General features: G+C 40.9%; 1 protein-coding gene across 1 annotated transcript; it reads left to right on the plus strand.

Annotated features, from left to right (window-relative positions):
• Positions 1 to 2,250: 2,250 nt before the first annotated feature.
• On the plus strand, positions 2,251 to 3,909 carry LOC310936043 (tripartite motif-containing protein 16-like; the record flags this gene model as incomplete). Its single annotated transcript, XM_083900066.1, has 1 exon — positions 2,251 to 3,909. One exon carries the CDS (start codon positions 2,251 to 2,253, stop codon positions 3,907 to 3,909), a length of 1,659 nt encoding a protein of 552 aa, XP_083756192.1.
• Between the last annotated feature and the right edge of the window lie 68,180 nt (positions 3,910 to 72,089).

Here is a 72,089-nt window from a genome sequence, read left to right on the forward strand (position 1 = left end):
AACTGATTCCTATCGATAGCGCTGCGGCACGGCGAGCCGCTTCTGGGCCGCTGCTGAGACGCTCCGCAGCGCGTCTGGTGAAAATACTCTCATTGATTAGAATGGAAGCGATTTGCAACGACGACCGCGCCGCTGACGTTCCACGGCCGTTCCGCGTCCAGTGGAAATCCGGGGTGAGACTCTAAATGCTTTTTTAAATTCAAAGTTGTATTTTTGAATGTAGATAAGACTTTGTCGTCAACACAGAGTGTACAACGAACCTTTATGTTGCCATCTTTTGCTGACACGTACTCAGAATAATGGCTGTATTTCCAGCTGGAAAACGCTGTTATCTCTCCTCCCTCCATTGTTTACGTTTGTGTCTCACTCTACATGTGCGTTTACCTCCTCATGCGGAAACATCACCCCGAGACTCAAGAAGAAAGCAAATGTTTTTTTACGAAGGGAAATGACAAAAATAGTAACGCACAGTGGCATGGAAAAGTAACTTTAATCTGATTACTGGTTTGGAAATAGTAACGCGTTAGACTACTCGTTACTGAAAAAAAGTAGTCCGACTACAGTAACGCGTTACTAAGTAGCGCGTTAGTGGCATCACTGTCCAAAGTAGACATGTCTTTCTCTGCCAATGTGGCCTTCAGGGTTTCCATGGATCCTTGAAATCCTTGAAAGTTTGTGAATTTGAATTATGTTTTTCAAGGCCCTTGACATTTTTTTGAAAATGGTCTTAAGTAGACGTGTCTTTCTCTGTCGATGTGGCCTTCAGGGTTCCATGGGTCCTTGAAATCCTTGAAAGTTTGTGAATTTGAAGGATGTTTTTCAAGGCCCTTGAACGTTTTTGAAAATGGCCCTAAATAGACAAGGGTCATTGAAAGTGCTTGAATTTTGTGCAAGAATGACGTTAAGTTGATATGTAAATGTGCCCTGCCAATAGTGTCTCCTTCAGGGTTTCCATGGGTCCTTGAAATCCTTGAAATGTTGTTTTTCAAGGCCCTTGAAAGTTTTGGAAAATGATCCTAAGTAGACATGTCTTTCTCTGCCGATGTGGCCTTCAGTGTTTCCATGGGTCCTTGAAATCCTTGAAAGTTTGTGAATTTGAAAGATGTTTTTCAAGGCCCTTGAACGTTTTTGAAAATTGCCATAAATAGACAAGGGTCTTTGAAAGTGCTTGAATTTTGTGCAAGAATGACGTTAAGTTGATATATAGGTAAATGTGCCCTGCCACTAGTGTCTCCTTCAGGGTTTCCATGGGTCCTTGAAATCCTTGAAAGTTTTTGAATTTGAATGATGTTTTTTTTTGCCCTCTACTGTTCAAAGCGCTTCATCACAGTTGTCTTGGTGATAATTGTTGAGTAAATGATGCCAAAATACCTACAAATCAAACCCAAACCCCCTGTAATTAAACTAAGCTTTATAATATATTTAAATTAAAAGAAGGAAATCATAATTTAATTAGGGTTACTTAAATTGTCAAAGTGAGAACAAATATTAAATGAGAGGTGAGTTAAGCCTGTAAAATGTAAAATAATTAAGGATTATAATTAGATTTAAGAAAATGTAATTGAACTTTAATCGTGTTGGATTTATTTGTTGTTTCGGTTTAGTTTTTTCTGGCATTATTATTATTATTATCATCGATCTGGTTTATTTGATTAATTTAGGTCCAGAATAAGACTTTTCCTTTTAATCAGCCACAGATTTTTGGAGGAAATGTTGACGAATGAAATCCACTTCTTTATTTCCATCCTGATAGAATGAGAAACAGTGAGATTAAATCGTCAATTTAATGAATAAAAAGTCACAAATGCTCTGTGACACTGACTCCACATCACCCCCGCGCGCCAGCGCTGCTGTCGTCGTTCTTTTATTAATTTCCTGGACTGTCACTCGTGTGCTTGTTCAACACAAACGTGAAAAAGACAACAAGACACACACACACACACACACACACACACACACACACACACACACACACACACACACACACACACACACACACACACACACACACACACACACACAGGGAGTGTCACTAAGTACAGAGGTCACTCCATGTCACAGTGGGCGTGGCTCCGCCTGCTATTTCCTGGTTCCCGCCCCCCTCACACCTGCAGTTTGACAATGGGAGGAGGAGGAGCCAACAGGTGGACAAGAGCCAGAGCCCACAGGCTCCGCCCACTTCTGCATCACATGTTGTTGAGATCAAACCTGTTCCATTTATTGAGGAAGAGAAAGTCAGACGTTGGTGAAATGGCAGGAGTTCAGCTGCAGAGAGAAACTCTCTCTTGTTCCATCTGTTTGGATCTTCTGAAGGATCCAGTGACTCTGAACTGTGGACACAGCTTCTGTAAGAACTGTATTAAAGACCACTGGGACTCAGAGGACGTGAAGAGGATCTACAGCTGCCCTCAGTGTAGAAAGATCTTCACACCGAGGCCTGAACTGTTAAAGAACGTCATGTTAGCAGAGTTAGTGGAGGAGCTGAAGAAGACTGGACTCCACGCTGCTCCTGCTCATCACTGCTATGCTGGAGCTGAAGATGTGGCCTGTGATGTCTGCACTGGCAGGAAACTGAAAGCTGAAAAGTCCTGTTTGGATTGTTTGGCCTCTTACTGTGAGGAACATCTCCAGCCTCATCTCTTAAAGAGACACAAGCTGGTGGAGCCCTCCAAGAACCTCCAGGAGAACATCTGCCCTCTTCATGACGAGGTGAAGAAGATGTTCTGCCGCACTGATCATCAGTGTATCTGTTATATCTGCTCTGTGGAACAACACAAAGACCACGACACAGTCTTAGCTGCAGCAGAGAGGAAGCAGAAGCAGAGAGAGCTGGATCTGAGTCAAGAAGAAGTCCAGCAGAGAGTCCAGGACATAGACAGAGACGTGAAGGTGCTTCAACAGCAGGAGGAGGCTCTCACTGTCTCTGCTGATAAAGCTGTGGACGACACAGACAAGATCTTCACTGAGCTGAGCTCTGAGGTGAAGCAGCAGATCAGATCCAAGCAGCAAACTGAAGTGAGTCGAGTCAGAGACGCTGAGAAGAAGCTTCAGCAGGAGAAGACTGAGCTGAAGAAGAGAGAAGCTGAACTGAAGCAGCTCTCACTCACACACGACCACAACCAGTTTCTCCTCAACTACGGCTCACTGTCAGCACTCAGTCCATCTACACACTCGTCCACCATCAACGTCCGTCCTCTGAGACACTTTGAGGACGTGACAGCAGCTGTGGTGAAGCTCAGAGGACAACTGAAGGACGTCCTGACCCAGACGTGGACAAACGTCTCACTGGCTGTGGCTGAAGAAGATGTTTTACTGACAGAACCTGAACCTGAACCTGGACCTGAACCAAAGACCAGAGCTGAGTTCCTCAGATATTCACAGGAAATCAAACTGGATCCAAACACAGTAAACAAACGTCTGTTTTTATCTGAGGGAAACAGAAAAGTGACAGTGATGAATAAAGATCAGTCTTATCCTGATCACACAGACAGATTCACTGATTATCATCAGGTCCTGAGTAAAGAGAGTCTGAGTGGACGTTGTTACTGTGAGGTGAAGTGGAGAGGAGGAGGAGCAGTTTGTGTAGCAGTGACGTACAAGAACATCAGAAGATCAGGGAGATCAGGTGAATGTAGATTTGGATTCAATGACAAATCTTGGGCTTTATTTTGTGACCAAAGCGGTTGTAAGTTTCGTCACAACAACATCTGGACTGAAGTCTCAGATGTTTTCGTCTCCAGAGTGGGAGTTTACCTGGACCACAGAGCAGGTCTTCTGTCCTTCTACAGAGTCTCTGACACCATGACTCTGATCCACAGAGTCCACACCACGTTTTCTCAGCCTCTCTATGCTGGAGTCTCTGTTTATTCTTCACCTGGATCCACAGCTGAGTTGTGTAAACTCAAATAGTCTGGAGTTCTTTCAGGATCAGTGAGTTAAACTCTGAGTTTAAATCTTTAACTTCTCTGCTCTCAGTGAAACGACGACAACAACAACAATAATCTACTCTTTCCTCTCTTTTATCTTTAAATTCCTCAAATCTCTTAAAACACTTTAAAGACTTTAAAACTGAACAAAGTGATGAAACACAAGTGAACTTTAGCTTCTAGAATCACACACACATATACACACACACACACACACACACACACACACACACACACACACTATTTTAAGAGTTTAAAAAGCAAAGTTTTTTTTTAACAATTATGGTAAAAATGTACTGTTTAAATTACAGTAATAATTATATGTCTATTGTAAATCAACCTTTATTTTCAAAATAAAATGGATATTAGAGCGAACTATTTTAAGAGTTTAAAACAATGGTAATTTAATATTATGGCACAAATAAATATATTTAATGTTGTTATAAATGTCTTTTGTCAATTCTGGATCAAGATATTTTCAAAATATAATGTAAGTCAAAGTGATTTCACTGTGTTTGAGAGTTAGTTTAAGAGTTTAAAGCAACGTTTTCTTTTCACAATTAAAGCAAAAAAATAAATAAAAATACATTTAAGTTTTAAAATAATCATTCTATAAGCTATTTTAAGACAACAACAAATTTTTTTTTTTAATCACCTTAAACCGACATGGGTCCTTGAAAGCTTGTGAATTTGAAAAAATAAAAAATAAAATTCAAGGCCCTTAAAATATATATATTATGTAATCATACAGTACATACACGGGTCCTTGAAAGTTTGTGAATTTGGAAAAAAAATCAAGGCCCTTGAAAGTTTTTGAAAATCGCCCTAAAAAGACTCCTCTTTCTCTGTCGATGTGGCCTCCAGGGTTCTCATGGGTCCTTGAAATCCTTGAATAGTTTGTGAATTTGAAAGATTTTTTCAAGGCCCTTGAAAGTTTTTGAAAATGGGCTAAAGCAGACATGGGTCATTGAATTTTGTTGATATTAAGTGAATGTCCCCTGACACTGGTGTCCACTTCAGGGTTTCCACGGGTCCTTGAAATCCTTGAAAGTTTGTGAATTTGGGAAAAAAAAAATCAACGCCCTAAAAAGACTCATCTTTCTCCACCGATGTGGACTCCAGGGTTCCCATGGGTCCTTGAAATCCTTGAAAAGTTTGTGTGTTTGGGGGAAAAAATTCCAGGTCCTTGAACGGTTTTGAAAATGGTCCTAATTAGACATGGGTCATTGAAAGTGCTTGAATTTTGTGGGAATAGACTGTGGGCATTTGCCTCAATCAGTTGACTGTTGTAGGTGGAGCTATCCTGACCGTACTGTAGATTAGATTAATCTTTATTGATCCCACACCTTTTTACTCTGGTGTTCCAGGGGAAGGATAGAGAGCAAAGGGTAAAATAGCGTTAGATTAAATGATTTTTATAACGTGGTTTCACATAACGACGTTATTCCTCCTCCTCCTTTGAAGACACGGATGTTTGTCTCTCATCTTCCGGGAGACGAACATCATAAACTGGAGGAACGACTGCGAGGCCCGGAAACCTTTTAACACACACGCTGCATTTAAGGGCTATTTTAAGAGTTTAAATCAGTTTTTTTGAACAATTATGGTAAAAATGTACTGTTTAGATTACATTAATAATTCTGTGTCTATTGCAAATCAACTTCGAAATAAAATGTAAGTCAAAGTGATTTCACTGTGTTTGAGAGTTATTTTAGGAGTTTAAAGCAAAGTTTTCTTTTCACAGTTAAAGCAAAAAAATACAGATAAGGTTTAAAATAATCACTCTATGAGCTAAGACAAACAATGATGGGAAAATAAAAATACAGTTTAATTGAGAATAATCTATCTTTATTTATTCTGGAATCAATTTCACTTCCTGTAGAACATTAACAGGCCCTTAAATGAAAAAAAAAAAAATCACCTTAAATAGAAATGGGTCCTTGAAAATCAGGTCCCTTGAAATCCTTGAAAGTTTGAAAAAATGTAAAGGCCCTTGAAAGTTTTTGAAAATCGCCCTAAAAAGACACGTCTTTGTCCGTCGATGTGGCCTCCAGGGTTCCCATGGGTCTTTGAAATCCTTGAAAAGTTTGTGAATTTTGATTAAAAAAATCAAGGCCCTTGAAAGTTTTTGAAAATCTCCCTAAAAACTCCCATCTTTCTCTGTCGATGTGGCCTCCAGGGTTCTCATGGGTCCTTGAAATCCTTGAAAAGTTTGTGAATTTGAAAGATTTTTTCAAGGCCCTTGAAAGTTTTTGAAAATGGGCCAAAGCAGACATGGGTCATTGAATTTTGTTGATATTAAGTGATTGTCCCCTGACACTGGTGTCCACTTCAGGGTTTCCACGGGTCCTTGAAATCCTTGAAATGTTTGTGAATTTGGGAAAAAAAAAATCAAGGCCCTAAAAAGACTCATCTTTCTCCACCGATGTGGACTCCAGGGTTCCCATGGGTCCTTGAAATCCTTGAATAGTTTGTGAATTTGAAAGATTTTTTCAAGGCCCTTGAAAGTTTTTGAAAATGGGCCAAAGCAGACATGGCTCATTGAATTTTGTTGATATTAAGTGAATGTCCCCTGACACTGGTGTCCACTTCAGGGTTTCCACGGGTCCTTGAAATCCTTGAAAAGTTTGTGAATTTGGGGAAGAAAAAAAAATCAAGGCCCTTGAAAGTTTTTGAAAATCGACCCTAAAAAGACTCATCTTTCTCCACTGATGTGGACTCCAGGGTTCCCATGGGTCCTTGAAATCCTTGAAAAGTTTGTGTGTTTGGGTGAAAAAATTCCAGGTCCTTGAAAGTTTTTGAAAATGGGCCAAAGCAGATCATTGAATTTTGTTGATATTAAGTGATTGTCCCCTGACACCTGTGTTCAGGGTTTCCACTGGTCCTAGAAATCCTTGAAAGTTTGTGAATTTATGTAAATGCGGTTTCACATAACGACGTCATTCCTCCTCCTCCTTTCGTATATATTTGCGTTTTTTCCTTTTGACGACACGGACGTTTGTCTCTCGTCTTCCGGGAGACGAACATCGTAAACTGAACGAGCGATGGAGCCCAAACGTTAATGAGCGAACAGTAAAGTAACAGTGAAGGGTTAAGAGGCTGCAGCAGCTGCCACAGCGTCGCTCCATCCCTCGCTCTCTCACGTCGTAAACTCAGATTACAGCAGATCCTTCAGAGAGCTCTTATCTCCACTGTGTCTCTGAGGACGCACACGCTTCATCTGCATCAACGCCGCCTTATTATTCATTTCCTCGTGTAAAAAAAACAAACTTGTCACAGAATTCTTGTTTACTTTCCATGTTTTTTTTGTTTTTTTTGCAGACCTCTGCAACATAACGCCTCATAAATCTCTGCTGCTGCTGCTGTGTGTGTGTGTGTGTCTCTGTGTGTGTGTGTGTGTGTGTGTGTGTGTTCTTGTACTTGCACCATACTGAGGACCAGTGAGGGTTTTTAACCAACAAAGTGAGGTCATTTTTACGGAGTGAGGACATTTTGGTCGATCCTCACTTTGTTTTCATTGAAATCACTTCCTTAGGTTGCTATAACATGCTATACTCAATTTGTCAAAAAAAAAAAAAAATTTTTTTTCCAAATTTTAGACCAAACATTTTTGGTCAAATTTATAATTTCAAATTTTGGACGACATAGTATAGTATGATGTTTTTGTCAAATTTTAGACCAAAAATTTTGCGTCAAATGTTTTTTTCAAATTTTTGATGACATAGTATAAATACGACGTTTTTGTCAAATTTTAGACCAAAAATTTTGGGTCAATTTTTTTTTCCTAATTTTTGACGACATAGTATAGTATGACGTTTTTGTCAAATTTTAGAGCAAAAATTTTGGGTCAAATTTATAATTTCAAATTTTGGACGACATAGTGTAGTATGACGTTTTTGTCAAATTTTGGACCAAAAATTTTGGGTCACATTTTTTTTTTCTAATTTTGGACGACATAGTATAGTACGACGTTTTTGTCAAATTTTAGACCAAAAATTTTGGGTCAAATGTTTTTTTCAAATTTTTGATGACAGTATAAATACGACGTTTTTGTCAAATTTTAGACCAAAAATTTTGGGTCAATCTTTTTTTCCTCATTTTTGACGACATAGTATAGTATGACGTTTTTGTCAAATTTTGGACCAAAAATTTTGAGTCACATTTTTTTTTTCAAATTTTGGACGACAGTGTAGTATGACGTTTTTGTCAAATTTTGGACCAAAAATTAAAAAAAAGAAAAAAACATTGAAACAATTTTCCAGCCCTGGATAACTTTTTAACTTTGAGCTCCATCTGCAGACATTTTATGGTATTGCAACCAGTAGTTCTTTGTAGATGTCATTCATGAAGTAGATATTTGTAATTGTGTTGATTTATAAAGTGGAAATGCTGGTCCTCACTTTGCCAGCAACCCAGTCCTCAGTATTCAGCAAGTACAAGTGTGTGTGTGTGTGTGTGTGTGTGTGTGTGTGTGTGTGTGTGTGTGTGCGTGTGCGTGTGTGCTGGGTTGTATTTATGTTATATAATGTATGAGGTGGAGGAGGTTGTAGCTGCGGGGCTGCTTTGTTTGCCGCTGTGGAGCTTTATAAATGGATGGAACATGGATGGATGTCTGCCAATTTTTTCATCTCGCAGTATGTCGCAGTTTTGTAACAGGAAACAGGAAGTTTGTAAATAGGGATTTGAATCTTTGGGTGGCTCACGATTCAAAATCAATTCTCGATTCAAAAATGGATACGATGCATAGTGTGTTAAGGCAAATGATGGCATCGAAACAACACAGTTTGTATAAGATAATGTGATGATGTGATCACACAAAAGGCAAACTTAAGACAAGAGTTAACATTTATTCATTCAAAACAAATAAAAACTTACTTACTGTACAACAAAAATAAACTTGCATAAATATAAGCTTCTCCCAGAAGTGACAAAAATAAACTGTACACAAATAACACAAACTGGTGTGTTTTTTCGAAATAGAAAAAAAAAATAAAAAATCTATTTTTGAAGTTTATTAATCGATTCAGAATCGTGGATGATTAGAATCGCGATTCCTATGTGAATCGATTTCCCCCCACCACCCCTATTTGTTAACTACTCACTCTCCCACACTAAAGTCCATAGAGTAAACCAGTGATTTTAACATCACAGCACACAGGAGTTCACAGGAGTTGTTGATCCACTGCTGCCTCCATCACTAACTTACAATGACTGATTTTGTAAAATTCGGCTTCATTCAGATTGACCTCAGTGACACAAAGTGACCACACGAGGCAGCAGAGGACCAGCAGCTCCTGTGTCCCTGTGAGCTAAAATCACTGATTTTCTCTATGGGCTTTGGTGTGGGAGAGTGAGTGGTTTTACTTTAACTTAAACAAGTGAACATCACTTATTTTCCAACATGTTTTAAATGTGTTTTGTCACTTTTTTTCCCCTCTAAAACCAGCGTCCACCACATTTTTTTACCATTTAATGACTTAATCTGCAGTGATTACTGCTCCTCCTCCTCCTCCTCCTCCTCCTCCTCGTCCTCCTCCTCCTCCTCCTCCTCGTCCTCCTCCTCCCTGTCTTGTCTCTGTTAGACTGATAGAGACATGTTGTGGTGTCCAGGACCGCAGGTGTTTGGGAGGAAGCGGCTAATGAATGACTTCCTGCCGCATGTTAATCATGATTAACGAGAAGCAGCGAGGCCTGGCAGCAGAGTGAGGAGCGAGCGAGCGAACTGGCGAGGGGGGCGTGGCCTCCACATGAAAACAAAAGTTGCGGCGAAAACCAAGGACGAGGACGTCGTCTCCGTCTCCGTCCTGTGTTTTCAAAAGTCACCGACTGTCACTTTACCGAGTGCGTTAATCTGAGACAATATGGCCGCCTTCATTATCTGCCCTCGTATGATGGAAAATAAAATATATTATATATATAATTGTTAAAAATCTGATTTTAACCACTGTTTTCCTATATATAAAAAAACCCCAAGCAAATAAAGTTCAATAATTTCCGTAAAATACATTTCAGACAAAATCTGATTATAATTGTGTCAGATTTCTTAAAAAACTGACACATTTGTCCTTAGTAGCAGAAAATTTCACTTTCCCTAAAACTGCTGTAAAACATAATATATTAATATTTTTTCCCACTTTAAATCAGTTAATCTATTAAAACTACTTCAGCCTCTGATATACATGTCAAATATTAATAAGATTTTGGTGTATTTTAACCCTTTCAAGGCCAGTATCTTTACACAACTCCACTGTTTTTCTAAAAACAAAAAAAACCCAAAACAAACAAAGTTCAATAATTTACATAAAATGCATTTAAAGGGGATTTTGATTATAATTATTATAAGGTTGTAACATGGGTCAGTGATTGGCAGCAACATTGATTTTTTTGTTTATTGCAGTGTCAGATTTCTTAAAAAACTGACACATTTGTCCTTAGTGGCAGAAAATGTCACCTTCCCTAAAACTGCTGTAAAATCATTATATATTAATATTTCTTCTCGCTTCAAATGAGTTAATCCATTAAAACTACTTCAGCTTCTGATATACATGTCAAATATCAATAATATTTCAGGGGATTTTAACCCTTTAAAGGCCAGTATGTTTACACAAAGCCACTGTTTTTCTATCAAAAACATACAAACAGCACAACTATAATAATCTCAGGTAAAAACAGCGAGTTGTGAGACTTCCCAGAGGTCAGTGAATGCACCGTGAGGGTCAGTGAATGGCAGGAAAACTTTTTTTTGTTTCCTGGTCAACAGGAAGTGAGGATTTTGGTGAAGTGTGTGTGGACTTCAGCTGCAGCTGGAGCAGAGATAAACTGTTGTTTTTGTTTGTTGTTTATTATTAGATGTGGTATAAAACAAGTCTCTACGGGAGGAAACGAGGACTAAAGTGATGAATCTGAAAGTGAAGGGACAGGAAAACACATGTGAGTACGGGGTTTATTACTTTACTGCTGTGGTTTAAATGACACAAACCAATGTACACGTTATTCATTCATTCATTTATTTACCTAATTAATTAATTATTTATTTACCTAATTAATTAATTTACTTATTTATCAATCAATCAATCAATCAATCAATTTATTTATTTTAAATTTGGCCTCTATTTAACCAGGTTAGTCTGACTGAGATCACACATCATGACTTTATGATGAGTAAATGAATGTATACGTAAATACAGTAATAAATAATTGAAATAATATATATAATAATTTATAAATTAAAGCATAAACAAACAACTGAATAAATAAAATAATATTTTAATAGATTGATAAATTAATAAATAAATAAACGAAAGTCGCTCATCATAAAAACATTGATTCATTCTTTTATTTATCTTGTCTTATATAATACAGTTAAAGTGTTATTAAAAAAAGACCTATAATGAGTCAGATAAAATTTTTTTTTATATAAAACACGTTCATACAGACAGACTTTGATTCAAAAAGATTCAAAACCACCTAAAACAATTTATTTCCCCAAATCTGGTCTTTCTTTAGTGGAAACGTGCGACACTGTGACCTCAAAGTGAAAGTAAATTAAACTAATTTAATCCCAGAATGACATCATAGATGAACACAAACCACCGTTTACGTCCTATTTTAACACTTAAATGTACGTAAATGTTGACGTTTACATCCAGCCGCCAGTAAAGTGGAGTGGAATGAGACGGTGGCTGTGATTGGCTGCTGTCGCCGCGCTCCCTCAGGAGTCCACGCATTGTTTATTTTTCACCTCCCATGATCCCGAGGGGCGAGGAAATTACCCTGTGTGTGTGTGTGTTCTTGTACTTGCACCATACTGAGGACCAGTGAGGGTTTTTAACCAACAAAGTGAGGACATTTTTACGGAGTGAGGACATTTTGGTCGGTCCTCACTTTGTTTTCATTGAAATCACTTCCTTAGGTTGCTATAACATGCTATACTCTGTTTGTCCAAAAAAAAAAAATATTCATATTTTGGACGACACAGTATATAGTATGACTTTTTTTGTCAAATTTTGGACCAAATTTTTTGCGTCAATTTTTTTAAAAAATTTTGGACCAAACATTTTGGGTCCATTTTTTTTTTCAAATTTTGGAGCCCAAATTTTTTTTCACATTTTTTTTCACATTTTTGACCAAACATTTTGGGTCCAATTTTTTTTTAGAAATTTTGGACAAAAAATTTTCCGTCAATTTTTTTTTCAAATTTTGGACAAACATTTTGGGTCCAATTTTTTTCTCCAAATTTTAGACAAAAATTTTGCATAATTTTTTTTTTTCAAATTTTGGACCAAAAATTTTGGGCCAAATTTTTTATCAAATTTTGGAGCCCACATTTTTTTTCACATTTTTTTTCACATTTTTGACCAAACATTTTGGGTCCAATTTTGTGTTTCAAATTTTGGGCCAAATTTTTTATCAAATTTTGGATGACAGTATAGTATGACGTTTTTGTCAGATTTTGGGTCAAATTTTTTTTCCAATTTTGGACCAAACATTTTGGTTCAAATTTTATATATAAGTAGATATTTGTAATTGTGTTGATTTATAAAGTGGAAATGCTGGTCCTCACTTTGTCAGCTCTTTTACCCGGTCCTCAGTATGCAGCAAGTACAAGAGTGTGTGTGTGTGTGTGGTGGGTGGGTGTGGGTGGGTGTGTGTGTGTGTGTGTTAATCTGTTTACACAGCATCATTACAGGACAATAAACACACTCCCGACATGTTTATCACGAGGTAGAGTTCAGGTTGAGGCTACAATGTAATCTTCCTGGAGACATGATTACACGTGTGTGTGTGTGTGTGTGTGTGTGTGTGTGTGTGTGTGTGTGTGTGTGCGTGTGCGTGTGCGTGTGCGTGCGCTGGCAGATTACCAGCATTGCATTAGGCAGCCCAGGCGGGCAAGGTCAGAGGTCGGCGAATGCATTTACTGCAGTCCGTTAGTCTCATCGACGTCGTCTGAGCACACGTTAACCTTTGACCTCCTGCCTCTGCACTCGCTCACGGACGCCGCGTTTTTGACGGCACGCACTTCCTGTTCGTAATTTATACGGTGTACGATTAACGCGGTTAGCGTTTAATGTCTTGATGAGTCATTTTTAATATTTTACAGCAGCAGCTGTAGAATATAAGGACTAGGAAACCGCTTACTCTCCCTGCACCAAAGCCCATAGAGAAAGCCAATGATTTTATCACAGCACACAGGAGTTCACAGGAGTTGTTGATCCACTGCTGCCTCCATCACTAACTTACAATGACTGATTTTAGTGAATTCGGCTTTTAAAACCCTTTGCTAACATTCACCTCAGTGACACAAAGTGACCACACGAAGCAGCAGTAGACCAGCAGCTCCTGTGTCCCTGTGAGCTAAAATCACTGGTTTTCTCTATGGGCTTTGGTGTGGCAGAGTGAGTGGTTTCCTGTTGTTAAAGTCTGTCTAACAGTGAAGATAAAGACGTGAACACGTTCTCAGGACATCGTAGACTCACAGTGGCGTCGGTAACGCCGTCTCGCTGTATGCTAACCCGTTGGCCCGTCCGTCTCTTTAGACTCTCCTTGTCCCTCCTCTTCCTTTGTCCGCTCACTTCCTCCCTCGGGCCTTTTTCACGGCTGTGATGTGAACGTCTTTATCAGGCGAGTGATTCATCAGGAGCCCGAGCGGCGGCTCCTGAACGCGGCTTTCCAGCTTATCGCTGTCTGATAGCGGATCTGAGATGCGGACGTTTGGAAAATTGCATTTCCAGCGCGCGGCTTTGCCGACTGGAAGTCTGTGAGAACGAAAAGAAACGAAGACGAAGACGATGATGGTGATGATGATGGTGACGGCGGCGATGGCTCCAGGACCGTGTGGTGCAAGCTGCCGCGATAACGTGTCAAACGCTCTCTGAAAGCGACGAGTTTGTTGGTGTGATTCAAAACTGTGATCGTAATTATACATTTTTGTTGTCGCGGACGTGTTTGTGAGTCAGACTCTTTTCACACACTGTGAGGCTGCTTCATCAGAGCGGAGATCGCAGCGTTTACTCTTTCACCTTCCTCAATTATTCACCGCTATCTGGCCGTACGTAGTAAACCATTCATTCCCTGTGGCGGTCATTTTTGAATAAGCCACTCCAAATTCAATGAATGAAAGCCTTTTTAGATACAGAAGTTAAGTTTTGGAACTACTTCATCTCCCACACCAAAGCCCATAGAGAAAATTGGTGATTTTAGCTCACAGGGACACAGGAGCTGCTGGTCCTCTGCTGCCTCGTGTGGTCACTTTGTGCCATTGTGGTAAATTTTAGCGAAGGATTTTAAAAGCCGAATGGACAAAATAAGACATTGTAAGTTAGTGATGGAGGCAGCAGTGGATCAACAACTCCTGTGAACTCCCGTGTCTCTGTGATGTTAAAATCACTGACTTTCTCCATGGGCTTTGGTGTGGGAGAGTGAGTGGTTTACAATGGGCTTTGGTGTGGGAGAGTGAGTGGTTTACAAACTTCAGTTTCCACTGAACTCACACTGAATTTTGAAGTGGTTTAGTCCTAACTTTGGTGTTTCTGGTGTTTGGAGTTTTGTGTGTCTATGTTTTTATCCACTGTCTTTTAATATTTATTGTATTTATTGCGTTGTCGACGTTATTGTCCGTCTCCGTCTCCGACTGTGTTTGACTCGACGTCCATCAACCGTCTTCACTTTCATGATGAAAACAGCGGGAGAAGAGATGAGGTTTCCTGACATATTGTTTGATTTATGTGTTGTCTAGTATATATATATATATATTTATTTATTTATCCTTTATTTTGCCAGGAGTTGTCCCACTGAGATACAATATTTCTTCTGCGTGGTCACGAGAGACAAGATCGACGAGACAATTTCAGATATAAAAGCTAAAAATAAGTCATTAAAGGAGAGATGTGTCGCGCAGTGGGGAAATGAAATGTGAAAGTACAATATAGAAATATCAGACGATAAAGAGCGTAAAGTGCAGAAGTAACCGAAGTACATTTTATATACTAGGAACAGCGTTGTTTCCTGCCACAGGGGGGCGCCACCTTGGTTGTGTGTCGACGTCAGCGACTCGAGCGTCATCTTACGCGGGTTATTTAGAGGCTTTCAGACGTCTAAATTCAGGTTTCAGCAACTCTAATAACTCTGATTGCACACAAAAAGTTTCTTCTCGAATACAAAAAGTATCTCAGAATGACTTGAAATTTACCGTCATAATAGTCGACATCGCCCTGAACAAGGATGCGTTGAAAATATTTGCAAAGCTCTAAAGAAATAATTTTAACGAATTTTTGAAATTCAGGAAATGATCCATTTGTCCTGATGCACTTTGACAGTGAGCTGAGTTTCTTCTAAGAAAAAAAAAGTATCTCGGAATGACTTGAAATTTACCATCATAATAGTCGGCATCGCCCTGAACAAGGATCTGTTGAAAATATTTGCAAAACCCTTGAGGAATAATTTTCATGAATTTTTGAAATTCATGAAATTATCCATTTTCCCTGATGCACTTTGACAGTGAGCTGACTTTCTTCTCGAAAACAAAAAGTATCTCGGAATGACTTGAAATTTACCATCATAATAGTCAGCATCGCCCTGAACAAGGATGAGTTGAAAATATTTGCAAAACTCTTAAGGAATAATTTTAATGAATGTTTGAAAATCAGGAAATGATCCATTTTCCTTAATGCACTTTGACAGTGAGCTGAGTTTCTTCTCAAAAACAAAAAGTATCTCAGAATGACTTGAAGTTTACCATCATAACAGTCGACATCGCCCTGAACAAGGATCAGTTGAAAATAATTGCAAAACCCTTAAGGAATAATTTTCATACATTTTTGAAAATCAGGAAATGATCCATTTTCCCTGATGCACTTTGACAGTGAGCTGAGTTTCTTCTCAGAAAAAAAAAGTATCTCAGAATGACTTGAAATTTACCATCATAATAGTCGGCATCGCCCTGAACAAGGATCTGTTGAAAATATTTGCAAAACTCTAAAGGATTAATTTTAACAAATTTTTGAAATTCATGAAATGATCCATTTGCCCTGATGCACTTTGACAGTGAGCTGAGTTTCTTCTCAAAAACAAAAAGTATCTCGGAATGACTTGAAATTTACCATCATAATAGTCGGCATCGCCCTTAACAAGGATGCATTGAAAATATTTGCAAAGCTCTAAAGGAATAATTTTAATGAATTTTTGAAAACCAGGAAATGATCCATTTACCCTGATGCACTGACAGTGAGCTTTCTTCTCAAAAACAAAAAGTATCTCGGAATGACTTGAATTTTTTGGGGGTTTTCACTGAAACCAGCAGATAATGTGGAGGTATAGGAGTGAAACGCACACATTTCTGTGTCCATTAAAGCCGCAGCTAACGCGGCGGCGTCTTGTTAGTGCCTCAATGTGCCGAGGGAGGAAATGAGTGATGGACACGACATCCTTTCATCCTCTTGTGTCTTTAGCGGCGTCGCAGACGTGTTATTAGTTTGTACTCTGATTAAAAAAAGAACCGGGGAGTCATTTAAATCCCGGGCAGATTCTATTAGCCTCGGCACGCTCTTCATTCTGTCGTTACTGAGAGAAGGGGACACTTTTTATTTGCTTTATTAATCCACACATCACAATGATGACTCTATTGATTATGTTCATTGTCTGTGTTTGTTTTTTTCCACGGCGGCAGCGATGTAGAGGGAAGAACAATAACGATTCCTCACATCTTGGATTTTATTCTCTTCTCTTAGTGAAGTGTTCCAATTTAATCCAATTATATTTATAGAGCGCATTTAAAAAAACAACAGCAGCTGACCAAAGTGCTGTACAGTAGTATTAAAGAAATACTCGCCCGGATGAGTTCGCTCATCTACGTAAGGTGCAAATTGCCAAATTGGCCGACTTCCTGTTGAGTTCACACCATGGTTACGGTCGACTTTTTTGTTCGTCTTGGTCGATAACATCTTTCCATCAAGTTTCGGGAAATTCGGTGGAACTCAACGTATTCCATAGTTATAGGGCACTTCCTATTTCGTGAAGAAACGCTAATGGGTGATGTGGCCATGTTGTTTTGAACCCGCAAAACATTTTGGTAACTTCATCTTTGATGTGCCGTGTTTTTTTTTTATGTATGTACGACAAATGCGCTTGGACAAGTTTGCTCATTTACATACATTTTAGGCTGCGAATCGCCAAAATGGACAGCAAAATTCCAAATGGCCGACTCCCTCTTAAGTTGAGGCCATGGTTACGGTCGACTTTTTTGTTCGTCTTGGTCTATAACATCTTCCCACCAAGTTTCGGGAAATTCGGTGGAACTCGACGTATGCCAAAGTCATAGGGCACTTCCTGTTTCGTGGAGAAACGCTAATGGTTGACGTGGGCACGCCGTTTTGAATCTGCTAAACCTTTCAGTAACTTTTCATCGTTGATGTGTCTAGTACAAATTGCCGTTTTTTTTTTTTAATGTTGGTACGACAAACGCGCTTGGACGAGTTTGCTCATTTACATATAGGGTGCAAATCGCCAAAATGGATGACTAAATACAAAATGGCCGACTTCCTTTTGCCATGGTTACCGTCGACTTTTTTGTTCGTCTTGGTCCATAACATCTTTCCACCAAGTTTCTGGAAATTCCGTGGAACTAAATTTTGCCTTTGTTTTCACCTGAGGGGGGCACTAAAGAGCCCTTGAGCAACGCACAGTTTAGGCTTGGGAACTATGCCGATATCGCATTTTTCCCCACATCTGAGCTCCATGCTAGTTTCAAAACCTTAAAAGGAACGCGTAGAAACTAAAATAAATGGGGCCGAGGTTAGGACCTTGTGGAACACCACAGGACACAATCATCAACGTTTCCACCTATATTATTATTGTATATATTGACCTTTGACCTTTATTGTTTTATTGTTAGAACATAAGTGACAGTGTAGCACAAGAGTTAAATTGTAATATTTAGTTCAAATTACCAATGGTAAAGCCCAAACAACAAACTAAATATAAATAAGAAGCATGTGAATAACTGAATTTTGGACACATTTTGTATATTTCTTTACAAAGGGCCTGTTTTGGACAAACGATGGTTTTGGAGTGATTTTAAAGATAAACCAGTCGTTCAGACGTGCTCGTCACAAATATCTCTTTGTTCGTCATGAAATCAGAACTGAAGATTATCTTGTTTTTTTTCTGCCACATAGATTTTCCTCACTCTCTCTCTCTGTGTGTGTGTGTGTTGTGTGTGAAGTCGATAAAAAGCCTGTAAATTGAATATAAACGCTGCTTTGATGCCTCCGCGTTCACTGTCTCTGTTCGCTATGATCGATGCTCTGAGAGGACTCGAGGACACAGAATACAGAGGCCTCACCTTTAGATCATGTGATGATCAGGCTGATGATGATGATGATGGTGATGATGAGTCTCGTTCTTCACGCGGATCAATTCTGACACAAAAAAAGGGCAGACGGGGAGGAAATTCTGACCGATTCCTGCTGTAAGTTTGCATTAACTTTGCCTGCTGTTGTTTAATGTTAAAATGCATAAAACTCAACAATAGAGCGATTGTTAACAAAGACCTGAGAATATAAATCCCACCTTCCCACACACAAGTGCTTTATGACTCGACAGGAAACGAGGAGGCCGTCCTGTAACGTTTAAGACGTTAAAAAACAGGATTCTGTGTTTTCTATAAAGGCAAAATCCGAGTATTATTATTATAATTAGTGACACAGGTGGTGAGAAATTAAAGAACAGATGTTTTGGCAAAAGTTCAGAGAAGAACAACATATAACGATATTTCCATAAAAAAACACTGAGTAAATTACAAGGATTTGTCAGAACAATGAGAGATTTGTTTAAAACATAAACGTGGGTGTTGTCTGCATATTAGAAATCTTAAAGCGAACGCGTAGAACCTGAGATAAATGGGGCCGAGGATAGAACCTTGTGGAACACCACAGGACACAATCCTTCAGATTTTTGTTGTTGTTTTACGATGTGAGGAAAACTTGTTATAATCAAATTAATCAAAATTGGCAAAAACAGCCCCTTGTAGAAATAAGCGAAATATTCTAAAGATGATTTAAATATCTTTGTTTTGATTTTGCTTGACTAAAAATACTTAAAACTAGCTCATAAATGTGGCCTAAAATGAGGAAAAACAGGCCAGAATTGAAGACATTTCTACAAAGACATTTTCCTCTTGTTTTGAGGCAAAACAAATAAAGCCTAATTCCCTGAAATTAGGCTTATTTTACGTCCTTGAAAATCACTTTTATCTTGTACTTGCGTATTGGCAGAATGTTCCCGGTCAAATCCAGAATAAACAACTTTAGTTAAAGAATACAGATAATTTAGAGATGTTTTTTTGTAATAATTTGAACTGGTTTTGTTTCAAGTGAAGTGGGTCCAGAGATTCTCTCAGATTATTCTCTCAGATTACAGAAAGGTTGTAGAAGACCTCGGTGATGGCCGCTCATGAAAAGTGCAGGTTTAAAGACACCGTCAGGCAGATTATTCTGCTCGAGGACGTGTGGAGGGTTTCTTACAAGAATCCGTCGGTGTTACTGAAGCCGTGATTGACCTCATCGTTACTGAGAACAGCCTTCAAAACATTTGGGTTTTACAAGACGACTCGGTGTATGAAACTCTGGAGTTATTCTCCTCGGCAGCTTTGAGATTTGTAAAATATTCAAGTGTCTCTTCCTGGATTAATAAACCGGCAAGTCTTTGATCTGCTGCAGGAAGGTTTGTTTTCCTCCACCTTTGGCTCTTCTCGATTCTCTTTGGTGTTGACGGGTGTCGTCGTGGATTTGACCAGTGGAGAAGAACGAGATTCATCAAACGGATTCACTTTACTGAAATTATCAGCATATATATCTCATTTAGAACGTGATCATGAGCTGAATGTTCTGAGGAAAGAAGCAGCTACTTCACATTAAAAATGATCAGAGGTAGAAAACGCAAAAATCTAAGTCCGAGCGCTGTTCCCGGGAAAGCAAAATTAAACAAAATGGGACCAAGGATAGGACCTTGTGGAACACCACAGGACAAAATCATCAACAGTTACACCTATATGAACCATGGGAGGACAGTTCCATCTTAAAAATGCTTTCATCTATCTAATCTATCTAATTAGCTAGTTCGTTTGTTAGCTATCTAGTTATCTAACTAACTAGCTATGTCGAAACATATCTATCTATCTATCTATCTATCTATCTATCTATCTATCTATCTATCTATCTATCTATCTATCTATCTATCTATCTATCTATCTATCTATCTATCTATCTATCTATCTATCTATCTAGGTAGACAGCTAACTAGATGTGCAGATATCAGTCTAATTAGCTAGTTTGTTTGTTAGGTATCTAGTTATCTAGCTATGTAGAAACCTATCTATCTATCTATCTAGCTATCAAGCTAGCTAGTTAGTAAGCTGTCTACATAGATAGATGTGCAGATATCTGTCGAATTAGCTAGTTTGTTTGTTAGGTATCTAGCTAACTAGCTGTGTAGAAACATCTATCTATCTATCTATCTATCTATCTATCTATCTATCTATCTATCTATCTATCTATCTATCTATCTATCTATCTATCTATCTATCTATCTATCTATCTATCTATCTATCTATCTATCTATCTATCTATCTAGTTAGATGACTAACTGTGTACATATCCATCTATCTAATTTGCTAGCTAACTAGCTGTGTAGATATCTATTTTTGTAATTACAGAGTTAGTTGTAGGTCTAGTTTGCTTGCTGTGTTGTCATCTATTTATCTAATAAGCTAGTTTGTTAGTTGTCTGTCTGGTTAGCTAGCTAACGAGCAGTGTAATTATCTATCTATCTAGTTAGACGACTAACTGTGTAGATATGCATCTATCTAGTTAGCTAGCTAACTAGCTGTGTAGATATCTATTTTAGTTATTTAGAGTTAGTTATAGGTCTAGTTAGCTCGCTGTGTAGTCATCTATTTATCTAATAAGCTAGTTTGTTAGTTATCTGTCTGGTTAACTGGTTAACTAGCTAACTAGCTGTGTAAATATCTATGTAATTAGCTTTTTATCTATCTTTGTGCTTTAGTTAAAAGTGGCTGATGATTCTTAGAAATTCACCACAAACACAGTCGTAGTAGAAATCAGCCAAATTATCTTAATCTTTGAGCGCTACAGAAAAGATAAACCCGAAAGGTTGTGACTAAAATGATTTCCAATAAAAAAATGTTATTTTGCTAAAGATGTTGCATTTTTTTGGGGTGAGATTAACAGACAGGATGAGAACCGTTGAGAAGCAACATCAGTGAGCGACAGCAGACGCTGAGCCTGAGCCTCATGATTAACCTTTGGCTCAGAGATATTGACGGACAGTATCTGACGAGTGTGAACCCAGTGAAAGCTGGGATTTAAAAAACACACACACACACACACACACACACACACACACACACACACACACACACACACACACACACACACACACACACACACACACACACACACACACACACACAGATAAGGGATCTGTTAGTGTGGAGCAGACATGCTGCCCATAGTAATTGGTCTGGATAAGGAAATTACCTGGTGGTGGCGGTAATGACAGATGAGGATAATTGGGGGGGGGGGGGGGTTCAGTGCTCTGAAGTTCCAGGAAAGGGAAAGAGTGGGAGGTATAAGATATTAGTCATGAGCCGCTCGCTGTTAGCGGAGGCTACAAAAGCTGCAGGAGATGAAGTGAAAGCAGATGAAAGTGTGAAACTTATGTGTGGTTTTATGTGATCTGGAGGTGTTTCTGAAGTCAGACACAAAAACAACACAACACTTTCACGTAACTAATGTACGACATTCTGCGACGCTTACCACCTAAATAACCACAGCATTTTTTATTTTACACAGCATTTTTCACAACATTGTTTTCTAAATCACTTAATTCAGTCTGTATTTTAATAGACTTTTCTTTAGCTGTCAAACTGAGCTCAAAATGGATAGATATCTATGTTGCTAGCTGTTGATCTTTCTATCTTGTTAACAGTTAGCAGTATCTATCTATCTATCTATCTATCTATCTATCTATCTATCTATCTATCTATCTATCTATCTATCTATCTATCTATCTATCTATCTATCTATCTATCTATCTATCTATCTATCTCGTTAGCAAACTAGCTGTTGATCTATCTCGCTATCAAACTAGCTATTTATCTCGGTAGCTATTTATCTTGTTAACAGTTAGCAATATCTATCGATCTAGTTAGCGCACTAGCTGTTGGTCTATCTGGCTATCAAACTAGATATCGATCTAGGTAGCTTTTTATCTTGCTAGCTATCTTGTTAACAGGTAGCAGTATCTATCGATCTAGTTAGCGCACTAGCTGTTGGTCTATCTCGCTATCAAACTAGCTATCTATCGAACTAGGTAGCTATTTCTCTTGTTAACAGCAGTATCTATCGATCTAGTTAGCGAACTAGCTGTTGATCTATCTCGCTATCAAACTAGCTATCGATCTAGGTAGCTACTTATCTTTTTAACAGTTAGCAATATCTATCGATCTCGTTAGCGAACTAGCTGTTGATCTATCTAGCTTACAAACTAGCTATTGATCGAGGTAGCTTTTTATCTTGCTAGCTGTCTTGGTAGCGGTATATCTGTTTTTTTTATATATATATATATATAGCTTTATCTTACGGACTATTTATCTTACTAACTAGCTAGTGATCATAATAAATAGATCTCTATCTTGCTAGCTCTAACGATCCGTATTGAAAGAGCTGGTGTTTACATTTTTTATATCTTCAAAAATGTCGTTTTTATTACTACCTGTCCTACCATTACAGATGTATTTATTTTTGGGGGGATTTTTACATTTTATGATTATTAAAATGATATGTGAATCATAAAAATGTATGAATAATAGGTGTTAGTTACCGCAACACAACAAAAACAAGTCATAGTAAGTTAAAAAATACATTAATACAAGATATTTTGCGATAAAAGCTGAAATACGCTTAAAGTTCGTATCGTCCCCTAAATTATTCTTGTTTTTCAAACATTATTCTTTTGCAGCTTTTGAGACGAGGCAGTAAAAACTATAATTTAAATATGGCAGACATTGATTTTATCAGGTGAATCTTGTGCGAAGTGGCTAAAAAAAATTTTTTTAAACTGAACCTACAGTATCTGATACTCTTTGTTGTGTTTAAAATACGGCCGTTTTAGGCGCAGAATATCACCAGTAAAGCACAGGTTGTTGTAGCATGTGTTGAAACGTGATGTTTGTGCAGCGCAGTGACGAACCAGACTCTCTGTTCAGAGCATCAGCTCCTCCAGTAATCTCCCCTTTATTCACCACTAATTGTGATAATTATTCCACCGAGACGGCGGCTGATTCCATTAGAGCCGTCGCTCCAGTCGCAGCTGCTCCATTTGACTTGTTCTCGTCCGAATCCCCGATGGCCGTCGGTCCCTTCAGATCAGCTCAGATCTATAAACATCCAGAGAATCAGCAGCAGCAGCAGCATAAGCAGCAGCAGCAGCAGGGGAACAGGCGACCAAAGACTTTCCTTTCTTATCTACAGGGAGGTTTGAGTGAATCTACACGAGTGAAATTGCACAGACACTTGTTCCTTCAGGGAAATTCAGACTGTTTTTCTTTCTCTTCCTCGCTGCTCCATTCGTCTTTATACAGTTGTCACAAAGGTTTGAGAGGTGAACTTATCACACAAAGTGAGGCGGGTTTGAGTCCCACTGCAGCCGCACGGTTTCACTTAGACACAGGTTTTCCTTCTTCTTCTTCTTCTTCAGAGCTGCTGCAGAGACACTGAACAGGGAGATGATTTTTACTGAGCAGATACAGAACAACTGTGACTGCAAAACATTTAACTGTCACATTAAACTGCAGATTCTCTACTCGAGGTTTAATTCACTCCTGCTTTGATCGTTCCTTGAACCACTTGATAGTTTGTTTACTGAATCATTTGTTTGATGAATCGTTCGATTGTTTGTTTGTTTGTTTGTTTGTTTGTTTGTTGAATGGTTTGTTCGTTGAATCATTTGTTTGTTCATTGAATCTTTGGTTTGTTCGTTGTATCGTTTGATAGTTTGTTCGTTGAATTGTTGGTTTGTTCGTTGAATCGTTTGTTTCTTCGTTGAATCGTTTGATAGTTTGTTCTTTGAATCTTTGGTTTGTTCGTTGAATTGTTGGTTTGTTCGTTGAATCGTTTGATAGTTTGTTCGTTGAATTGTTGGTTTGTTCGTTGAATCGTTTGATAGTTTGTTCGTTGAATTGTTGGTTTGTTCGTTGAATCGTTTGATAGTTTGTTCGTTGAATCGTTTGATAGATTGTTCGTTGAATTGTTGGTTTGTTCGTTGAATCGTTTGATAGTTTGTTCGTTGAATTGTTGGTTTTTTCGTTGAATCGTTTGTTTGTTCTTTGAATCATTGGTTTGTTCGTTGAATCATTTGTTTGTTTAATCGTTTGACTTTTTGTTCGTTCAAACGTTTGTTTGTTCGTTGAATCGTTTGATAGTTTGTTCGTTGAATTGTTGGTTTGTTCGTTGAATTGTTTGATAGTTTGTACGTTGAATCATTGGTTTGTTTGTTTAATCGTTTGATTTTTTGTCCGTTCAAACGTTTTTTTTGTTCGTTGAATCGTTTGATAGTTTGTTCGTTGAATTGTTGGTTTTTTCGTTGAATCATTTGATTGTTTGTTCGTTGAATCGTTTGATTGTTTGTTCGTTGAATCATTTGATTGTTTGTTCGTTGAATCGTTTGATTGTTTGTTCGTTGAATTGTTTGATAGTTTGTCCGCTGACATGTTGTTTCTCGAATCGTTTGTTCTTCGGATCGTTTAATGGTTTAGCTTCGTTCTGCAAGAACACAGTTGTGATTGTGAGGTTATTATTATTATGATTTTTGATAGTGTTGTGATTATTGTTGTTCTTTTATGATACAAATTTATATCAGTGTCATTTTCTCTCTGTCCTTTCGTCCCTCGAGGCAGACGCTGCACATCTTCAAGTGGAGATCTGTCACAAATGTCTCTCTGTTAAAAATAGTTTTTCCTCTTCACTGACTCACTGTGCTTCTTTCTCTTCTCTTTAAAAATATACCAGAGAAGTCAGATTATTATTATACAACTTCAATATAACTGGTGTGATTTCAGCAATTTTCAGATTTCAGTGTATAGAAATGTCTGACACAAGTGTTGACTGAAAATGACAGACGAGAGACAGTTTCACTTTCACAGCAGGTTCCTACTCAGAAAAGTGGATTATCGCCATTTTCACCATGAATTGCGAAGAAAAGGCTGCAAAAAAGGCTCAGAGTCCGTGAAAACACTCTATAATCTATGCAGCAACAATGACTCAGCGTCCAACGAGACTGAACCTGTTCTCGTCTCTGACCCGGTGAATTCTGCGCTCCTCGCTGGTTCTGCCGTGGCAAAGGAAATCAATTTGACGATTTTTCAAGTTGAGCCTTGAAAAATCAGACGAGGCTTTGATTGTAGGGAGGACGCCGTTTGGACGATGCGTCGCTAATACAGTTTTTCCACATCGTTCGACTCGGCTTCAAACACAGAGATGAGATTCAACGAATCAACCGAGCCTCATGTTTTATTCACCGCCAGAGTCTGGACTCGACCCACACATTTTTCTACACTACAACTTCTGTCCATTTTGGACGCCTTACTAAACTGAATTTTTAGTCCATTTTGGACATTTATCTATACCATGACATTTTTCCATTTCGGACGTCTTACAAATGGCTTTTTTGTCCATTTTGGATATCTTACTATACTACGACTTTTGTCCAATTTGGATGTCTTGCATAAGACTTTTTTGTTCCATTTTGGACGTCATACTAAACTGACTTTTTTTGTCCATTTTGGACGTCTTACTATACTATGACTTTTGTCCATTTTGGACGTCTTACATAAGACTTTTTTTGTCCATTTTGAACGCCTTACTAAACTGACTTTTGTCCATTTTGGACGTCTTACTAAACTGACTTTTTAGTCCATTTTGGACGTCTTACTTTACTATGACTTTTGTCCATTTTGGACATCTTACATGACTTTTTTTGTCCATTTTGGACGGCTTACTAAACTGACATTTTTTGTCCATATTGGACGTCTTACTATACTATGACATTTGTCCATTTTGGACGTCTTACATATGGCTTTTTTGTCCATTTTGGACGCCTTATTATACTATGACTTTTGTCCATTTTGGACATCTAACATATTACTTTTTTGTCCATTTTGGAAGCCTTACTAAACTGACTCTTTGTCCATTTTCTTACATAAGACTTTTTTAGTCCATTTTCATTCATCGTCCAAACGGCGTCATCCGTTTGGACGTTAGCGTCGCTAATAGAGTTTTTCCACATCGTTCGACTCGGCTTCAAACCCAGAGACGAGATTCAACGAATCAACCGAGCCTCATGTTTTATTCAGCTCCAGAGTCTGGACTCGACCCACATCTGTGACCACATCTTGGCCGAGTCTCAGAAAGGGAAAAAAAAAAAGGGCAGCCGCTCTGTCAGGAACGCCGCGGCCACTTCATTGGAAATCAAATCCATCATCCGCCGACGTTGGCCGCGGGGCAAGAAGGAGAGTTTCATTAAAAGAAGAGACGGCGCCCCCTGGGTTAATCGACAGACATTGATGGAGTTTGCTCCAAGCGTAATTGTGAGGCCGGGCCTTACTACAGCAGCATGTTAAACACACACACACACACACATGTGATTATCCCTCCGCCTCTAATTGTACTCATCACGACTTTCTCTAACCTCGTTCTTCAACTCTTAAACCGAGTTTGAACCATCGGATCAATATTTCACTTTGCGAGGACTTGATCTGGTTTCATGCGTCCGTGCAGCCGCAGCCAGAATGTCAATGTGCTGCCCAGAAGGTTTGTATTTGGGCCGACAACAATATGCGCGTCCCCAGTGGCTTTGTCCATCTGTGTCCCCATATGGGACATAACGTCGTTTGTCCACTTGGAGCTAATGCCCACTTAGTGCCCAAGTAGCCTGGAATTGGTACAAGAGTGGACGCGAGCTCAAAGTGGGCAAACACGGACTTGGCCGCCGTGGAGACGAGGAATTGCAGCGACGCTAGTGGAGTTTATCTCCGGAGTTAATATTCATGAGTGTGGTTCTTAGAGCTTGAGAGCTCGGATTTATTGATTTCACGTTCAGATTTGGTGAAAAAACTCTAATCTGTGATCTTATCAACAACGAGAATCGTCTGCTGATTAAGACGCACATGATTGGATTTACTTTGGTTTTCTAGTGCTTATTTTTTACTATACGGAGACACTTTTGACCATTTTGGATGTCTTACTGTACTATGACTTATTGTCCATTTTGGACGTCTTACTATGACTTTTTTTGTCCATTTTGGACGTCTTACTAAACTGACTTTTGTCCATTTTGGACGTGTAACTATACCATGACTTTTGTCCATTTTGGACATCTTATTATGCTATGACTTGTCGATTTTGGATGTCTTACTAAACTGACTTTTTAGTCAATTTTGGACGTCTTACTATACTATGACTCTTTCTCCATTTTTGGACATTTTTCTATACTATGACTTTTTGTCCATTTTGGACGTCTTACATATGACTTTTTTTGTCCGTTTTGGACGCCTTACTAAACTATGACTTCTGTCCATTTTGGACGCCTTACTTTACTATGACTTTGGTCCATTTTGGACGTCTTGCATACGACTTTTTTAGTCCATTTTGGACGCCTTACTAAACTGACTTTATAGTCTATTCTGGACAATTTCTATGCTATGATTTTTGGCCACTTTGGACGTCTTACATATGACTTTTTTTTGTCCATTTTGGACGTCTTACTAAACTGACTTTTGTCCATTTTGGACGTGTAACTATACTATGACTTTTGTCCATTTTGGACATCTTATTATGCTATGACTTGTCGATTTTGGATGTCTTACTAAACTGACTTTTTAAGTCAATTTTGGACGTCTTACTATACTATGACTCTTTCTCCATTTTTGGACATTTTTCTATACTATGACTTTTTGTCCATTTTGGACGTCTTACATATTACTTTTTTTGTCCGTTTTGGACGCCTTACTAAACTATGACTTCTGTCCATTTTGGACGCCTTACTTTACTATGACTTTGGTCCATTTTGGACGTCTTGCATACGACTTTTTTAGTCCATTTTGGACGCCTTACTAAACTGACTTTATAGTCTATTCTAGACAATTTCTATGCTATGATTTTTGGCCACTTTGGACGTCTTACATATGACTTTTTTTGTCCATTTTGGACGTCTTACTAAACTGACTTTTTAGTCTATTTTGGACATCTTACATATTACTTTTTTTGTCCATTTTGGACGCTTTACTATACTAAGACTTCTGTCCATTTTGGACGTCTTATGCCATGACTTTTGTCCATTTTGGACGTCTTATGCCATGACTTTTGTCCATTTTGGACATCTTACTACACTATGACTTTATGTACTTTTTCGACATTTTTCTATACTATGACTTTTTGTCCATTTTGGACATCTTACATATGACTTTTTTTGTCCGTTTTGGACGCCTTACTAAACTATGACTTCGATCCATTTTGGACGCCTTACTTTACTATGACTTTGGTCCATTTTGGATGTCTTGCATACGACTTTTTTAGTCCATTTTGGACGCCTTACTAAACTGACTTTATAGTCTATTCTGGACAATTTCTATGCTATGATTTTTGGCCACTTTGGACGTCTTACATATGACTTTTTTTTGTCCATTTTGGACGTCTTACTAAACTGACTTTTGTCCATTTTGGACGTGTAACTATACTATGACTTTTGTCCATTTTGGACATCTTATTATGCTATGACTTGTCGATTTTGGATGTCTTACTAAACTGACTTTTTAGTCAATTTTGGACGTCTTACTATACTATGACTCTCTCCATTTTTGGACATTTTTCTATACTATGACTTTTTGTCCATTTTGGACGTCTTACATATGACTTTTTTTGTCCGTTTTGGACGCCTTACTAAACTATGACTTCTGTCCATTTTGGACGCCTTACTTTACTATGACTTCGGTCCATTTTGGACGTCTTGCATACGACTTTTTTAGTCCATTTTGGACGCCTTACTAAACTGACTTTATAGTCTATTCTGGACAATTTCCATGCTATGATTTTTGGCCACTTTGGACGTCTTACATATGACTTTTTTTGTCCATTTTGGACGTCTTACTAAACTGACTTTTTAGTCTATTTTGGACATCTTACATATTACTTTTTTTGTCCATTTTGGACGCTTTACTATACTAAGACTTCTGTCCATTTTGGACGTCTTATGCCATGACTTTTGTCCATTTTGGACGTCTTACATATGACATTTTTTGTCCATTTTGGACATCTTACTACACTATGACTTTATGTACTTTTTCGACATTTTTCTATACTATGACTTTTTGTCAATTTTGGACATTTTACTAAACTATAACTTGTAAACCCAAATCTTCATTCTTGATTCTGGTTGCGTATATTTCAAGTTGTTTGGCACAAATGACGTGAGAATTACATATTTCCATATTTGTCTTGTGAGACAGAACTCGACCATTAAAACCAAAGTCTTAACTCTCGAACCCCGCGATGGGGGAGGGACTTATTCCCCATCTGGTGATAAACGCCATGCGAGGTGGCAGCATTTGTCCTCATTTACTCAGGTTCATTAAAACAACAGGTATAAATTTGCTACCAGGGAGAGGGAGATGAAGGCAACTAATGGAAAAAATAAAGAAAGCCGAGAGAAGGAGGTGAAGGCGACTGAGGAGGAAGAAGAAAGCAATTCATTATCGACTTAAAGAATTAGGAAATGAATGGAGGAAGAAGATACAGAGAGGAAATGGACGTCCATGTTGAATTTATAAACCTGTCGACTTACGCAACACTTGGCGTCGCGGCTGCTGCAGGACTTTGTCATGTCGTGTGATTAAAGCGGCGCTGAGCTCCGTCCACATGCTGAAATCACAGTCAAGCTGGAGAGCGTCGTCCACGCCATCTGCCTCGTTAGAAACGCCTCGCCGTGTTCCCCCGAGGGCCGAGGGTTTAGACCACATCCTGTGGAACCTGTGGCACCGGCACTTAGGTGAAAAAAACCTGAGGCTGAGAAACGAATGAATGCTGAACATGAAGTGATTTCTAAAATCAGAAAAAAAAAAAACATGGCTGCCAGCAGGGACACGAGGAAAAAAAAAACAGATGTTAGCCTCTTCACAAAAAAGGGCTTACCTGATCTGATCTAATCCAGATTAAATCTAAGTGTGGTTGAGTGTATGTATGGGAATGTTTTCACAATATCGTCTCCACACTTCATTAAACCTTCATTAAATAGATAGATAGATAGATAGATAGATAGATAGATAGATAGATAGATAGATAGATAGATAGATAGATAGATAGATAGATAGATAGATAGATAGATAGATAGATAGATAGATAGATAGATAGATAGATAGATAGATAGATAGATAGATAGATAGATAGATAGATAGATAGATAGATAGATAGATAGATAGATAGATAGATAGATAGATAGATAAATATCTGCACAGCTAGTTGGCTAACTAGAAAGGTAGGTAGGTAGGTAGATAGATATCTATACAGTTGGCTTGCTAACTCGATAGATAGATAGATAGATAGATAGATAGATAGATAGATAGATAGATAGATAGATAGATAGATAGATAGATAGATAGACAATTGGCTAGATAGATAGATAGATAGCTAATGGGCTAGATAAATAGATTGATAGATAGATAGATGGATGGATAGATAGATAGATAGATAGATGGATGGATGGATGGATGGATGGATAGATAGATAGATAGATAGATAGATAGATAGATAGATAGATAGATAGATAGATAGATAGATAGATAGATAGATAGATAGATAGATAGATAGATAGATAGATAGATAGATAGATAGATAAATATCTGCACAGCTAGTTGGCTAACTAGAAAGGTAGGTAGGTAGGTAGATAGATATCTATACAGTTGGCTTGCTAACTCGATAGATAGATAGATAGATAGATAGATAGATAGATAGATAGATAGATAGATAGATAGATAGATAGATAGACAATTGGCTAGATAGATAGATAGATAGCTAATGGGCTAGATAAATAGATTGATAGATAGATAGATGGATGGATAGATAGATAGATAGATAGATGGATGGATGGATGGATGGATGGATAGATAGATAGATAGATAGATAGATAGATAGATAGATAGATAGATAGATAGATAGATAGATAGATAGATAGATAGATAGATAGATAGATAGATAGATAGATAGATAGATAGATAGATAATTGGCTAGATAGATAGATAGCTAATGGGCTAGATAGATAAATAGATAGCCATACAACTAATTGGCTACTAGATAGATAGATAATTGATAGATAGATAGATAGATAGATAGATAGATAGATAGATAGATAGATAGATAGATAGATAGATAGATAGATAGATATCTATACAGTTGGCTTGCTAACTCGATAGATATATACAGTATCTATGCAGCTAGTTAGCTAACTAGATAGATAGATAGATAGATAGTTGGCTTGCTAACTTGATAGATAGATATATATCGACGCAGCTAGTGCGCTAACTAGATAGATAGACAGATAGATAGATAGATAGATAGATAGATAGATAGATAGATAGATAGATAGATAGATAGATAGATAGATAGCCATACAGCTAATTTGCTAGATAGATAGATAGATAGATAGATAGATAGATAGATAGATAGATAGATAGATAGATAGATAGATAGATAGATAGATAATTGGCTAAATAGATTGATAGATAGTCATAGAGCTAATTGGCTGTAGATAGATGGATAGAAAATCAATGATTTTAGCTCTTGGGGGACAGAGTAGCTGCTGGTCTACTGCTGCCTCGTGTGGTCACTTTGTGTCACTGAAGCGAATCTGAATCAGAGATTTCAAACACCAAAGTCACAAAATAAGACAGTGGTTTCCTGTTGGTGTAAACAAAAGATTAGCAGTTTAAAGCTAAGATAAAGCAGTACAAATATCCTTAAGTCTGTTTTTCCATGGATTCCCACTGGGAATGAGCCCCCGTGTCTCTGCTTCTCGGCACAGGGGGGCGCTCACGGCACAGTCAAAGCACTTCCCAACGCAGGTGTCTTCAAACTCATTAAAAGCCCTGAAACCCCTGAGCAGAGATTCTCTGCACATCACACGAGCAGCAGGTTGAATTCCCCAGGAACGTCTCTCGGAGAAACAGGCTTTTCATCTGCTTAAGCATGATGTGGATTGATCGCTGTTGACTCTGTCTGAGGCTTTATGAGTCCAAAAGTCTGCTTCTTTGCCTGGAGGTAATCTCATCCGGCACGCTGGTCACAGGTCCAAATCAAAGTTGTCTGAATTACAGCTTTTCTCCGGGGTGCGAGCGTATTGAATCACGTTGATTATCCTCAGGTTCTGTATGTTCAGACTGCAGATTCCCTTCATTTATCTGAGCAGGATTCACTGAGCTAACATGGACTCTAACACCGTTATGTTGGCGCTCACGTGGGAGCAGCTCGGCCTCGACGTAACGTCTGTGTGAAACAACTGTGACCGGCTGAAACCACACAATAACACTCGCTGATGTGTGTGTTCACCCACCACCACCAGGGATTACAGATTACAGATTACAGATTACAGATTACAGGCTGAGGACTGTGACACAGCACAATGTCATCAACACAAGCAATGCTCTATCAATTTAATGATTAATTATGTCATTTTACTGATAGATATTGTAGATAGACAGATAGATAGATAGATATCTTCACTGCTAGTTAGCTAACTAGATAGATAGATATACAGCTAGTTAACTAACTAGATAGATAGATATCGCACAGCTAGTTAGCTAATTAGATAGATAGATATCTACACAGCTAGTTAGCTAAATAGATAGATATATATCTGCACAGCTAGTTAGCTAACTAGATAGATAGATATCTGCACAGCTAGTTAGCTAACTAGATGGATATATATACAGCTAGTTAGCTAACTAGACAGATATCTCCTATATCTATCTAGTTAGCCAACTAGCTTTGTATATAATCCACACAGCTAGTTGGCTAACAGATAGATAGATAGATAGATAGATAGATAGATAGATAGATAGATAGATAGATAGATAGATAGATAGATAGATAGATAGTTGGCTAACTAGATAAATATGTATACAGCTAGTTAGCTAACTAGATAGATACATGTCTACACAGCTAGTTGGCTAACTAGATATATGTCTATACAGCTAGATAACTAACTAGATATATAGATATATACACAGCTAGTATGCTAACTAGATAGATAGATACCTACACAGCGAGTTGGCTAACTAGATAGATATCTATGCAGCTAGTTAGCCAACTAGCTGTGTAAATCTACACAGCTAGTTGGCTATCTAGATAGATATCTACACAGCTATTTAGCTAACTAGATAGATAGCTATCTACATAGCTAGTTGGCTAACTAGATAGAGAGTTATCTACACAGCTAGTTGGCTAACTAGAAAGAAAGATAGAAACACATTGCTAGCAAGAGAGCTAGCAAAATTCTATAGCTAGCTACATTGAGCTTGCTTAAGTTAGTAAACTTTATCTATAAGTTAAGTTATATATATATATAGCACTTTTCACAGATAAAATCAGTAAGTGTTTTAACAAGACCAAGACTATTCACATAAAAAAACACATAAAAACATACCATTAAAATAATAAATACTAAACCAGCATGCGACTAAAAGTCTAACATTTTAACACAATATGAAATTTGACCGGTGGCCAGCGTAGAGTAGACGATGACCGATCTGCAGACGATTTATAGATCCCTTGTTAAATCACATAAAGAGTTCAGTAATCTAATCTGGGTGAAACCAAAGCATGAGTAATCATCTCCACATCTGAGCTGAGTTTCTGACAAATTGCCTTGAACGTTCTCTCCAAGGATTCTGACGCTCGACTGAACCGAGGAGCTCAGAGACGCAAGGTCTTCGCTTGAGACGAGGAGTTTTATCTTCAGGGCGGAGGATCAGAGTTTTCACTCAGATTTCTGCAGATCGTCATATTTTATTGATCCCCCACAAAAAACACAGCTATACAATAAGGAATGAGAAGAAGAATGTCCAATAAAGACAGAAACTTTGCACATGAATAATCCAGAACATATATATATATGTACATAGAGCAGTGTTGATGTTCCACTCACCATCTTATAAATATCATTCTGTCACATATTCTTGTAAACAAGAAACACCATAAATAAATCTGACTTTTAAGTCCAATAGCCATATCTTATTTATAGAGAAATAGATTTTACATGCTGTTAAAGGGAGAGAGTGGGGGGGGAAAAAAATCATTTTTATTTCTCTGGCTCTGCAGCACTTTGGTGCAAACAGGTTCGATACCTTTTGTGTTATCCCGCTGACAAACAGACAAACATAAACTCTGCGGAGGTGATAATAGTTTCTGGGACAACAAAAAACAATCGAGTGCTAAAGCGAACGGGAGAAAAACAATAATAAATGTCGCGCGTATCGATCAGACGAGTTGTTTTTAAGGCTCCGTACAGTTGGTTCGCTCTCACCAATGAATCAGAGCGTTGGTTGTTCTCCAGTCTGCCAACGCAGCCTGGACACAATCCTGCGCTTTCGTTAACACTCGTCAACAGAAGCCTTTTCTGGCCACGCCGTCTCTCCTGTGCACTTGAAACCATCTGCGTCGTGTCCGTGTTGACCTTCGGCGGCGAGTTAGTCATGACACACACACACACACACACACACACACACACACACACGCGGACGTCAGCGTCATCCAGAGAATGTTTTTACGTCGCAAATCCAGCTTCTGTCAGTGCTTCTTAATATTTATTTTTTGATTTGTTCTCACATTTGTCGGCTTAATACAGAATATACTCCCACCCAACACACATTTACTGTATTATAAGTGTACTTCAGGTACTACTTTGACACTTTATCAGACTTTAACAACAGGAAACTGAAGTTTGTAAACCACTCACTCTCCCACACCAAAGCCCATAGGGAAAATCAGTGATTTTAGCTCACAGGGACAAAGGAGCTGCTGGTCTACTGCTGCCTCGTGTGGTCACTTTGTGTCACTCAGGTTAATCTGAATGAAGATTTTCAAAAGCCAAATTTAAAAAAATTAAGACACTAGAACTTAGTGATGGAGGCAGCAGTGGATCAACAACTCCTGTGAGCTCCTGTGTCTCCGTGATGTTAAAATCACTGATTTTCTCTATGGGCTTTGGTGTGGGAGAGTGAGTGGTTTACAAACTTCAGTTTACACAAGGAAAACCTAATAAAATCTATGCCAGTTTAAGTCTACGACATCTTTAAGAACACATTCACGTCTTTATCTTCACTGTTAGACAGACTTTAACAACAGGAAACTGAAGTTTGTAAACCACTCACTCTCCCACACCAAAGCCCATAGAGAAAACCAGTGATTTAGCTCACAGGGACACAGGAGCTGCTGGTCTACTGCTGCCTCGTGTGGTCACTTTGTGTCACTAAGGTTAATCTGAATGAAGATTTTCATAAGCCGAATTTTAAAAAAATAAGACATTTGAACTTAGTGATGGAGGCATCAGTGGATCAACAACTCCTGTGAACTCCTGTGTGCTGTGATGTTAAAATCACTGATTTTCTCTATGGACTTTGGTGTGGGAGAGTGAGTGGTTTGCAAACTTCAGTTTACACAAGGAAAACCTAATAAAATCTATGCCAGTTTAAGTCTACGACATCTTTAAGAACACATTCACGTCTTTATCTTCACTGTTAGACAGACTTTAACAACAGGAAACTGAAGTTTGTAAACCACTCACTCTCCCACACCAAAGCCCATAGAGAAAACCAGTGATTTTAGCTCACAGGGACACATGAGCTGTTGGTCCTCTGCTGCCTCGTGTGGTCACTTTGTGCCACTGAGGTTAATCCGAATGAAGATTTTCATAAGCCAAATTAGAAAAAAATAAAGACATTTGAACTTAGTGATGGAGGCATCAGTGGAACAACAACTCCTGTGAGCTCCTGTGTCTCCGTGATGTTAAAATCACTGATTTTCTCTATGGGCTTTGGTGTGGGAGAGTGAGTGGTTTACAAACTTCAGTTTCCTGTTGGAAAACCTAATAAAATCTATGCCAATTTTAGTCTACAACATCTTAAGAACACATTCACGTCTTTATCTTCACTGTTAGACAGACTTTTCCAACAGGAAACTGAAGTTTTATAAACCACTCACTCTCCCACACCAAAGTCCATAGAGTAAACCAGTGATTTTAACATCACAGCACACAGGAGTTCACAGGAGTTGTTGATCCACTGCTGCCTCCATCACTAACTTACAATGACTGATTTTAGTGAATTCGGCATCTAAAATTCTTCATTTGGGTTAACTTTAGTGACACAAAGTGACCACAAGAGGCAGCAGTAGACCAGCAGCTCCTGTGTCCCTGTGAGCTAAAATCACTGATTTTCTCTATGGGCTTTGGTGTGGGAGAGTGAGTGGTTTACAAACTTCAGTTTCCTGTTGGAAAACCCAATAAATCTATGTCAATTTTAGTCTACAACATCTTAAGAACACGTTCACGTCTTTATCTTCACTGTTACACAGACTTTTCCAACAGGAAACTGAAGTTTGTAAACCACTCACTCTCCCACACCAAAGCCCATAGAGAAAAACAGTGATTTTAACATCACAGCACACAGGAGTTCACAGGAGTTGTTGATCCACTGCTGCCTCCATCGCTGAGTTGCAATGTCTGATTTTAGTGAATTCGACATCTAAAATTCTTCATTTGGGTTAACTTTAGTGACACAAAGTGACCACACGAGGCAGCAGAGGACCAGCAGCTCCTGTGTCCCTGTGAGCTAAAATCACAGATTTTCTCTATGAGCTTTGGTGTGAGGGAACAGTTTCAGTTTCCTGTCAGATCAGATAAAGAGACAAAGATGTTGACATACGGAGATTTTAAAGTGTCCCTGTTCTTTTTCATATGTCAGTACTCACAGACGTCAAAGTCCTCGCGTGTGCAGGACTCATATTTGACCAATAAAGCCGACTCTGAATCTCTTGATCCTCCTTTCAAATATTTCAGTTTAATCTGGCGGTGGCTCACGGTGACCTGGGATTACAGACAAATGAAACCTGTTCATTGACCGAGGGCAGGTAACACGGTGTGATCTGCAGCCCCTGTTGTCCACATGTGGATCTCTACTTTAAAGCGCTAGTCTGACTAATTGCTCCTGATGTTTACACCCATCCTTTACACGCTAGCTTAACACCACCAGTGTGTGTGTGTGTGTGTGTGTGTGTGTGAGAGAAAAGCTGAATCAGAAGCCAATTACAGAGTGCTTCGGATAACAGCACCGTGCTCGCTTTATTAGCTGCAGCTAACTAAACAAATGCAGTCCCACAATAGAGTCAGTGCAGTAAATTGTGTCTTAAAGCAGCTCGTTATTTTCATGCCCTTTTCGTTTTGACGCCGGTGCCTTTAGTCCGCGGTTGAACTGTGTTTTTTCGTGCAAAAATAATCACGTAAAAGTGTCCGTGTTATTCTGTCCGCGCCATGTATTATGAATGAAGACAGGATTTATGTCAGGGCTTAATGTGGAATATTATATCTGTGTAAAGTTTGAAGGGTAAGAGGCAACATTATTACTCTGAGGGCGATTCATTCAAGAGTCAAGTCATAAAACTATTCTTTCACCGTTCTAACATGAAGCCTACCATCAATCATCCTACCTTTACTAATAACCTTCTTCCATTCTACCTGTCATGCTTCTTAATCTGACCACTGTACCTACTAAGTTTCTTCCTACCATCCTTCTTATCTACTATCCTACCATCCTTCCTACCTACCACCCATCTTGCATCCTTCCTACCTACTATCTTACCATACTTCCTACATACTATCTTACCATCCTTCCTACCTACCATTCATCTTACCATCCTTCCTACCTACCATTCATCTTACCATCCTACCTACCTACCATTCATCTTACCATCCTACCTACCATTAATCTTACCATCCTACCTACCATTCATCTTACCATCCTTCCTACCTACCATTCATCTTACCATCCTACCTACCATTAATCTTACCATCCTTCCTACCTACCATTCATCTTACCATCCTTCCTACCATTCATCTTACCATCCTACCTACCATTAATCTTACCATCCTTCCTACCTACCATTCATCTTACCATCCTTCCTACCATTCATCTTACCATCCTACCTACCATTAATCTTACCATCCTTCCTACCTACCATTCATCTTACCATCCTTCCTACCATTCATCTTACCATCCTTCCTACCGTTCATCTTACCAAACTTCCAACCATTAATCTTACCATCTATCCAACCTACTATCGTACATCCTTCCTACCTGCTATCTTACATCCATTCATCTTACCATCCTACCTACCATTCATCTTACCATCCTTCATACCCACTATCTTACCATCCATCCTACCTACCGTTCATCTTACCATCCTTCCTACCCACTATCTTACCATCCATCCTTCCTACCATTCATCTTACCATCCTTCCTACCTACCATCCTTCTTACCATCCTACCTACCGTTCATCTTACCAAACTCCCTACCATTGATCTTACCATCCTTCTTACCTACCAACCAGCTTACCATTATATCTACCATCCTACCATCCATCTACCCCCTCTACCCTACCAGGCATCGTCCACCAAAGCGCACTAGAAACTATTCTACTGTCCATCTTCCATCCTTTCCATCATTCATCAAACGTACTACCATCCTACACACCGTCCGTCGACCTACCAGCCTTCCTTACCATCCTACACGTCGACATACCACTGTACCCTCCTAGCTACCGTCATATAGAATGTCACTCCATGTACCTGATGAAAGAGTGAGCGACTAAAACAGGAGAATTTCTTAGATTCCTGTTGATTCCTGATGCAATGATTAATGATTTATTGCGGTCGCTAATGAGGTCAAGAGCCAGATTTTTCTGCTCTTTCTGTCTGGCTCACATTACTCACATCCACCTGCTGTGGCTGTTTTTAATTGGTTCACTTCAAGTGTTGTAATTATCAGCGGCCGATCTCAGGCTGAGCGCGGATGTAACACGGTTTCTCCACGCGTCAATCAATCCATTTTTCAAGTTGTAAAGTAGTAGAACACATACTGTAGTATATGATACTTGTTTACTTCTACTTGAGCAGGAAAATATACAGAAATATTCCCAACAATATGTAGGTATATAAAAATCCACTATCATGATTATGCAAAATGTCTCCGTTTAGCATTAAATTAAATTACTGAGCGCTCAAGTTCCAATTTGTTCTGTTATTCACACAGATTTTGTGCTCTGTTGTTGTGTTTTTCCTCTGGTTAGATACTGGATATTTGTTATTAGTGCAAAATAACCTGAGGTGAATCTTCTTTGTGTGAGACACAAACTACAGGAGGCCTCATATTAAATAGATGTATCATATTTTGAGAGTTTCAAAATAAAATGTTGACAATCTTAATCTAATGTTTGTTTTGTTTTTCTTTTTTTACAGCGAACCAAACGCAGCAGAACTGAATAAAAACACAGTCACCGGTCGTCAGGTAAGAAAAACACACATATTTGAATAAAAACATGAAGGAATGACAGTAAATAATAAAGAATTGACAAGTACAGGATGTAGCAAGTGTACGTAAAAATGAGATAATACAGAAGAAAAGAAAGGTTTGACTCAATAAATCAATAAAATGGACAAGAGAATGAATAAAACTCTATCAAAAGATGTTTTTGACTTTAAATTTGATCAATATGAAGTAAAAGAAAATGTGCATTAAAGTCTTTAATGTTTAATTTTTCAGTCTAAACACAGGAGATGAAGTTGACTTTGAGATTTAATCATCATCATTTACTTTGTCGCATTTCTTTCCGTTTGAGTGACACCGTGATCGTGATAAATCATTAATGATCACCTGCTGTGATCAAAAAGAACCATAAATCAAACATTGCCTCAGTCTTATGCTGTTTCTTTAATGTATTTCAAATGTATAAAGTGAGTAAAATAAGTAATTTATGTTCTCGTTCCACTCCAGAACAATGACTGTTGAGTGAAATCCACGTTTCCTCAGCTGATGATGATTTAAATAACAATGGTCACTGATGATGGTACAAAGACAGAGAATGTGCTGCACTTGAGTCCACCAGTGCACTCCATCACTGACAATATGAATCTAAATCAGAGCTGTGTGAGGCGTTTGACGCCGAGGAATAAGCGCGTTAGTGCCGGCGGTTATTCTCGGAGATTCTTCCTGAGGTGACTTTAACGTGATTATGAAGGATCCTGAGGAGGAGCTGATGGGGATTCTGCCTCTGTTTGCTTTGGCCCGGCTCGTGTTTGGGCTCCGTTATGCTCTTTGTAAAGAGAAGCAAATACAGGAAACACCGTCCAAAAAACACCAGATACAAATCTGCCTTTGGTTAGAATCTGAATGTTTCCTTTCTACCAACCATTGATCTTACCATTGATCTTACCATTGATATTACCATCCTTCCTGTCTACTATCTTACTATCCTTCCTACCTACCAGCTTACCCTTCTATCTACCATCCTATGATCCATTTATCCTACCATTCTACCTTCCAACCATCCAACCATTTACCTTACTATCTTTCCTACCTACCTATCTACCATCCTTCTTGCCTCCTGTCTTGCCATCCTTCCTACCTACCATCATGCCATTCATCTATTCTATCTACCATCCTACCTTCCAACCACCCATCTTACCATCCTTCTTGTCCACTATCTTACCATCCTTCCTACCTACCATCCTACCATTTATCTTACCATTCATATTACCATCCTTCCGACCTACTAACTTACCATTCTTCCTACTTACCACCCATCTTACCATCCTTCTTGTATACTATCTTACCATCCTTCTTATCTACTATCCTACATCAACTTAACATCCTTCTTACCTACCATCATAGAATCATCTTGCATTCTACCTACCATCCTACCTGCTATCTTACCATCCTTCCTACCTGCTATCTTACCATCATTCCTACCTACTATCTTACCATCCCTCCTACCTACTATCTTACCATCATTCCTACCAACCATTCATCTTACCATCCTTCCTACCTACTATCTTACCATCATTCCTACCTACTATCTTACCATCCCTCCTACCTACTATCTTACCATCCTTCCTACCAACCATTAATCTTATGATCCTTGCTTCCTACCTACCATCCATCCTTCTTGCCTACTCTCTTGCCATCCATCCTACCTACCTTCCAACCATTCATCTTCCCATCCTTCCTACCTACCACCCATCTTACCATCCTTCTTGTCTACCATCTTACCATCCTTTCTACCAACCATTAATCTTATGATCCTTGCTTCCTCCCTACCATCCATCCTTCTTGCCTACTATCTTGCCATCCATCCTAGCTACCTTCCAACCATTCATCTTACCATCCTTCTTACCTACTATTTTACAATTTTCCCTACCAACCATCCTACCATTGATCTTACCATCCTTCCTACCTACCATCCAGCTTACCATTCTATCTACCTTCCTACTATCGATTTAACCATCTATACTACCATCCTTCCAGCCTACTTTCCTACCATTGATCTTACCATCCTTCCTGCCTACCAACTAGCTTACCATTCTATCTAACATCCTACCGTCCATCTACCCCCTCTACCCTACCAGGCATCGTCCTCCATAGCAGATACAAATCTGCCTTTGCTTTGGCGAGAATCTGAACGTTTGAGGATTAATAACCTCTGAATAATTACTTGACGTCTCGTGAGCATTTTGCTAAAGTTAATCCTGTAAAATGACATTCCAACAGTATCAGATAAAAAAAGTGTCCCCGGTGTATACAACATAATTAAAACTGGAATAAAAATACGTCTCTGTAAACACTGACTTCACTTTATCAAAAAGACTCGTCCTCATAAAACCTGTGTCATCTTAAGTCTACAGTATCTGAAGAATATGTTCACTGCTTTATCTCATCATTAAAAAAAAGAGTTCTGCAGCTGGAAAATTGAGTTTGTGTCACTTTGTAAAAGCGCTTAATCTCCCCACACCAAAGCCCATAGAGAAAATCAATGATTTTAGCCTGCGGGGACACAGGGAGCTGCTGGTCCTCTGCTGCCTCGTGTGGTCACTTTGTGTCACTGAGGTCAATCTGAATGAGGATTTTTAAAAGCTGAATTCATAAGATAAGACATTTGATCGTAGTGATGGAGGCAGCAGTGGATCAACAACTCCTGTGAACTCCTGTGTGCTGTGATGTTAAAATCACTGGTTTACTCTATGGACTTTGGTGTGGGAGAGTGAGCGGTTTACAAACTTCAGTTTACACAAGGAAAAGTCTGTCTAACAGTGAGGAAACGCTGCAAACGCGTTCTGAAGTTATAGTAGACGTTCGTTAAGTGACTAAAATCAGTTTTTTTTTATGTCAAAATAGTAATTCTGACGTTATAGAGGCTCACTGATTGTGTACAGTGGCGTTTAAAGTGTTAAACTGAGCCTTTTCTAAACCAATATCATCCTAATTTGTCCATTGTAATCCAGAGAAATAGGGCAGGGAAGCATTCATGTTTCCAGTGGCTCCGCTCCAAGTCGATTCATTTCCCCGTTTTGTTCAATGCACTGTTTTGACTTTGCTGTCGAAAATGTCCAGGATGATAAATGCGCTGCTGTGGGATTAGCTCCTGGTTATGGGATGCTCTTATTCATTAGTCACACACACACACACACACACGCTTTGTTTTGCGAACACACATTGTGTTTGTTTTTCCAGAGACGAAACTGTGACTTGTTTTTTAGAGAATTACAGTTTTCAGGGGAAAGAGCTGCTGCTGCTGCTGCTGCTGCTGCTGCTGCTTCTTCACCTGCTGATCGATAACAAACACCTGAGGTTTTCTCCTGCGTTCTTTGCTCTTTGACTTTTAAACAAACCTGCAGCGTTCGTTCAGGCTGCCGCGTGAATTCGTACGACTCCTCGGCCAACGCGTGGAGAGGCAGCCCGAGTCCAGCGCTGCAACTTCACCAAATACACAATTCTTGAGTTCAAAGGTCTTGTAAAAAAATGGCCAAAATCCCTGTTTGTTTGTTTGTTTGTTTGTTTGTTTGTTTACAAGCTTCAATGTTTGAGTCCAAACAGCAGCCTCTCGTGTTGTTTCTGTGACGAGATTCGTCCTCGGTTTCCTGCAGCAGCTCGGGTCATTTTCACTCTGTTGTAACAAGTGTTAAATAAATGAAATTCACACACACACACACACACGCACACGCACACACACACCGACTTCAACCTGCAGGAAACAATCTGCTCCCACTTCATCTGCTGTTTCAAGTGTTTTTGTATAGAACACATTTTACATAACCAGAAACAGAACTTTAGCGTTGTTGTTTTTATTTTTTATTAATACATTCATTTCCCTCATGAATACGTATTTTATTTTGAAATTCTGTTAAATTATTGTCACTTCATACGATATGAAAGCCACTCACTCTCCCACACCAAAGCCCATTGAGAAAATCAGCGATTTTAGCTCACAGGGACACAGGAGCTGCTGGTCCTCTGCTGCCTCGTGTGGTCACTTTGTGTCATTGAGGTTAATCTGAATGAAGGATTTAAAAAGCCGAATTGACAAAATAAGACATTTAAACTTAGTGATGGAGGCAGCAGTGGATCAACAACTCCTGTGAACTCCTGTGTGCTGTGATGTTAAAATCACTGGTTTACTCTATGGACTTTGGTGTGGGAGAGTGAGTGGTTTACAAACTTCAGTTTCCTGTTGTTAAAGTCTGTCTAACAGTGAAGATAGAGACGTGAACGTGTTCTTAAGATGTCATAGACTTAGACTGATGTATATTTTATGAAATAAGCCTTTGGTTTAGTGGCTAAAATCCATTTTTAATACACCACACCAAAGTAACTGTCCTTCACGTCTTTCACTCACTCTCCCACACCAAAGTCCATAGAGAAAATCCGTGATTTTAACATCACAGCACACAGGATTGAGTCATTGAGTCGTTGATCCACTGCTGCCTCCATCAGTAGATGCAAACGTGTGATTTAATGAATTCGGCATTTGAAAACCTACGCTAAGATTGACCTCAGTGACACAAAGTGACCACACGAGGCAGCAGTGGACCAGCAGCTCCTGTGTCACCGTGATGTTAAAATCACTGGTTTTCTCTATGGGCTTTGGTGCGGGAGAGTGAGTGGTTTTACAAACGTCAGTTTCCTGTTGTTAAAGTCTGTCTAACAGTGAAGATAAAGACGTGAACGTGTTCTTAAAGACGTCGTTGACTCAAAGTGATGAAGAATTTATCAGCCGAGTCTGTTGAGAAGTGGATGAAATCTGTTTTTAAAACACCACACCAAAGTCACTCACTCTCCCACACCAAAGTCACTCACTCTCCCATACCAAAGTCACTCACTCTCCCACACCAAAGTCACTCACTCTCCCACACCAAAGTCCATAGAGTAAATCAGTGATTTTAACATCACAGCACACAGGAGTTCACAGGAGATGTTGATCCACTGCTGCCTCCAACAGTTAATTAAATATATATATATATATATACACATATATACATATATGTGTATATATGTATAAAATCGCTTATATATATATATATATCCATCCCCTAACCCTAACCCTATATATATATATATATATATATATATATATATATATATATATATATATATATAATAACTATGGCGTCCAAAATTTGACAAAACCGACATACTATACTATGTCGTTCAAAATTTTACAATTTTTGGGAGAAAAATGTTTTGGTCCAAAATTTGATAAAAACGTTGTACAATACTATGTCGTCCCGAATTTGACAATTTTTTTTTCAAAAAAAATTTGGTCCAAAATTTGACAAAACCGACATACTATACTACGTTGCCCAAAATGTGAAAACATTTTTTTTAAAAAATTTTGGTCCAAAATTTGACAAAAACGTCATACTATACTATGTTGTAAATTAAAATGTCTTATTTTGTAAAATTCGGCTTTTAAAATCCTCGCTTCGGATTCACCTCAGTGACACAAAGTGACCACAAGAGGCAGCAGAGGACCAGCAGCTCCTGTGTCACCGTGGAGCTATAATCACTGGTTTTCTCTGTGGGCTTTGGTGTGGGAGAGTGAGTGGTTTTACAAACTTCAGTTTCCTGTTGTTGTAAAAAGTGAGATAACGATGTCGTAGACAAAAACCCGCTGAACTGTCACTCTCAGGTGACTCAGGTGAGTTTCCCATGGGACACGTGAGGAAAGATGGAGGGATGAGGAAGGAGGTGAAGAAAGAAAACATTGGGAGGAAAAATAAACAAACAACACCAACATCTCACTGTAGACGAAGTTAGTTTAGCATTCAACACGTGTCGCGAGGAAGTGATGAGGGAGGGGGAGAGGGAGGGGGAGAGGGTTGCTAGGTGACGGAGCGTACATACTGAATGTTAACAAAGTAACGAGAGAGAGAGAGAGAGAGAGAGAGAGAGAGAGCAGCAGTCAGCAACATGTAGCCTCACTGAGTGAAGGAGCAACAAGACCCAAACTGTGAGTGTGTGTGTGTGTGTGTTTTCATCAGAGGAGGAGGAGGAGAGACAGAGAGGAGCAGCAGGAGCAGGAGGAGGAGGAGGAGGAGGAGGAGGTGATATGTGTTGGTTTCATCCCGAGTGAGGACGTCTTTACCCCCGCATCACTGAGAATCGATAGCGGGCTGCGGGGTGGCTCTATATGCCGCAGGAGGAGGAGGAGGAGGAGGACATGTCCAGCGCAGGGACGGATGGACGGGTCGTGGCGCACGGACACAAGACGCGGCGAGAGGAGAGAAGAAGGGAGGAAGGAGGAGGAGAAGAAGAGAGTCGAGCTCCTGAGAACAGTGAGTCAGTTGCTCCTCATGTCTCCTCCTGTTGGACCTCTGTCTGTCTCTGGTTGAAGGTGAATATGTTGCGCTCTCTCTCTCTAACTGTCCCCGGGATTTGTCCTTCACATCCCGGCTGCTGCTGCTGCGTCTCACCGGCGGCGGCAGCGGCGGCTCCTGTGTGTGTGTGTGTGTGTGTGTGTGTGTGTGTGTGTGTGTGTGTGTGTGCGTACGTGCAGCCCGCCGCCGCCGGTGCGCGAAGCTGGCTTTGACCCCTCTGTCATTGATGCGCGTGCACGTGCACGTGTGCCCGGCGCGCCGCCGCCGCCGCCGTCCTTCTTTCACTTCTGTTGTCTGTCTCCGCTGTGTCACGCGTGAAGTGAGTGAGTGTGTGTGTGAGTGTGTGAGTGAGTGAGTGTGTGTGGGGACACAAGTTAGTGGCGCGCGCGCGCACGCACGCAGCAGCGGTGGTTTCACGGGTGGAAAAACACCGCGTGCACGCGCCTCGCCACTTTTGCCATATGCAGATATTTGTATTCGGCACTTTATCAAACCGGTTGTTGCGCATATGTGCGCAATGTATGCGCAACTGACGCGCTGCGCTCTCTCTACACTACTCCTCACCCCCCCCCCTCCTCCCCCCTCCCTGTTCGGGATTATTAGCTGTGGGGCAGCTATCAGAACCACGATCTGTGTGTGTGTGCGCGCGTGTGCGTTTGTGTGTCTCGCATATCAGCAGCTGGTGCACCAGCAAGCAGCAGAGTGTGTGTGTGTGTGTGTGTGTGTGTGTGAGAGTAAGTGAAGATCACTCCCCAGGAGAATATGGGATTCATACCACACACACACGTGCGCACACACACACACACATTCCTGAATGAAGGAAAAATAACTCCATAGGCATTGATGACGAGGTATTTTGATACGTGTGTGCGTGTGTGCGTGTGCGAGTGTGTGCGTGTGTGTGCGGTTCAACAGTTTGTATTGCTCTCGGCGTGAATTGAATTTTCAGTCATGAGCTGGAATGTGGAGTGTGTGTGCGTGTGTGTGCGTGTGTGTGCAGGAGTGTGTGTGTGTGTGTGCTCAGGTGTGGCTGTAGTCGAGGCCACACTGAAGGATCTGGACACAGTGTTTCTCAGTATTCTGTGATCTGTGTGTGTGTGTGTGTGTGTGTCTGTTTGTGTGTGTGTGTGTGTGTGTGTGTGTGTGTGTGTGTGTTAAACCTGCAGCAACAGGATCAGCAGCACCTGCGCGAGTGAACGAGTGTATATGAACATGTTTGCAGGACACCGTCTCTCTGATAAATATCACGTCGGCATCTTAAAGTTTCACAATTTTAGAATTTCACAACTGGACAGTGATGACTGAGATTATGTGACATGGAAGAAATTATTCATAAACCTATAGCTTAAGTCTGCAATGTCTTTGAAGAAGTATTTGCCCATTTTTGTTGCTCTGAGACAGACTTTTCCAACAGGAAACTGAAGTTTGTAAAGCACTCACTCTCCCACACCAAAGTCCATAGAGTAAATCAGTGATTTTAACATCACAGACACACAGGAGCTGCTGATCCTCTGCTGCCTCCATCTTTAAGTTCACATGTCTTTTGATGTCTATTTTAGCGAATTCGGCCTTTGAAAAGCTGCGCTTAAATGTACATCAGATTTTGACTAAAACCGACATATTATACTACGTTGTCCAAAATGTGACAATTTTGTTGAAAAAAAAATGTTGGTCCAAAATTTGACAAAAACGTCATACTATACTATGTCGTTCAAAATGTTAAAAAAATTTTGGGGAAAAGTTTTTGGTCCAAAATTTGACAAAAACGTTGTACAATACTATGTCGTCCCGAATTTGACAATTTTTTTCAAAAAAAAATTGGTCCAAATTTTGACAAAAACGTCATACTATACTATGTCGTTCAAAAATTTACAATTTTTTGGGGAAAAAGTTTTTGGTCCAAAATTTGAATACTTTGTCGTCTCGAATTTGACAATTTTTTTCAAAAAAAAATTGGTCCAAAATTTGACAAAAATGTGAACATTTTTTGGGAAAATATTTAAATGCCAAAATTTGACAAAAACGTCATACTATAGTGTGTCACTATGTCGTCCAAAATTTGATGACATAGTAAATACAGTTGTACAGTTTACACTTATTGGTCTGTATCCAGTAATGTCCAATAAACATTTAACAAGCTGTAATTCATTGCGGGGCTGCCAGAAATGTTCCTGCGGGCCGCACTTTGAGAACCAATGCTCTATGGGCTTTGGTGTGGGAGAATGAGTGGCTTACAAACTTCAGTTTCCCGTTGTTAAAGTCTGTACCTCGTACAAATCACACTTAAATAACCTTGCATTTCAATCAGTAGACTGGTTTATTTCCAGGTCGGGGGGCCCCCCAGGTCCCTCACTCAAACAGGGTTGCGCAATTAATCGCAAACTGATTTTAAAAAATCGCAATACGGCATGAAATTCTGCAGTGAATTCATTCAATAATTCAGCTGAGAAAACGGATGTTTTGTTGACTCACAGACGATTATCAGTCTTAAGTCTTCACCTGTGTGGACCCTGAACGCCTCCTTTCATCACTGTGTCGCTGAGCCGCGGGTCCTTTTCTCTTTTACTGACGGTAACCATGACGACGACGGCGACGACGACGAGGTGTGCGTTGACTGACATTTCCGGACGTGACCTCGCGCTCGCTCGTCTTATCGTAGTAGCGGCGACGGCGCTCCGTTCTCCCCCCCGCAGCTGCTTCCTGCCTCCATTTTGAGCTGAACGTGTGAACGACGACTCTCTCTCACTGCTGTTTCACTTCAAAGGTTATTTCTGTTCTTTTTTTTAAAGTGAAGGGATAACGACAGCGACCACAGAGAGAGAGAGAGAGAGAGAGAGAGATTCTCTGTGGGTGAGAGAGTGAAGGAGGAGGAGGGCGAGCCCCTGATGTAACGTTAAAGAGGCTTTTGTGGAGCGAAATGTGTTGAAGATGAAGGCCACAGTTTACTTCTACCGCTGCGTAACCACGGAGACGGTGACGGATACGCGCTGCAATTTCCCGCCCGATCAGTAGGGGTCGCTATGCAAGGTTGTTGTGTGCTTCAGGCGTCTGAGAGAGAAAAACTGTTGTTGTTGTTGTTGTTACAGCTGAATAACATCGAAACAGTGGCCGTTTCTCACCTGAAATTAATATTTTTCTCGGAACGGAGTCTTAAAGCTCACATAGAGTGGTCCTGTTGCACATATATGTTAGTTATGGAGGTCTACTTACATACATTCACTTGTTTTTATGCTCAAAAACCTCCTAGTTGCTGTAAACGAGACGATAGAAATCTGTCTTTTCTGACGCCGTTCCTGAGCCGCGATATTTCAGACATAAATCTCACCCCCAAGAAGACAGAGTGTGTTGTGATTGGCCAATACCCGGAAGTGACATATTCAGCACACCAGCTCTCAGAAGCGCAGCAGCTCCCCCCTCTGGAACGGTGGATGCACTGCTCCTCATTATCAAAACATTGTTTTAACAGTGTTTAAAAATAGCTTCTTTACGACTCCCCGCCGCAGTCCCTTTGACGACCTTTGACCCAATTCCTATCTTAACCCTTAATCTTAACTGGCCTCAAAACCAAGTGTTGAGGGTTATTTTGTCACTTAGAAATGGGACACCCCTTAAATGCAGATACGTCTTCAGACTGTAGGGGGCAGAATACCGCGAGAGCTGCGTCCAGTCTGTCAACTCCAAAAAAAGAAGAAGAAGAAGAAGAACACATTTACGTCAGGATTATTTATTCTGATCCGTTTGTCGGTCAAGTTATTAGGTTGTCAGTTAGTTATAAGATGATACTCATACAAATACACACACCACGACTTATTGAAAAGTAAACATGTTACGTCAACAATGACGTCAGTAATCCATAATATGGGCCTAAACTAAGATAATACAATGGTTTTCATCATTTTTATATCTCTATTAACAAAGAAAATACTTCATTTGTATCGCACTCATTTCGCTGCTTTCGGCACCATCTTTGTTATGTGAAAACACACAATGCATTCTGGGTAGCCCTCCCTCTCAAGGGTGGTCTCGGAAAATCTCAATATTGAGGGAGATAGAGCCCTTAAACTTGACCCTCAACTTAATTTTTCTGAGAATCAGGACAGCACTTGGACTAGAGGGAGAGCATTGTAATTCACCCTTAGACCTGATGTGCCCGGACTAGTACCCGGACTAGTGCCCGGAGCAGGATGATCTGCTGTTCAGGAGAACCGCTGTTTACGTAACCGGACCGGGTTTTTTCAGAGATCTCGCTGAAGCCCGAGATTACAATAAAACACAGCGTTCTCAGCAGTGGCTGAACTGTTTGTTTAGAACCTTCAGGGCTTCGTAAACAAGGTAATGACGCAGATACACACTAAAAAAACAGCGTTAATTGGAACTTACGGTCTACGTCGCAGGGATAACCTCGCGATAATATCGCGACGCGACAATTCTGTGATAATCGAACAGCGACGCATGACCACATCTGGTGTTTAAGAGGTTTAGTTTGACTTTAATGATTAAATGATGTGACGATAACAGAAGAATGAGATTAAATCAAATAAATGTTTTTTTCTGATCGTTTCAGCTTCTTAAAAGTGAACGTTTTCTTCGTTTCTTTGCTCCATTAAAAACAGAAGAACTCACATTTCCTGTAAATGTTGTTTTTGTCTCGTCTGGATGATCATTACGCGTGTTTTTCCCACTTTGTCAGTGGACGTCGGTGAATAAAGTGAAACCTCAGTTATTTACAGACTGTGTTTACACTGAATCACAGCCTGTCGCTGCTGTAATGAGCTCTTTGTGTTTCCTGTGGAGAAAAACACTGAGATAAAGACGTGAACGCAATCCTAACATCGTGGAGACTTTAGCTGTCGTTGATTTGTCTGTTTTCACGATTCACTCTGCACCAAAGTCACTCACTCTCCCACACCAAAGTCACTCACTCTCCCACACCAAAGTCCATAGAGTAAACCAGTGATTTTAACATCACAGCACACAGGAGTTCACAGGAGTTGTTGATCCACTGCTGCCTCCATCACTAACTTACAATGACTGATTTTAGTGAATTCAGCTTTTAAAAATCTTAGTTCAGATTCACCTCAGTGACACAAAGTGACCACACGAGGCAGCAGAGGACCAGCAGCTCCTGTGATGCTAAAATCACTGGTTTTCTCTATGGACTTTGGTGTGGGAGAGTGAGTGAAAGACGTGAAGGACAGTTAGAAGAGAAGGAGTGAGCGAGGGGGGGATGGAAGGAGACGAGGAGAGGAATGAAGGAAAGGAAAGGACAGTGTTTGTGTGTGTGTGTGTGTGTGTGTGTGTGTGTGTTTGAAGAAGGACTGAACTGTACGACTTGTCACGTGTCATCAATTCCCACAATCCATCACTGTGTCGCGTCGACCAGGCAGAGCGGCGGCACACACACACACACACACACACACACACACACACTCTCTCTCTCTCTCTCTCTCTCTCTCTCTCTCTCTCTCTCTCTCTCCTCTGTCTTTCACTCGTTTAATTATGACATTAATACGTCCTTTCATTCACATAATCCTCTGTGTGTGTGTGTGTGTGTGTGTGTGTGTGAGTGAGACTCGGCCATTTTGAATTTTTATTTTCCATGAATCAGCTTTTTTTTTTTTTACTTTCTTTCTTTCCATTTCTTTTCATTCTCACCTCTTTGTTTCCTCTCTTCTTTCCTTACTTCCTTTTCCCTCCACCTCTTGTCTTCATTTCCTTCACACTTCCCTCCCTTCCTTCCTTCCTTCCTTCCTTCCTTCCATCAACCATCTTCACCCCCACTCTTCCCTCATCTTCATCCTCCTCGGTTCCTCCTCTCCTTCCTTTATTCCTTTTTCCTTTATTCCATTTTTGTCTTCCATTCCATTTCATCCATACCTCCTTGTTCCCTCTCATCTTCCCTCGCTTCTTTCTTCCAAATTCATTTCTGCTTTGTTTCCTTCCTTCTCTCCTCGACTCCCCTCCCCTCCTCTCTTCACTTCCTTCACTTCCTACTTCACCTTCCACCCCTCCGTCACTCTCGTTGTTCGCGTCCTCTCCTCTTTCTTCCTCACTCTCTCCTCTTCATCGTTCCGCTTCCCATCGGCTTCTGTGAGCGGAGGACGAGGAGGTTTTCACCGCTAAAGTGGACGAGTGTCACACGAGGAGGGAGGGAAGGAAGTGAGGAAGCAGAGGAGGAGGGAAGGAAAGGATGGGAAGAATTATTTTAAAAGAAAAACAAAGAGAAAGGTAGATTCTGAGGGGGGCGGAGCTTCACCTGTGACCTCACAAGGACACAAGGATGCCAAGGTGGGAGGTTATAACCCAGGGTCATCTGTCATCTCCTCCTTTATCCAACTATCCTCTCAAGGAAAGGAAACAAGGGCAAAGGAAATAAGGGCAAAGGAAAGGAAGGAGTGTCTGCAAATAGAAAATATAAATTCACTTCTTTGATATCTCCGTCTTTGACTCTGTCGTTTTTATTTTTATCTTTGTCTAAGTTTAGAACAACAACAATCAAAGTTAATATTCTTCACTTTGAGTTGTCATGTGACAAAAGTACAACGCTGAGCTTCTGCGTGCTGATTGGACGAGGACGACATGTCCGGTGACACATGAATAAAAACACTACATTTGACGTAATTAACATCTTTTATTGGCCTTGAATTTGAGGGAATTGGTCCTGGAAAGGGTTTGGAAAATCTCTTCATACACAGTTTATTAACTCTAAAATCAGATTAATTCTCGAGTGTAAAAAAAAATAAGAACATTTTCACAGAAATTAGTCTTATTTTGCTTTATATCACGTCAGGCTGCACGTGTTTAGCATCCCAGAGTAATCTGTCGAGAAAATTAAAAGATAAATCATTCACTGTGTGTGTGTGACGTTCACACTCCGTCGTCTCACCCTCGACGTGTCGGAGCGTGAACGTACAGTGGTGTGTGTGTGTGTGTGTGTGTTGCTGTATGTGTGTGTTGCTGTGTTTATGTTTGCACTAAAGCTAAGACTACAGACCACAGACTACAGCTTCTGTAAATGTCACAGCCATTTTTCAGCCGCGCTGACACAAATGCCACCAGACAGCTGTGGCTTTCTTATATTCTCCTGGATTTAATCTGACTTATTATTTGAATGTGGCACTGTTTGTCAGGGCTATCCATCCTTCTGGATATATGTATAGTATATGTTTATATGTGTATATATATGTGTGTGTGTATGTGTATGTGTATATATATATATTTTTAATTAAAGGAAAAGCGCAGCGCTAACAAATAACCAGCGTATCTCTGTTTTTAAAGTTTAGCGTTTACTTTAGAGACTCATTTTAACAATCGGGGGAGTCGCGTAAACGTGACGTCACACGCGTCTTTTTGCGGGTCAGTCGTCATGGAAACGCGCCATGCATCGATGTTGTCGCCGTTAACCGCCGCTAACTTGTTAACGCGCCCAACACTGGTATGTATATATACATATATAGGGACTTTTTTCAACACGAAATGGCCCTTTGTGTCGCTTTGTAAACTCACTCACTCTCCCACACCAAAGTCACTCACTCTCCCACACCAAAGTCCATAGAGTAAACCAGTGATTTTAACATCACAGACACACAGGAGTTCACAGGAGTTGTTGATCCACTGCTGCCTCCATCACTGAGTTATAATGACTGATTTTAGTGAATTCGGCTTTTAAAATATTTAATTTAGACTTAACTCAGTGACACAAAGTGACCACACGAGACAGCAGAAGACCAGCAGCTCCTGTGTCCCTGTGAGCTAAAATCACTGGTTTTCTCTATGGGCTTTGGTGTGGGAGAGTGAGTCGTTTTACAAACTTCAGTTTCCTGTTGTTAAAGTCCGTCTAACAGTTAAAGATAAAGACGTGAACGTGTTCTTAAAGACGTCGTAGACTGAAGCTAATGCAGATTTAATGAGGAGAGTCTTTTGTTAAAATCCCGTCTGCAGTTATCGGTGATATAAAATGAGTAAGTTTTTATTTATTGAGAGAGGACGCGGGAGACGCTGGGCATGGAATATTTGGCAGGCGAAGAATAATCGTGTCATAAAAACACCTCGAAAAGGGCTTTAAAGAGACGTACAATCCTTACGTTTATAGACGATGTTGTGATTGATTATGTTAATCTTTCAAATCAGAATGCAGGTCAGGTTGAAGCAGAGTTAGCAGACGATGACTGGAGTCTGACGTTTGTTTTTAAAGCTTTTTTTAAATCGGTTTTTTTTTCCGCTGCTGTCACAGCTTCTCGAGCTGCCGCTCGCTGTCTCGGCTTCTCAAACACAGTAAACGCAGCATCACGTCTTCTGTCCTCGCGTCAAAAAACCTCTGCTCGTACCTGACGTCTGACTCCTGTAACTCCTCGGCTGGTTTTTTTTTCTTGTCAGTGAGTTTTCCCGCCCTTTTTTTTAACACTTGCCGAGTGTTTTCCACGTCTTCCGCGGGAACGTTGTCGTCTAACGGAACACAAACGTCTCGGGAAATGTTTTTTTGTTTTTTTTACTGCTTTAATTTCTCCCGTTTAATTTCCCCTGCTTATCTGTGGAACTCTGGGGGCGTTCAGTCCAGTTAGCGTTAGCACCGCCGCCGCCGCCGCAGCAGCAGCAGCAGCTGGGCACATTAGCTGTGGGGCTACAAGCAGAGAAAACATGACATTTTTTCTGTAAAGACAACATGTGGGGGATTTTCCTGGCGGAGCCCGTTTGAGAAATTAAAATGAGTGACAATTTGTTTGGGAGAGATTTACGCGTCCTCACGGACTGTTCCTGAGATCAGTGACAGTTTGTAGAGATTCAAACACAACTTCTCTACAATAACTCAAGCTGAGCGCTGACTTTGGCTGGATTTAAACCACAGTATGAGGAGAAGTTTTAATATTTAGACTTGTTTTAATGTTTGTTTTAGATCCTTAATGTTAGCGAGAGGTGTTAGCGCGCAAGCTAACTCTGGTTCCCATAAAGACATAGCATAAAATCCTCCTTATATGTCACAGAGACTCAGGAATAATGTTCATATAACAAACTGAACTCACCAACAACAACAGTACAGACAAAATATTTGTATTAAAAAAAATATTTTGCAGACTGCAAATCATGTTTTGAAATCGTGTTTTGGCGTCATGTGGCGCCACCTACCGCCGTCTACCAATCATTGCAGCCAGTAGAGTCTCAGCTGCCGAGCAACCACGGGTTGAACAGTTACGTCAGAAAACGAAACCTAAAAGACCTCGGTGTTTTGAATTTGAATGTAGTAACCGTTTTTTGGCCACATTCTTACATATGGCGCATTTAAAGGTGTGCAGCATCTGCCTAGACAGGTTGTGGTGAAAGGAAAAATAAATGGGGAACAGGGGAGAGTTGGGGGGGGGGGACAAAAAATAGTTTCATAAGAAGGAAATGAGGTAGAGATAGAAGAGAGAGAGACCAGGAGCAGAAATACAATTTCAGGAGGTGGACTACAATGCAGTGCATTGTGGGTAAACACAACCAAACCAGACTTATAGGATTCGATGCAACTCGGCGTTTTACTCTGATGTGACAGAAACAGACTTCGTCCTGCATTAAACAATAGATGAGTGAGTTTTCCTGTTCATTGTTTGTCTTTGTCTTCTCCAGTAGTAATTTTGGATGCAGCGCCACCCTCAGGCGAGGAGGGGAATACGGATATTCGGATATATTTTCTTTTTTTTTTGCGTTGCTAAAGATTCGGAACGTCAAACTTTTCACTGCGAGGTAGAGGCTCTGGATCTACTGCATGATCGAGCTGTTTTTAAACGTGCGCTGTGTAAAATAAAGTTATCTTAAGACTTAAATGCAGCCTGTGAGATTTTTTAAACCTTTAAACCTGTTTTGACGTCCACATCAAATCTCAGAGGTGATGGTGGACGTCAGGCGCAAAAAACGAGTGGAATTTATTCATTTTAAATGAATGGAGGTGAATAAATGAAGCCTCATTATTGACTTTATACATATATATATATATATATAAAGTATACGTTTAGACGCTTAGGATTGTTTTTAAACCTTGAATCTTGAAGAAGTAAAACTCAAAATTTAGCAAACAAATAAACCAGAGACAAAGAAAGACGACAAAGGGTGAAAGTTTCTGCAGCAGAATAAGAAAACATGGCCGTGCTGTATCTTCCTCCTGTTCCCTGAGTGTGTGTTTACTTCACACCTCCCCATCTTTAACCTTTCAAACTTCTCATTTCACTTCCAAATCAGCCAAACCACTCCTCATTTGCCTGCTCTTTTTTTTTTCTTCTTCTTCTCTCTCTCTCTCTCCTGGAGAATTTCATTAAATTATTTCTCACTCCTGCGCCGCCGAACAGCTGCCCTCAGAGATTCAGGACGGTGTTTACTTCATCGCGCTCAGGTTCCCTCCGGTGAGCCACTCCACACTTTCCCTCTCTCTCTCCCTCTCTTTAGCAGCAGCACAACTTTCTTCGCAAGATCATCGATAAATCCCCGGAAAAAACCCATTTCCGTGATGAATTCGGGGGCCGGACGACGACGACGGCGTGGAGCTGCCAGAGGTGTGGACTCCCGCCGGACGTCAGAGCTAATCTCATAAATTTGCACATAAATAGACCTGGGTATAAAATAAACAACCGTATTGTGGCCTTCACAGAGCTGGAGGACGCTGCTCAATGTCAGATAAGGAACTGGGGATTTTTCTTCTCCTCTGGACACTAGAGGTCAGAGAGAGTTTGTCCTCAGCGAGGAGACGATTCCTCTGATGACATCAGGTCAGATTATCAGCTGAGAGTTATATTCATGACATTCAACAACACTCCTGTGTGTGTGTGTGCGCGTGTGTGTGGACAGAAGTTTTTCATGTAAATTTACAAAGTTTTGACCTGATTCTAACTTTGCAAACATCATAACATTACAGTAACGTTATCTCCTCGTTTCCACGCGACAAATACAAGGATATTGCGATAATTTTACCTCCGTATTACGGAGTTGTTACCTTTGTCGTTACTCTACAAGTGTTGCCGTAAATTAAACACCGTCAAATATCACATTCATAAATGAAACATCAACTTGCGTCGAAGTTGAATTTCTATCTTGAAACATGGAATTTTAAACGAAAATTTCAAATAGGAAGAATTTTTAGAATTAGCTTAAAATAAAATCAGTATTAAAAGACGGCTTTAGGTTAAGGAAAACACCCGGTTCTCTGAAACATGAGTGACTTAAAATCAGTATTAAAAGAAAACTTTAGGTTAAGGGAGTAACCCCGGTTCTCTGAAACATGAGTGACAAGAGAAAATCAGTATTCAAAGACGACTTTAGGTTAAGGAAAACACCCCAGGTCTCTGAACAGGAAACCACAAAGAGACGCTGAGGACGCTGAGGACGCAGAGACGCTGAGGACGCATAGACACTGAGGACTCTGAGACGCTGAGGACGCTGAGGACGCAGAGACGCTGAGGACTCAGAGACGCAGAGACGCTGAGGACTCAGAGACGCTGAGGACGCAGAGACGCTGAGGACGCAGAGACGCTGAGGACGCAGAGACGCTGAGGACTCAGAGACGCTGAGGACTCTGAGACGCTGAGGACTCTGAGACGCTGAGGACGCAGAGACGCTGAGGACGCAGAGACGCTGAGGACGCAGAGACGCTGAGGACGCTGAGGACACTGAGGCCAAAGTGATGCTGAGGACACAGAGACGCTGAGGACGCAGAGAGGCTGAGGACCTAGAGACGCTGAGGACGCAGAGACGCTGAGGACACAGAGACGCTGAGGACACAGAGACGCTGAGGACGCAGAGACGCTGAGGACACGTTCACACATTCATCAACACGACAGCAAACAAGTGGTTTTTCACCACAAGGTCTTTGTAGGACACGAGGACAGACGCAGAGGACACAAGGAGACAAACGAGCTGCTCTGTGGTCATGACGTGAGGACACGCTTTAGGTTTGACCTTTAGCAGCTTTCACAAACCTGGACTCACACGAGTCTCTGCTGTGGACGTCTGTGGACGTCTCTGCTGTGGACGTCTGTCTCTGCTGTGGACGTCTCTGCTGTGGACGTCTCTCTCTGCTGTGGACGTCTCTCTCTGCTGTGGACGTCTCTCTCTGCTGTGGACGTCTCAGAGACGAGGACAAACACACCTAAGGTGATTTAACGCCCACCTAGACTCAATAAAAGCTCCAGTATGTAACTTATGTCGTCCAACAAACAGCTAATGTTGCTAACGCGCTCGTGTTTCAGAGAACCAGGGTTAACCCCTTAACCTAAAATGGTTTTTCAACATACATTTTCTTGAAAAAAAGTTCTTATTTTACGCCATGACGTGACATATTTTGATGCTGAGATGCCGCTTGTTTTTGGCGTGTAGTGACGCTTTGTCATGGCTTGTTGTTTACAATGTTAATAGATTCATCTAATATTCACACTTTAAACTGTGATGTGAGGACGTGAGCGTTTATCATGGTCTGGAAACATGAGCGTTTATCATGGTCTGGAAACATGAGCGTTTATTATGGTCTGGAAACATGAGCGTTTATTATGGTCTGGAAACATGAGCATTTATTATGGTCTGGAAACATGAGCGTTTCCCCCCAACATCTGCTGCTGTGTTGTCACCTTTGTAGAATTAGATTGTGTTGTTTTGTTAATTGTGTTTGCGTCTGTTTGTGTGCGTGTGTGTTTGCGTCTTAGTTTTTTCTTCCTCATTAGCATTAGCAGCAGCGTCGCTGCAAATCAATCAGCGCCCCCCTGTGTCGTAACGAGGCCACTTCTCTTCAGGGAAGATCCTGAGGGACAGTTGTTTTTTTTTGTGTGTCTGTGTGTGTGTGTGTCTGTGTGTGTGTCTTTGTGTGTGTGTGTGTCTCTGTGTCTTTGTGTGTCTGTGTCCGTCTGTGTGTGTGTCTGTGTGTGTGTGTGTGTGTGTGTGTCTGTGTGTGTGTGTCTGTATCTGTGTGTGTGTGTGTGTCTGTGTCTGTCTGTGTGTGTGTGTGTGTCTCTGTGTCTTTGTGTGTGTGTGTCCGTCTGTGTGTGTGTGTCTGTCTGTGTGTGTGTGTCTCTGTGTGTGTGTGTGTGTGTCTGTGTGTGTGTGTGTGTCTGTGTATTTGTGTGTCTGTGTCCGTCTGTGCGTGTGTGTGTGCGTCTCTGTGTGTGTATTTGTGTGTCTGTGTGTGTGTCTGTGTGTGCGTCTTAGTTTTTTCTTCCTCATTAGCATTAGCATTAGCAGCAGCATCAATGCTGCAAATCAATGAGCGCCCCCCTGTGTCACAACGATGCCACTTCTCTTCAGGGAAGATCCTGAGGGACAGTTGTTGTTTCTTTTTGTTTTTTAAACGACTCAGCACTTTGTTCCTCACCGTTTAAGGGGGCGTGTCGCTCTACAGAGACCAATCACAGCCGAGTCATTGTCGGCGTTTTGCGTCGACGACCCCGCGTTGACCTCATCAGCCTCTCCCTCCCTAACCGGTGAATTTCCTCGACGCGAGATCAATAAAGTTTATTTAATCTTAAACGCCGACAACTTCCTCAGACACAGATGTGCTGGAAAAACCCTGAGCTCAGCGTTAAATTGAATTAAAGCGATCGATGTTTGTGTCTCTCTGGACTTTGGGCGGAGGATCATTGTTAGTGATGGTTCTTAAACCTCTCTGTCTGCAGAGCTGTGGCTCATATAAGTGAAATTTATATATTTTTATATGCATAAACGTGTTGTTTTTACATTGCATCTCGTGTCTCAATTCAAAACAATGAATTAGACGATGTTTCCTGCAGACTTTAAGCATTATTTTAACTGGTAAGACAAGTTTCACTCTCCCACACCAAAGTCCACAGAGAAAATCAGTGATTTTAGCTCACAGGGACACAGGAGCTGCTGGTCCACTGCTGCCTCGTGTGGTCACTTTGTGTCACTAAGTTAAGTCTAAATGAAATATTTCAAAAGCCGAATTCACTAAAATCAGTCATTGTAAGTTAGTGATGGAGGCAGCAGTGGATCAACAACTCCTGTGAACTCCTGTGTGCTGTGATGTTAAAATCACTGGTTTACTCTATGGACTTTGGTGTGGGAGAGTGAGTGACTTTGGTGTGAGAGAGTGAGTGACTTTGGTGTGGGAGAGTGAGTGACTTTGGTGCGGGAGAGTGAGTGACTTTGGTGTGGGAGAGTGAGTGACTTTGGTGCGGGAGAGTGAGTGACTTTGGTGCGGGAGAGTGAGTGACTTTGGTGCGGGAGAGTGAGTGACTTTGGTGCGGGAGAGTGAGTGACTTTGGTGTGGGAGAGTGAGTGACTTTGGTGCGGGAGAGTGAGTGACTTTGGTGCGGGAGAGTGAGTGACTTTGGTGTGGGAGAGTGAGTGACTTTGGTGCGGGAGAGTGAGTGACTTTGGTGTGAGAGAGTGAGTGACTTTGGTGTGGGAGAGTGAATGACTTTGTGGGAGAGTGAGTGACTTTGGTGCGGGAGAGTGAGTGACTTTGGTGTGGGAGAGTGAGTGACTTTGGTGTGGGAGAGTGAGTGACTTTGGTGTGAGAGAGTGAGTGACTTTGGTGTGGGAGAGTGAGTCAGTTTCCTGTCTTTAAAGTCTGTCTAACAGTGAAGATAAAGACGTGAACATGTTCTTAAGACGTCTTAGACTTAAACTGACGTAGATATAATGAAATAAGTCTGTTGTTTAGTGGCTAAAATCTATTTCTTAATACACCACACCAAAGTCACTCACTCTCACACACCAAAGTCACTCACTCTCCCACACCAAAGTCCATAGAGTAAATCAGTGATTTTAACATCACAGCACACAGGAGTTCACAGGAGTTGTTGATCCACTGCTGCCTCCATCACTAACTTACAATGACTGATTTTAGTGAATTCGGCTTTTAAAATTCTTCGCTAACATTTACCACAGTGACGCAAAGTAACCACACGAGGCAGCAGTGGACCATCAGCTCCTGTGTCCCCGTGAGCTAAAATCACTGGTTTTCTCTATGGACTTTGGTGTGGGAGGAACTTCCATTTTCCTGTTTGACTGTGAGGGTAAAGACGTGAACATAATTTGATTTCGCTTTTATGACGTTTTCATTGACAAACCTGTAAATTAAAGAGCAAACTGTGACAATAAAAACACGACGGAATCATTGAAGCGTGAGAGCGAGACGTGGAAAACATACATTCACAATTTTATTTGATTGTGTGATTTTTTTCTTCCCAGTTAACGACTAAAATGACTCCAGGTTTTGCTGAATGTGAGGACGTTCAGATAATAAGAGTGTGATGATCTGAGTCTCATCACTGAGGACGATCACAGCAACGTTAAAACACTAATGTGAGCAGAATCTGATCTGTGTGTGTGTCTGTGTGTGTGTGTGTATGTGTGTCTGTGTGTGTGTCTTTGTGTGTGTGTGTGTGTGTGTGTGTCTGTCTTTGTGTGTGTGTCTTTGTGTGTCTGTGTGTGTCTGTGTATGTCTTCAGAGACAGCAGACACACACACACACACACACACAGAAACACACACACACACAGAAACAGACACACACACAGAAACACACACAGACACACACACACACACACACATAGAAACACACAGACACACACACAGACAGACAGCAGACACACACACACACACACACACAGAAACACACACACACACAGAAACAGACACACACACACACACAGAAACACACACAGACACACACACACACACACACATAGAAACACACAGACACACACACAGACAGACAGCAGACACACACACACACAGACAGACAGCAGACACACACACAGACAGACACACACACACACACACACACACACAGAAACACACACAGACACACACACACACATAGAAACACACACACACACACACACAGACAGACAGCAGACACACACACAGACAGACAGACAGACAGACAGACACACACACACACACACACAGAAACACACACAGACACACACACACACACACATAGACACACACGCAGACAGACAGACAGACACACACACACACAGACACACACTCAGATTTACAAACGTAGTGAAAGAACCTCCAGATGTTTTTGTCTCATGTCGTCGTTCTCTGTCAGTGACGCTGACGCCTCGTCAATAATGTACGACGTCTGTGAGACCATCACTTCCTCCAAGACAGAGCTCACACACACACACACACACACTTTTTATTTTATTTTAAATATATTTTGGTGTGTGAAACTCTATCTCACTCTATATCACTTCCTCACGCCGCAGAGTCTTTGCCTCCGAGTCTTTCATTTATTTCCCGTCTCTTGAAAATGTCATATTTATAGTTCAAACCTCGCGGCTCTTGGTTCTCATTAGAAACCTCTGCATTTGCTGGAAAAAATGAAGTGTGTCCGTATATATGTATGCACTTATGTATGTGTGTCTGTAGTCGCCAAGGTTACGGGGGTTTAGTTGGACGAGGAGAACAGAAGCATGAGAACGTTCAGAGCTGCAGCCGATCGTGGATCCACAGACGTGGACTTTCATTATCTATATGTGGCGTCTAAAGTTCCACCGGCGAGGAAAATAAAAAAAGTAATCAGACTCACAAATAAGAGTGTGCTCGCTCACTCTGGTAAACAATAAATGGCCAATTTCAAGTCCTTCATGAATATTGATGCACATATTTGCTCCGGTGGAGAACAGAGGGCTGACGGCAGCAGCAGCAGCAGCAGCAGCAGCAGCAGCAGCAGCAGCTGACGCGAACAAAAAAAACTCCACCATTTTAGAGACGAAGCAAATCAGTGAGAAGTGAGAAGCAGATACTGTTTCTCAAACATCTGAAGAGTGAGAAATCCTCCACAATAAGTGGATTTATTAGAATATAATACAGATTAAATCAGGCTTTAAAGCACTTTGTGCAGACAGTGAAGTCCATCTGTTGTGGCGAGTCTCTCTTAACGTCTCAGTTTCATTATTTATTTATTATTGGGGTTAAGATTGGGGTTGGAGTTGGGTTTAGGATTGGGTTAGGGTTGGGGTTAGGATTGAGTTGGGGTTAGGATTGAGTTGGGGTTAGGATTGGGTTATAGGAGCTGGGGTTAGGATTGGGGTTGGAGTTGAGGTTAGGATCAGGGTTGGGTTTAGGATTGGGGTTGAGGTTAGGATTAGAGTTGGGTTAGGATTGGGGTTGGAGTTGGTGTTGGGTTTGGGGGTTAGGATTGGAGTTGGGGTTAGGATTGGGGTTGGAGTTGAGGTTAGGATCGGGTTTGGGTTTAGGATTTGGGTTGAGGTTAGGATTGGAGTTGGGGTTAGGATTGGGGTTGAGGTTAAGATTGGAGTTGGGGTTTAGGATTGGGGTTGGAGTTGGTGTTGGGTTTGGGGGTTAGGATTGGAGTTGGGGTGAGGATTGGGGTTGAGGTTAGGATTGGAGTTGGGGTTAGGATTGGGGTTGGAGTTGAGGTTAGGATCGGGTTTGGGTTTAGGATTTGGGTTGAGGTTAGGATTGGAGTTGGTTTTAGGATTGGGTTTGGGGGTTAAGATTGGGGTTGGAGTTGGTGTTGGGTTTGGGGGTTAGGATTGGAGTTGAGGTTAGGATCGGGTTTGGGTTTAGGATTTGGGTTGAGGTTAGGATTGGAGTTGGGGTTGGTGTTGGGTTTGGGGGTTAGGATTGGAGTTGGGGTTAGGATTGGAGTTGGGGTTAGGATTGGGGTTGGAGTTGAGGTTAGGATTGGAGTTGGGTTTAGGATTGGAGTTGAGGTTAGGATCAGGGTTGGGTTTAGGATTTGGGTTGAGGTTAGGATTGGAGTTGGGGTTAGGATTGGTGTTGGAGTTGAGGTAAGGATCGGGTTTGGGTTAAGGATTTGGGTTGAGGTTAGGATTGGAGTTGGGGTTAGGATTAGGGTTGGGGTTAATCTGAACTCTAACCCTTAGAATATTATGTTCTTTATGAAAAATGCAGTCTCATTGTGTGGGATTAAAGTTTTTAGCAGCGTTTTCTCTCAGAGACCTCGATGAAAGTCCTTTGTCTTCGTTTGAGCTGTTTTGAAGTAGATACTGTTTCTCAAACATCTGAAGAGTGAGGAATCCTCCACAATAACTGGATTTGTTTGAATATAATACAGATTAAATCAGGCTTTAAAGCACTTTGTGCAGACACTGAAGTCCATCTGTTGTGGCGAGTCTCTCTTAACGTCTCAGTTTCATTATTTATTTATTATTGGGGTTAGGATTGGGGTTGGAGTTGGGTTTAGGATTGGGTTTGGGGGTTAGGATTGAGTTGGGGTTAGGAGCTGGGGTTAGGATTGGGTTTGGGGGTTAAGATTGGGGTTGGAGTTGGTGTTGGGTTTGGGGATTAGGATTGAGTTGGGGTTAGGATTGAGTTAGGAGCTGGGGTTAGGATTGGGGTTGGAGTTGAGGTTAGGATCAGGGTTGGGTTTAGGATTGGGGTTGAGGTTAGGATTAGGTTTGGGGTTGAGGTTAGGATTGGAGTTGAGGTTAGGATTGGGTTTGGGTTTAGGATTTGGGTTGAGGTTAGGATTGGAGTTGGGGTTGGAGTTGGTGTTGGGTTTGGGGGTTAGGATTGGAGTTGGGGTTAGGATTGGGGTTGGAGTTGAGGTTAGGATCGGGTTTGGGTTGAGGTTAGGATTGGAGTTGAGGTTAGGATCGGGTTTGGGTTAAGGATTTGGTTTGAGGTTAGGATTGAAATTGGGGTTAGGATTAGGGTTAATCTGAACTCTAACCCTTAGAATATTATGTTCTTTATGAAAAATGCAGTCTCATTGTGTGGGATTAAAGTTTTTAGCAGCGTTTTCTCTCAGAGACCTCGATGAAAGTCCTTTGTCTTCGTTTGAGCTGTTTTGAAGTAGATACTGTTTCTCAAACATCTGAAGAGTGAGGAATCCTCCACAATAACTGGATTTGTTTGAATATAATACAGATTAAATCAGGCTTTAAAGCACTTTGTGCAGACACTGAAGTCCATCTGTTGTGGCGAGTCTCTCTTAACGTCTCAGTTTCATTATTTAAACCATTGTTCTGGCCTTTATTATTCTGTCAAATTGAATTTCTGCCCAATGTTTTTTTAAAAGAATTGATAAATATGATACTACAACACTGAAATGTGGCCACAAATGTTCTTTCCCTCAAAGATTCAACTCCTAAATACTGAATAGTTTCATGTTTTATGCTCAAATAAAGATCCACACAGGTGCTGTGTGTGTGTGTGGTTTTGGTGTGTTTATACGCAGATGATGTGACGCTATAATAACATGAGTTTAACCCTCTTATCACACAATGTAATAATCTGGATTTATTTAGATTATATGGCTGTAGAATTGTCCAAAAAAAACAAAGCTTCTGCTTAGTTTTTTCAAAGATAACTTTCACTTTTTTTCTCCATATCTGGCAGTTATTTATTCAACGGTTCAGGGATTACGGTTCTGAGAAGGTGACTGTGATCAGACGTCCAGAGGTTCTACTGTAATGGTTTTTGGATTTTCTAGATATCACAGTCAGTCTCGGAGTTATTATAATGAGGTTTAGGGTTAGGGCGAGTGTTGGGGTTAGGATTGGGGTTGGAGTTGGGGTTGGAATTGGATTTAGGATTGGGGTTGGGTTAAGGATTGGGGTTGAGGTTAGGATCAGGATTGGGTTTAGGATTGAGGTTGAGGTTAGGATCAGTGTTGGGTTTAGGATTGGGGTTGAGGTTAGGATTGGAGTTGGGGTTAGGATTGGGGTTGGGTTAAGGATTGAGGTTGAGGTTAGGATCAGTGTTGGGTTTAGGATTGGGGTTGAGGTTAGGATTGGAGTTGGGGTTAGGATTGGGGTTGGAGTTTGGGTTAGGATTGGAGTTGGGGTTAGAATCGGGGTTTGGTTTTAGGATTGGGGTTGGGGTTAGGATTGGAGTTGGGGTTAATCTGAACCCTAACCCTGAGAATATCATGTTCTTTATGAAAAATGCAGTCTCATTGTGTGGGATTAAAGTTTTTAGCAGCGTTTTCTCTCAGAGACCTCGATGAGACGTGTTTTGTCTTCGCTTGAGCTGTTTTGAAAGGAAGGAGGAATGTTGTCACAGGGATTAGCAGATTAGCATTTGTTTGGCTGATCTTAAGCTAATATTCCGTTTCTTTTAGACACTCTGTTGGTCCCGTGTGTCTCAGTGCAGACCTCGTCCTGACCCTAACCCTGTGGACGTGGTCGTCTCTGCTGCTGCTGCTGTGGCCAAATGAAACTCTCCCGAGCGCAGAGAGAACAGATGGTCGAATACGATGATGTTGTTCACGTTGTTAAACCTCAGTCTTCTCGCGTTAGCAAACACAGCGACACAAAGACAGAGATCCATACGTGTCTTTGTGTCTTTGTGTCTTTGTGTAATCCCCCCCCCCACCACCACCATCGCAGACACATCTCCGTCACCTCTTCCATCTGCTTGTTCTGAGCCGAGCATCTGACGACGTGGTGTTTGGACGCGGCTTCAAAGACGCGGCTTCGTGCTTTAGCGGCGGCTTCAGGGACGAGTGGATTTAAGAGTCCAGTTGGTGAAGGTCGTCGGGGGTCAGGAGGGGGCGGAGCTTCATCCTCAAGTGCAGATTAAAACAAAGTTTTCTCCTCGTTTATGAGCAGAGTTTGTCCTGCAGCAGATTCTCAGTTTCTGAAGCACTTTTCCACATCTTCTTCTCCAGCGTGTCCAGTTTGCCTCAGGCAACATAACTGTGTCACCCCGTGGCCAAGTGGAAGTGGAACTTGGCTCGTAACTGAAGGGTTTCCTGTTCAGGGCCGAGGTTTCTCTGAGGAAGGTTTCTAGAGTTTGGAAGGAGTTTGATTGAGACACTTCTGTCTCTTCTCTCCTGGGTTTGACCGAGGACATTTTCCGTCACTTGCAGCAGAACAGAAACAAATCAAACGATTGAATGAATGAATGAATGAATGAATGACTTTATCCTGAGCCTCATTTTTAACTCATACATCGTAATAAGAGTCCAGGTGTTGATGGTGACCATCTTTTACGTTCGTCGCCACTGTTGTCTCAGTCCTCACATTCATCCTCCCCTTCATTCTCGCCCTTGTCCTCACCCTCATCCTCGTCTTCGTCCTCACCCTCATCCTCATTCTTGCCTTCTTCCTCATCCTCACCCTCGCCCTCATCCTCACCTTCATCCTCGCCCTCGTCTTCATCCTCATCCTCACCCTTGCCCTCATCCTCGTCCTCACCCTCGTCTTCGTCCTCACCCTCGTCTTCACCCTCATCCTCACCCTCGTCCTCATCCTCGCCCTCATTCTCGCCTTCTTCCTCATCCTCACACTCGCCCTCACCCTCACCTTCATCCTTGCCCTGACCCTCGTCCTCACCCTCGTCTTCGTCCTCACCCTTGTCCTCATCCTCGCCCTCATTCTCGCCTTCTTCCTCATCCTCATCCTCGTCTTCGTCCTCACCCTCATCCTCGCCCTGGCCCTTGTCCTCACCCTCGTCTTCATCCTCACCCTCGTCCTCACCCTTGTCCTCATCCTCACCCTCATTCTCGCCTTCTTCCTCATCCTCGTCCTCACCCTCTGCCAGGTTGTTTTTGACTGACAGCAGCTACTGATGAATCTTTCTTTTCTTCTCACTTCTTCTCCTTACTTCCTTTCCTCGTCCTCCATCATTCACTCTCTTCTTCCTAATCTGCTCTGTTGTTGATTTCAGTTTCTCTCTCTCTCTCTCTCTCTCTCTCTCTCTCTCTCTCTCTCTCTCTCTCTCTCTCTCTCTCTCTCCAGACGTGTTTCATTTCTTTTCTTCCCTCACTCTCACCTCGTCTTCTTCTCTCCTGCCTTTCACACTTGTTTGCCTCCTCATCCTCCTCTCTTCCTCTTCCTCTCCTCATATCGAACTCGTCCTCTCATCCATTTTTTTTCGCTGCACAACAAACACAACCTGACCTCGAGAAAAACCCTGAGATTCACTAACACACACACACACACACACACACACCCACACACACACACACACACACACACACACACACACACACACACACACACACACACACACACACACACAGGTGTGGTGACGTTGTTGCTATGACACACTCGGTGGATCATGACTCAGCAGCTGATGGTGAAATGAAAACCATGGAACGAGTGTCGTGATGTTTGTGCTGCGAATGTTCCACAAATGACCCTTTAATTTACTTTATTTCATCTTTTTTTTCACGACTTGTCGTAAAAAAAAATAAGACTTTTTTTTTTAATGCGTGAGCGTTTTAATCCACGTGTGATTGTAAAAGAGAATCTCAAAATGTCATAGCTCCGCCTCTGTCTTGCGTTTGCGTTCACGGTGAACGTTAGCTAAACTGTTTTAGAGAAGTCTGTCGTCTTTCGTCCGTCTCTACTCTCCACGCTCTCGTCTTCTGGTTGAGACGTTTTTCAGAGCAGAGCTGAGGCTTTTTAACTTCACTAACATTCAGATTTTTTCCGCCTAAAAAAATATTGCATTTTAAAGCAAATATCCCCTTTAAAATATGCAGCAGGAGCTTAAAAACACGTGGAGGTCATGTAACAACATGTGGACACGAGCTGTGCAAAGTCTGATGCTGCTGAAGTGAAGCAGAGTGAAATGACAGAGGTTTTAGTAAAGAGACGTCCGGGCGTTCTCTCCTTTAATACATATTTAGCTCCAAAATAACAGCAACTGTTATGATTTAAAAATGCAAATATGGCCGACGCTGACTCAGTCACTGCTGCTGCTGCTGCTGCTTCTTCTGGAAATAAATTAAAATAAAAATGTCAGCTAATATTTAATCCGCCGAGCGTCTGGAAACACGCGAGTGTTTGTTAGTCACGGAGCAAAGTGAACAGTCGTCCAAAATAAACCTGCTGTCACTTCCTGCCACTGCTGTTGACGCTATTTAGTCTACCCACACGTGTGTGTGTGTGTGTGTGTGTGTGTGTGTGTGTGTGTGTGAAATCTAAACCACTGCTGTTGCTTTTCTGCAGTTTTTAATCACGTGTTTCTCTGCCTCTTCATTTATTTATTTATTTATTTATGCGCGAACACGCCTTGTTTGTCTTGTTTAGGTATGCAGAACTAATGAGTGTGTGTGTGTGTGTGTGGTTGGAGAGCTAGCGGCGTTAGCGTAAACGGTTACGCGCGACTCTGTGGATCCTCCTCCTCAATAAAAAAAAAAAAAAATGTGGGTTAGTTAATTTTCCTGCAGGATCACAGGGAGCAGCAGGAGTCGCTGAGGTTGAGGTGAAGGAGGAGGACGAGCGCGGCGGCGACGGCGGCGATTGCGATGGCGGCGGCGGCGCCTGCGGGAATCCTCAGCCCATAAACTAATGATTGCCTGTCATCGAGATGAATTTGGGTGGCATTTGCGTTTAAATGGCTCCGAGTCGCCGCTGCATTGCAGCCCCTCGTCGAGCGAGAGGATTAAAAATCATTGGAGCTCATGAATGAATTAAAGATTATGTCGCTTCGTCGCAGCGGCCATATTTCAACTCCGCCTCCTCGCGCTCACGTCTCTCTCTCTCTCTCTGGTTCTGTGTCTCTTTATCCTCCTCTCATTTGTCATTTATGAAATTAATAATGTTTATCTATGTATTAATGTATTTATTCAGACACACACACACACACACACACACACACGGAGTGGTGCGCGGACGTATTGGAATAATTTGAATTATTATGTATTTACTTCCTAAACGATCGCATTTTTGACGTACAAAACCTTTGTAAAAATGGACGAAAATTGGCACGCAAATCAGAAATGGCAAACAATTTTACAAAATAAAAGAAATATGTAAAAGTGGTGCAAAATGGCTCAGTAGCGCCCCCAAAGGTGAAACCCCAGTAGCACAAACCCGAAACTAAGTCGCACCAATCTTCACCAGACTTGGTGGACGCATGTAACGGGCCAACAGGAACAAAAAAGTCTATTGGAACCACGACCTCAACTCAACAGAAAGTCGGCCATTTTGAATTTTGGCGGCCATCGTTCTGCGATTTGCACTTTTTTTCGGAAATGGACGAACTCTTCTGCGCACGTCAATCGTAGCGACGTGAAAACAGCTACATTTACAGGAGACGCATCAAAAACGAGAAGTTAAGAAAAGATGACGCAGATTCAAAAGGGCGTGGCAACGGCGACCATCGGGATTTGGGCGAATTTTGACCAAATTCCGATTGGCAATTTCGGAATTGGAAAAACTCTTCCGGGCACAATAATCGTACCAACGCGTCAGTTTGCACGAGGCATTGTGAAAGGCGTGGTAACATGAACCATGGGAATTTTGCCACGAAACAGGAAGTGCCCCGTAACTTTGTCGTACACTGACCGACAGTTTCTGTGTCCTCACTGGCGGCCATGTTTTCTTGAGCCAATTCACGATATCTACGTGATCTTTAGTCTTTAATGTCTTTAGAGCATGTTTTCGTTTTTATCTCACTGTCAGACAGATTTTTAGACAAGTTTGTAAAAACACTCACTCTCCCACACCAAAGTCCATAGAGAAAACCAGTGATTTTAACATCACAGGGACACAGGAGTTCAAAGGAGTTGTTGATCCACTGCTGCCTCCATCACTGAGTTATAACAACTGATTTTAGTGAATTCGGCTTTTAAAATATTTAATTCAGATTAACCTCAGTGACACAGAGTGACCACACGGGGCAGCAGTAGACCAGCAGCTCCTGTGTCCCTGTGAGCTAAAATCACTGGTTTTCTCTATGGGGTTTGGTGTGGGAGAGTGAGTGGTTTATTTCAGCGTCTTCTGTTAGAATGGTGGTTATTTTATTTCCTCCTCTCTTTGTCTCAGCTGCTGAATCCTAAAGTGTTTCCTGTCGTCTTTGTGTTATCGTTGAACCCAGTGTTCATTTGCAGTAAAGTGAGAACCTGCATGAACCTGAAGCTCATTAACAAATCACACCTGCTGCTGCTGCTGCACACACACACACACACACACACACACACACACACACACACACACACACACACACACTGGTTCAGAGTTAAAACTTCTGTCAGTGACAGAAAAGAAAGAAGGTGATTTCTTTTCTTTAATTTCCTCTCTGATATTTCATGGATCTCCGTCTTCGTCCCTGAGCGTCTCATTAAGCAGCAGCAGCAGCAGCAGCAGCAGCAGCAGCAGCAGCAGCAGCAGCAGCAGCAGCAGCAGTTCCGTCTCATGCTGCACCTTTGAAAAATGAATTCACCATCGATTTGACTAATTGAAGACGTGTCCACGGTGTCTGTCTTCACGTCAATGTTAAACCTTCAGCAGCACTGCAGAGTGAGGACATGTTTGTCCTGCAGAGTGAGGACAGGTTTGTCCTGCAGAGAGAGCGAGGACAGCTTTGTCCTGCAGAGTCTACAAAGTGTCTTTAACCCCAACGTCCCACTCTTCAGTGTCCACCAGGACGTTCTACACCTGTAACATCTTCAATTTGGACATTTTTAGAAGGTTAGGAACTTCCCATAAGGTGAAGACATTTCCAGAAAGTGAGGACATTTTAAGAAAGTGTGGACATTTTAAGGGGGTGAGGACATTTTTAGGAAGTGTGGACATTTTTAGGAAGTGTGGACATTTTCAGAAAGTGAGGACATTTTTAGGAAGTGTGGACCTTTTCAGAAAGTGAGGACATTTTTAGGAGGTGAGGACATTTTTAGGAAGTGTGGACATTTTTAGGAGGTGAGGACATTTTTAGGAAGTGTGGACATTTTCAGAAAGTGAGGACATTTTTAGGAAGTGTGGACCTTTTCAGAAAGTGAGGACATTTTTAGGAGGTGAGGACATTTTTAGGAAGTGTGGACATTTTTAGGAGGTGAGGACATTTTTAGGAAGTGTGGACATTTTCAGAAAGTGAGGACATTTTAAGGGGGTGAGGACATTTTTAGGAAGTGTGGACATTTTTAGGAAGTGTGGACATTTTTAAAGGTGAGGACATTTTTAGGAAGTGTGGACATTTTTAGGAGGTGAGGACATTTTTAGGAAGTGTGGACATTTTCAGAAAGTGAGGACCTTTTCATAAGGTGAGGACATTTTTAGAAAGTGAGGACATTTTTAGTAAGTGAGGACGTTTTTAGTAAGTGAGGACATTTTTAGAAAGTGAGGACATTTTCAGAAAGTGAGGACATTTTCCTAAGGTGAGGACACTTCAGAAAGTGCGTTCAGTGGGCGGGGTCACAGGGGTCATGACCTCAGGACCAACAGTATCACAGCTGTTCCAACAGAGTT

This window comes from Microchirus variegatus, assembly GCF_963457635.1.
Source record: "Microchirus variegatus genome assembly, chromosome: 13".
In the NCBI taxonomy this organism is placed as follows: domain Eukaryota; kingdom Metazoa; phylum Chordata; class Actinopteri; order Pleuronectiformes; family Soleidae; genus Microchirus; species Microchirus variegatus.